The sequence below is a fragment of the Malaclemys terrapin genome, chromosome 4, assembly GCF_027887155.1.
Source record: "Malaclemys terrapin pileata isolate rMalTer1 chromosome 4, rMalTer1.hap1, whole genome shotgun sequence".
Taxonomy (NCBI): Eukaryota; Metazoa; Chordata; order Testudines; family Emydidae; genus Malaclemys; species Malaclemys terrapin.
Genome location: NC_071508.1, coordinates 49,755,655 through 49,827,743, shown reverse-complemented (window position 1 = coordinate 49,827,743; position 72,089 = coordinate 49,755,655). Strand labels below are relative to the sequence as shown.

The 72,089-nt window shown below is 42.6% G+C and overlaps 2 protein-coding genes across 2 annotated transcripts; both read left to right on the top strand.

Moving 5' to 3' along the window:
- The first annotated feature begins 47,028 nt into the window (after positions 1-47,028).
- LOC128836830 (ferritin light chain-like) lies at positions 47,029-54,815 on the top strand. The gene is made up of 3 exons (XM_054027490.1): positions 47,029-47,500; positions 52,354-52,500; positions 53,498-54,815. Exons 1-3 carry the CDS (start codon positions 47,333-47,335, stop codon positions 53,993-53,995), a joined length of 813 nt encoding a protein of 270 aa, XP_053883465.1. The 5' UTR covers positions 47,029-47,332; the 3' UTR covers positions 53,996-54,815.
- A 9,449-nt stretch (positions 54,816-64,264) lies between these two features.
- On the top strand, positions 64,265-68,204 carry MYOD1 (myogenic differentiation 1). The gene is made up of 3 exons (XM_054027489.1): positions 64,265-65,183; positions 66,632-66,710; positions 67,345-68,204. Exons 1-3 carry the CDS (start codon positions 64,635-64,637, stop codon positions 67,593-67,595), a joined length of 879 nt encoding a protein of 292 aa, XP_053883464.1. The 5' UTR covers positions 64,265-64,634; the 3' UTR covers positions 67,596-68,204.
- The last annotated feature ends 3,885 nt before the right edge of the window (positions 68,205-72,089 follow it).

Here is a 72,089-nt window from a genome sequence, read left to right as displayed (position 1 = left end):
GATTGGCATAATCCTTCTTATACAAACTTTCACTCTGTGCCACTTATGCTAAGGATATTCATGAAACAATAGCTTGATCTGTAACATCTGCATCATCACTGTAGTGCTTCAGGAGAACACTTACACTCCTCTGTCTTAATCCATATGTTTGTACACACCATTGTTTCCTACAGATCTTCCCCAGAAACTGTTTCTTAGTCTGTAGTGTGGCCTAAAACATAGAGTGTATCACCTGAATCTTCAGAAACAGGAATGAAACTGCATGGTTTTATAGTCCACAGCCATGCCTCCTACATAAATGCAGAAGACTCACTTTCTTTAGTTTCTCTGTTCTGATAAGTCTCTTGGAAGCCTCTCTTCCAGTGCTCTCTCTAGGTCCACATGGCACTCCAGCGTGTCCTACACATTAGTTTTAGTAAGAGCTTTCCTAGTAGGTAAAAATGGGAATAAGAGTCACCTGTTGCCAAGCAGGTTTTGAGAGCTAATCCTGGCCTTCTATCTTCCGTCACCCAGCTGAGCCCAATGAGAACGCTCATCCAATCTTCTATCCAGGGCCGGCTCCAGGCACCAGCTTAACACACAGGTGCTTGGGGCGGCCAAGGGAGAGGGGCGGCATGTGTGGCAATTCGGGGGCGGCAGGTCCCTCACTCCCTCTGGGAGCGAAGGACCTGCCGCCGCACTGCCGTCGCCGATTGCAGCTTTTTTTTTTTTTTTTTTTGCTTGGGGCGGCAGAAATGCTGGAGCCGGCCCTGCTTCTATCACACTTCTCTCCACTCCGATTGGGATAACCCCTGAGCTGAGACTATATCAAGACATGTACATTTGCCTGCCATTAACGGTGGCTTCTACACTGACTTAATCAGCTATTGCTTTTTTGCTCAGTAATTACCAATATCCCCTTGTGGATTTTTTCCTGATCACTTATAGCAGGCTCCCTGGTCTGCTCTGCACACCTAACTAAAACAAATCCCTTTCTTCTCCTTGATTGGTGTTCTGCCACTCTTTGGTCTTAAATATAAAATGCTGTATACAAAAACATGTAGGTTTCACCTGCATCCAATGAAGTCAACAGTAACATTCCCATGGACTTCATGGGTCCAGACTTATCCCTATACTAGCTAGGAAAATGTTAATGAGAACTGATACTAACCCTAATCCAGTGTCCCCTGACATCCACTGTGGGTCTTATGCAACACCCATTAAAAAACTCACATTGACTCCATTGGACATTGGATTAGACCTATAAATTCTGTTCCCTAACATCCTAGTTGCCAGCAGAGCTGATGTCATCACTGTAAAAATGCCACTTTTGGAGGCAGATGAAAAGCAAATAAAATAGAAACAAGGGGAAAAACAACAAAATCAATTTAAAATGGAAAACAGAGTAAAAAATTGATTTTCTCTCTGTGTGAAGGGGAAAAAATCTCTCTCTCTCCTGCTCTCTCACACACACATTCAAACTTAGTCCTATAAAAAGAATGAGTAAATCTTGCAAGAATGACACAGTTCATAAACAACCGCTAATTCGTGTCTCTTGTTTTCACTGCCTAATAGAGGAGTCAGGGAACTGAAAGCAGAGAAGAGAGAATCCATAAAACCTCTAGACATTCCATAAGACTGTGTACACCCTAGATCTTTTTCACAGTTTGACACACAAATTTTCATCTCACCCCCACAAACGGACCTTGGCAGGACACAGAAAAATGAGCACATAACAGCCATGTTTCTGCTGTGAGTAATCCAGCACACTCCAGTTCAAGGTTGCTTGCTGTTGGTGGAACTAAGTTTCCTGTTGTTATGTGGGAAATCTGTACTTTCCTATTACAACAACCAATAGAAAAAATTAAACCATATTAAAATGATATTTATTGATGAGAATTTCCCTGGTTCATTTAACATTATACAGCACATCGACCCTGTGGAATTTCATCCTCTCACCCTTCTTCACATTTTCCCCACATCATTTCAAGTTATACACATTGTCCTGTTTTCCAGTACAACAAAGGCAAAAAGGTACTGTCAGTCTGGAAAAGCAACGGGCCCAGAAAAAGGTACAAGGTCTCCAGAAGGAATGGTATAATGTGAGTCTCTTACTCCCCAAGAACCATTGTCTTGAGATGACTCACAGCCCAGAGATGACAAAATGGATACCTTACATTTAAAAGGTAACATACACAGAAAACCGAATCGTAACTATCTCCCTTCCCTTTAGGTAGCTATAGACATGAAAGCTGCCATTGTGGACAAAACACTGGGGAACTACAAAACTAGAAGCACAAATCTCCACAGCTGAAGCTAAATTGCCAGCCTGTATTTGGGGGCTGTAACAGACTGACATCCCCTATAGATCAGGTGCAAAAGGGGACACACAACACACAAGGACCAGTGGGTTACACATCCACCAGCATACCTGTGTTACCCTTTTTAGCAATAAAGCTAAAAGGGGTCCTGAACCTGTTCACTTGCAATCTGAGCCAATCAGGCTGAACAGCAGTGATCAAGCAAGATGTGAAGGGAGGAGACAACTGATTTGCACATGCTACTTGCAAAATGCTGGTGAGTTGACACGTATAATGAATATTAACAGACAAAAACCTATATTTAGTGACAGTTAAGCTTACATCAGTAAGGAAATAGGAAGTTAAAGGGAAAGACACCAGCATTTCTCTCTCCTTCACATTGCCTACAATGCTATTGATAATGCCCTCCACTCCACCAGGCTCACTTCCAGCTCTAACAGATGTCAACATAAGAACGGCCACACTGGGTCAGACCAAAGGGCCATCTAGCCCGGTATCCTGTCTTCTAACAGTGGCCAATGCCAGGTGCCCCAAAGGGAATGAACAGAACAGGGCATCATCACGTGATCAATCCCCTATCGCCCATTCCCAGCTTCTGGCAAAAGAGCAATACATAGCCCAACTTCATCAAACTTGCACTCCAACAGAAAACCTTAAGGGTTACCACAGCCATGTTAAGGCAGAATAACTTCCCAAGGGCATGGGATGTGACATTCACTTAAGTGTTGGCATAATTGAAATAAGAATATGTGCCTTTAATGGGGCTCAATTACTAGTAATAACTTTTATGTTCCTTACTCTAGAGCTCTTGCAGGGCTAGAAGCAGGTGCTGAGTCCCATTAGGAAACTGAAAAATCTCCCATTCCCAAGGGAATTAAAATCCTGTTTCTAGCCTGGGTGGATCTTGACATATTGTACCTTAAACTGCAACACTTCTTTATATCCTGAAAATCTGTCACTGGCCCAGCACTGAATCTTGCCCATCCAGGGCCCTGAGCCAGGCTATTTTAGGGGAAGGAGGAAGGGAACATGCTTTTATGATTGGTGAATTTTTTAAAAATGGTAGCTGTTTGCAGCTGTTAAAATGAATCCTGGTACAGATGGATCAGTGGTCAAAAGGGCAGGTGAGATGATCAGAGATGTAAGATATCCATCTTGTATCTCTGCAGTTTATCACAACGATATCAACTCTACATAGGTGAAGTGTGCGTACACACAACACATGATGACTTTTGTTGTGTTAATTATAGTACTTAGCAGAAGTGGACAAAATTCACAACAAATGATTTTGTGAATATAGCCCTTTCCCCTGACCTTTCCTGCGAAGAGAGACTGCAATTTTACCTATTTTTGTTTGGTGTGGGTTACTTGAGAACTGTTCCTGGGAAGTACACCTTTGAATATCAATATTCACAATTTGGTATTTGAGCTAAGTGATTGGTAATGTCAGTCACATGGTTTTGTTTCTATTCCCTGATTGGATGAGCTACCCTTTACAAACTACTATAAACTGAAACACTTTTAGCTTTCCAGGAAATACTCCACGGTGCCTCCTTGAGCCCCTATTTCTCAAGCCTAGGTTTTGAGACAGTTGGTGATACTTCCGAGCTGAGCTGCTGATTCTCACCGCTGTCTGTATATGCTCTGAATATAGAATACGTATACCAGAGAGAAGAGGCAAACAGAAGCATTGGCCAGTCGGCATCCAAGGAGCACCACCAGTGGTCTCACCAATCAGGATGACTTTGAAGGAGGTTGAATTGACAGAAGGCTGCCGGAAGGGTGAAACATGTCCTTTAAATATGGTTTAGGCTGTGTGCAGGGAAAAGGACACAAGGGAGAGAGCAAGGAACATGAACGGATGAGGTAGCGGGGCCAAGGAAGCTCAAGTATCCCTTGACCTCAAAAATTCTCAATCTGATCCTGCAAACACCTATAGTACCTAGCCCCACCCAGGGCTGGCTCCAGCGTTTTTGCCGCCCAAAATGGTGGGGGAGGGGGGGAAAGGCCGCGATCGGTGGCACTTTGGCGGCAATTCGGCGGCGGGTCCTTCCCGCCGAGAGGGACTGAGGGACCCGCCACTGAATTGCTGCCGAAGAGCCGGACGTGCCGCCCCTTTCCGTTGGCCGTCCCAAGCACCTGCTTTCTGCACTGGTGCCTGGAGCCGGCCCTGGCCCCACTTCAAGAAATAACACTCACTACACATCATTTTCAAAGCCTCTTTTCAGGCTCATCATCACAGCACCCGTGAGAGGTAGTTAAGAATTGCTAGCTTGCATCCTACATGTGGAGAGACTAGGGTCTAGATTGTCACAATCCTGACTCTGTAGCATGGATGAGGAAGACTGTGTATCCCCTCCTCCCTTAGGTCCCTAGTTGGCCCATCTACTCAAACTGTGACTCTTACCATAGTGGAGAGAGTCAGGACTACTTGCCCAATGGTCCCTTTTGTAAGCAAGTGGGTGGGGAGGGGTGTTGTCTCTACCTCTGTGTGCCAGACAGAATAGCTGTTTTGGTACGCAATGTGGATGAAAGGATGAAATAACTTACTTTTCCCCCAGGGCACAGGGAGAAGTTGTGACTCATGGGAGTGGCTCTGATTTACAGTGTCCCCAGGGGCTGGTCTAGGATGGTGCAGCTTACTCACCGCCTCTTGCTCAGGGCTGGGTGTAAAAGCCTGTCCCCAGGGGCTGGTCTAGGATGGTGCAGCCTGAGTGACTTGCCCTAGGTCACCAAGGTTGCAAGGTTAGAATTCAGGAATTCCCAGCTCTCAGTTCTGTGATCAAACCACCTCTGGTTTCTTTTGGCCACTTCTGTTGTATCGAAGTCAGCAGCCATTCAGTAAGGAGGCATTTTAAACGTCCTTAGGTCACTTGGTTTCACACACACACACACAGCTGAAACCTCTTTGCTTTTTGCCTCATGGCCCTGTCAAATAACACCAGGTTGTATGTGTCTTTTCTTGGTTCTGTTCCCTTTTCACTTTGCAACTGCAAAGTATTAAAAAGTTAGTACAAAAATGGTATGTGATAAATAACTTTGAAGAGCCCTTGGAAGAGCAATAAAGTGTTCTTTCATTCTTGCCTCCCCTTAGATGTGCAGGTGCAGGCAGTAAGGCAGGAGTGTAGAAAGAAACTCTTAGCCCTCTAGACAGTATAATTTCCAAAGCTGATATAATGGTCAAACAGCACATGAACATACCAGCCCCTTTCTGTCTGTCATCATGATTGCCTTATTGTCCTGGGCTTTGCTTTGTTCGCTGCGAGTGGGCATGCTCTGTTTCTCAGCTGTATGCCAGCAGACATGCTGGCCCACTGCCCACCTTAAGTACCGTGCAGGCAGGATGGCGCCTCCAATACTTAAAACAATATTTAATGTTTTACATCATTGTGGGCTCACGGATTATTTTCCAAATCCATGAAGGACCAGTGGATCAGCATGTGGTTTGCTAATGCTGTACCAGGAAATAATGCATGAGAGGAAGAGATTAGTGAGCGGAGCGCAAGAAATTATAGCCGGCATTAGCCACAGAATAATGTACAGCATGTGATAAACTTCTCCTCCTGCGCTCTGCAGAGCATCTTACAATGAGCTTGGGAAGGGGAAAAGCACATGTAGAGGTAAGGGAATCTGCACCCAGCCTTAAACACAGTTCTTTCATTTATATAATTTCAAGCCGTACCCTCCAAAAGAAATCCTCTAAAAAATAAAAGTATAGTTTGGATCTGCTTAAAGGATGAAAGTTACCAAACCTCACTAGGGATGTGATTTGTTTTTGAAGAATAGTGCAGTTTAAAACCAGAATACAAATCTACCTCCCACATTCATGGGGATAATGTAGCAAGACAGCTGGAAAATGTCAACATCATCCCTAGAGTGCATTCAAAAACACAATGACCTTTCTGTGAAACCAAAGGCGACCAATTTTTGGAAGGCACCTATGGACCAGATTCTGCTGCCACTGAAGTCTGTGAAGCAAAACTCCAATTGGCTTCAATGGGGGCTGGCGCAGATGCTTAATGGCGAGTAGAAGGGTGGTCATATCTTAGATAATTACAAATTTTACCTAAATCATGGAATGAAAACAAATAATATGTAATGTGGGGGAATAGTCAGAAAATTGCCTCTGTTAAAATAAACTCTTACCTCCATCCCATAAGGACAACAGAGCTACACAAGGGTTAAATTTGGCCTCACATGTCATCCAAGTCATATTTCCTTAGTTTATTAACAAAACAGTAGTTTTCAGTATTGTTAGCCCTGTAGAATCAATACCATTGAAGAGAAGAAAGTTTTATTTGGGTCTGGAATACCTGTAGTAGTGGGTGAGTTCTGACTGAAGAATATGAATTTGGTGGTGATGAGCAGAACTTAAAAGAAAAGGAAATGTTTCAAATATCTGAGTTGACTTGCTGTGATTGCATTTAGAAAAATCAGGTTTCAGCATGAGTAAAGGCTAATTTTACTCCCCCTCATTGTTATTAATTATGTGTATCACAATAATGCCTAGAAGCTCCAGCTGAGATAGGCACCCCAATGTGCTAGACCAGGGGTCGGCAACCTTTCAGAAGTGGTGTGCCGAGTTTTCATTTATTCACTCTAATTTAAGGTTTCGCGTGTCAGCAATACATTTTAACATTGTTAGAAGATCTCTTTCTATAAATCTATAATATATAACTAAACTATTCTTGTATGTAAAATAAATTTTAAAATGTTTAAGAAGCTTCATTTAAAATTAAATTAAAATGCAGATCCCCCCAAACCGGTGGCCAGGACCCGGGCAGTGTGAGTGTCACTGAAAATTAGCTCGTGTGTTGCCTTTGGCACGCATGCCATAGGTTGCCTACTCCTGTGCTAGAAACTATACATATATACAGTGAAAGACAGTCCCTGCTCCACAAAGACAATTATCTAAATAAGGTTGGCAGACAAAGGAGGTTCTCGTATCCTCATTTATAGATGGGGAGGTGAAGGACAGTATAATTAAGCAACTTGCCAGGAGTCAAATAGGAAGCAGCCTATGGAATCCAGATCTCCACAGTCCCAGTTCATCACCTAAGAATCTATTCTTATCATGTGACTATTCCTGGTGTTTTTCAGTTGAATTACTTGCAAGAAGACGATGAGCAAAATTTGCCCCCAAATTTACTATGGCAGTCACTGAGCAGAAAAAAACAAATGGAACACAAAGATGCCCCATCACACAACCACTATTTATGTCAGAACTTCAGTTAAAGAATACTGACTGAACTATAATTTAAAATCTAGGACTGATTTTTAGTACTTAACATTAATATTGGAATTTTAGGCCCAGATTCAGTGGAGCAGTTAAGCATGTGCTTCAGTCCACTCCTACTCAGCAAATCACTTAAGTGCATGTTTAAATCCCACTGAAGTTTATAAAACTTAAGCATGTGTTTAAAGTACTTTGCTGAATCTGGGCTTTCATTTGCAATACCAACATAAATAATTTATCTGCAGATGCAGCCCTTTGAATATTGAAATGAAAATGTTAGTTTTCAGCAAATATCTGTAGAACGACCAGCTCAAAGCAAATTTCACCAATTAGCCTTGAGTAGTAAAATTTCCTATACAATCTTTCATAAGCTTGAGAAAATATTTGTCCTTTTTGGTTCTGGAGTACTTCCTACTCATTGCAACATCTTCTAATAGGTTCAAGTGTCTTTGGTTATGTTCACTTATAGAAGTGTTAAGGATAAGGTTAATGCTATAGCAAAGGCTGCTACATCCAGTGGGATAAATTCATTAGTTTAAAAGAACTCCAGAACAATAGGTTATTATGCACTTCACACTTCAATCCACCTCTGAAATATTGTACATTCCACTTAAAATCATCATTTTGGTACATTGTTTTGTCTGAATAGTTTTAGGATCAATGCAGAATTAATTTAAGTATAGTATTTGTGCTCCAAGAATATCCTCAAGAATATTTCCCCTAAAATTTGATAGGGAAACGTGTGCTACTTTGTAGTATGATCCATTTCAAGTGTGTTCTAGCAAGGTAGGTAATCCTATACTGTTCACAGTTTTATAAGATTCCAGGCAATTTGAATTAATAGTGTAAAAGTATAGCACTTGCCATAAACATTGAGCAGTTGCTTTATTGCACTTGTCAAATGCATTCCTCTCTTTGGTCACAGTTATGGTTAAACAAAGAATTTAACAACAACAAAAAATTAACTGGCAGTTCACAATAAAAAAGTGGCTCAATAAAAAAAATCACAAAACCAGAAACTTGGAGAATCTATTGTATATCCCTAATCATATTTGATTTCTTGTATTTTTCTAACATGTTTTAGCTATTAGTCCAAATATAATTTCATGTAAGTATCATCACTTGCTGGAGGTATCTTCCATTCTGAAATTTATGACTGAGATGTATATTAAAATATTGGCTATTGGGGGAAAAACATGTTTGAAAATGACAGACATAGGACATAGCCCTGTTGCTGTCTTTCAAGCTCATTTTACTAGTCAATATTCTCTTTAAGACCAAACTGGAATGTTTTATATTTTCCCACTGTGCTATGGCACATAATGAGAGGCTTGTCATGGTTCTAGCATTTCTTCATCTGTGGCCACCATGTGGTAGATATACATGAGGGGAACCAAAGTCCCCTAGATGCCTTCTTTAAGACTACAGACTAAAGTCATCATCTCAACAAAACACCAAACATTTAGCAGCATGGGACATGAATCCTGGGATCTTTGGTTTCTTCCCCTGATCCCGAACTGAGGAGGGTTCACTTCCATCACATATGCTGCTATCTATCCTCCAACCATGGCTTAAGAATCTTTCACAATTCCTCGCTAATTTGCTGCTATAGTTTGAAAGGGCAGGTGGCATCATGAAACTTAATTTAAAAATTTTCCCCTTGCAGACAATAATGAATCCTTCCTACACTTCTGTCTTTCTATCCCAGTGTGCTGTCAGAATGGTGGAGAATCTATAGTCCATGTAATGCAAATTACTTGATTTTATTTCCTTATATTTGGATTTGCTTTTCCAAGCCCTGATCCACAGCCCACTGAAGCAACTGGGAGTCTTTCCATTGAATCTCATGTGCTTTGATTCAGGTCCCTATTCTCCTTATAACTGGAAACTTTATTATCGATGTCAGTGACCCCTCCCACCCAATTCACTTCTAATTTCTTTTCCCTCTTAGGTATTCTTGAGTTTTCACAATCTGTCAACACAGCTTCCTGCTTCTGATCTGATTATTTGAAACTCCTCTTGCCTTCTCCCCTAGTCTCTCTGACCCTGCCATCAACATTCAGACATCTGTTAATTTCAGGTTGGTTTTCCACCAGTTAATATGCTTCATCTCCTTCTCCTTCTTAGAGTGTGTCATCTCTCTCTCATCCATACTGGACACCCAGACTTAGAGTTGATCCATGGTATTGCATTTTGCTGCTGCTGTGCCACTGGGCTGCACTAGCATGACTTTCCATACCCGTATCTTGCATCATATCTGCACTATTCTGTTGTGCATACTGTGTAAATATTGTCACATAGATTGTCTTGCAATTGTGTAGCACCTTTAAACCTTTATATCTGATTAAACATTTAGAGGTTAAAAGGACAATAGATTTGTAAAGACGTATTCATATTGTTTTTTTCCAGTGTCACAGAAGTTGTTGGATTTATTTAATGTAACTACCCTAATAATAGTTCAAAAAACAAATTAGAGGGTTTTTTTTAAAAGTCTCTTTTAAAAATAAAATTACAAAATTAGGCCACAATTCAGAAAAGCTTTTAAATGTCTCTATTCAGTTGAGCACTTAAGCACATTTCTAAAGTTAGGCATGTGCTTAAATGCTTTGTTGAGTAGGAATGGCCTATAGCATACAAGGGTCACATTTGAGATGGGTCTCACACTCTCATAGGAATAAAAAGTTGCTTTAAAAGCTTTAAAAAAAGATAATAAACAACAGCAATGTGTTGAGAGTGGTGTCTAGTGGTGTCTAGTTGGATACAACTTGTGTAGATTGGTGATAGATCTGGTCTTTTTTAACATCTTTAGGGCACATTCTAATGCCCTTACTTATGCTGAATTTTATCTTGCATCACAATTAGTGAAATCAATAAGATGGCTTGTCAAGTAAAGTGCTACCTGACTTGCATAAAAGTATCATGAGTTTCTTCATGAGTAATTTGAGAAAGATAATAAATGTTAGGTTTATCTGCAAATTCCATTAATCTAGAAAGAGTTGCAAACACCAGCAAAGACAAAGAAATAATACAAAGAGACTTAATGAGACTGGAAACACTGGCAGAAAATAATGGACTGGAATTCAGATTGGAAAAATGAAAAGATACATCTACAATAAAAAATAATTTCACATGGGTAATGAATGAAAGCAGAGGGAGAAAGCAGTAGCCAAATGTAAAGACAGAGAGATAAAATATGGCCAACATTTTCATTGGCTACATTATTATGTTTAAAATAGTTGACTTATTGTAAGGAGACAGATTGTAGTAGAACCATCTGTACATAGCTGAGATTCAAGTTCCAGTCCTGCAATGGATAGCATGTGACTGCCGCACCCTGCAGAATGCAAATGAAGTCAATGGCTCTGTGTGGGTGTAGCAATCTGGACACACACCCTTAGCCATAATATTGGACTCTTAGAGCCAAACCTCGGAATTATGGCATCTCCTTTGTCCCAAGTTGATTTTACTCCACTCTTTATGAACTCTAAATAGTTCTGTTTTCTCTGGAGCTATTTATAGTACTAAGAAAGTGGCGGACAACTGGATGGGACAAAAATTCTGCTTAAAATTACTCAAAGTTTGAATTAAAGGAGGGGAAAATCCTTTCTGATTTTCAGGATGCTACTGTTAATCCAAGGTTGGCTTTAAAGGATAAAAAGCCCATGTGTATTATAGAGCAGAGAAATAGATTATTGCCAGACCTGATATATAATGAACAAAGTTCTTTTGCCATAGAAATCACCATTTTGATGCAGTCATGATCGGTAAAAGCATAATTGCATCTGCTTTTACTGCACTGACCCCTGAACTTAAGTGTTATAATTTGAGGACCAGCTGTGTATTTAAACTCATGACACTGTAGTAGGTTTCTAGGTCTATCATACAAGCATGAGAGGGAGGGTCATTCTTGGTGATTATCATGGCCATCATCTCCAGCGAAAAATAAAATGTGCCCTGCTGACTGAGACGGGTGCATGCTACTGTCACAACCCCAGCAGGTGTCAATTAGTCTGGATAGTGGCATTATGGGTAAAACTGAGATTTATTGATTTGTTTATTAAGTAAAAGAAGTCCACGATAAATAAGTAGAATTCCTTCAGATCCTGTTAACATAAATTATTCCAGTTCTATTTCTGGTTTAAAATAAACATTTAGCAGTAACTAAAGGTAATAGCAGCATGCTTCCTATAACAGTGTGCCGGGCTGGGAAGCACAGTCCAGTTGGAGTGAGGTAGTATTGAACTTTTCATTTTGAGGATAGTGTCTAAAGTAGGGAGGCTTTTTATTCTGAAAAGAAAAGAAGGGCAAATTGTTTTTGTTTTGTAATGGATATTTTGCTTCAACTATCTGTTGATTTTTTCCCCCTCTGCCAAAGAACTAGTCAAGGATCATTGTAGTCTGTAGACTATAACAAGTAAACCATGTAACGTGCAATCATGTAAATGCCCATGAAGTTACTTATTTTAAAATTGCTTCCAGACAGTTTATTTCTAAGAGATTTTTAATGCATGTGTATCTGTCAGAGCTCAATGATTATGCAGATCCAGGGGCCGCAATTAAACCATTTTGAAGACTGCCTATGAACTGAGAAACTAGGAAAATCTATGAGGTATTGAGCATACTGGTTCCAATCCTGCAAAGCACTTAAGCAAGTGTTTAACTTTAAGCACATAAGCAGTTCCACTAACAAAAAAGGTTAAGCACATGTTTTGCCAGCCCAGCCACAGTGCTAAGCACTTGCAGGATTGAACCCTAAGTAAATTACTATTTGGGAAACACTGTGTAAATAGAGGTTGATTTAAAAAAAAAAAACAGGATTGTCAGTTTTCAAAGGCTTCTAAGCCTAAATGTCACTTTTCTATTGCAGCAGATGCTGTCACTGGTAAAGTGACAGCTGCACCACAGTGATGAGCCACTACCAAGGGCAGCACATGTCTCAAGTTGCTATTTCAGCCTTTGCTTTTGTGGGTGTAAAAATCTTTTAGTAATATTTACTCAGACCAAAGGTTTATCCACCGCAGTAGAGACCATGACATCAAATCAGCAACCCAGTGCTAGGCCCGCTGCATTGCTTTTTGTTTAAAATGTCTGCTGCCTTCTAAAGGTAACACTACTGAAATTAAAAACGAAGCTATCCAAATCGGTTTCTTTGGCTCAAATCCTGAAGTCCTTATTTAGATTTTATTCAGGAAGAGTGCTATTCCCATTCTTTGGTGAGGTAAATTGAACAAACAACAACAACAAAACACCACAACAAAAGCAGAAAGCAATATCCATTACAAGACCTAAATCCAAGTTGCCAATATTTTCATCAAAGAATAAAAAACCTCTATTTTGTAGTCGGCCATAAGAGTTCAGTTCAGAGACATCAGACCCATCTATGAGAGCTCAGTTCAGTGCCATTATCTCCTTTTCTTGTGAGCATAGGGGGTGAGAGATGTGGGGGGTATATGACATGTGGTAGAATGGAGTGGAATGAATTATGCTTGTATCAGGTGGTAGACAGTCCAGAGGTCATTATAAATGTTGATCTAAACATTGGATGGGGCATCCTGAGCATAGGTTGGGCACTCTTCACATGTTTTAAAAAATCAAAATAAGTTTTGAAAAGTAAATAAATACTACAGCCAGATTTCCTTCTGCACCCTGCTTAGTTTATCATCCTCTGAACTATACTGTCACTTTGAATTATTATAAAATGTTTGACACTGATAGGAATGTACCTCTAAGGACTGAGTAAATCTGAATAAGGAGTGCAGGACTTGATCAGTTATGTCTACGAGGGAAGGCACTTAGAGCAAAATGGCATTGCAATCCATTGCATGTACAAAAATTATATTCAGAACAATATCACTGGTCATCTGGGGTTGGATCCTGCAAGGTGCTGAGCACATTGACTTCAATGGGAGTGGAGAGTCAGAAGGTTTGCAATGCAGGTGCACAGCAATGCCGAGTCCTACTACTGTCTAGTCTCAACTGTGGGCCCAACTTTCATGTGTTCAAATGCTTATGTTATGGCACCCAGTTGTGTATTAAGACATTGCCATTTGTAACAAGATAACAAGCAGACCACCCACCATACAAAGGTTGTTCCTTGTTTCTTTTCCTACCTGCTCCTCCAAACATTGGCCACCTCTACAACATGTCGATATTTGGCTGGTGGGACGTATCTCTAAGGGCACCTGTTAACTTTGTCAGTCTCCAGTGATTTGTAACACACATGAAAGATACAGCAGGCACTTCTGTTGTTCATGGCCTGTTGTCACTTTTGACTGTGTGTGTTCCATCTGCTATTGTTTGGAGCATTTTCCTTACTGACTAAGATCAAAGCACAGGCCAGTGTGAGCGCACTGATTTTATAAGAGTAAAAGTGGGGCAGCCGAGTATGTGTGTGATGGGGATGCTCTTTAACATCTCTCTTGCTGCACTGAGCTTTCTATTACATTTCTCTAGCACACACAAAAGCCTATGTTTAAAATAAAGAGCAGGTACCTGGAAAGGCAGGGACTATAACTCCTTTGAGAGGTGACTATATAAGTGAGATTATTTCATAAATAAGTTTGATGTTTATCATTTTAAGGCCAAATCATGGCAACCTTACACAGTTTAGAGTAAAAGCTGTGTGCATCTCGTCCATCATTATCACATAATCAGATGCACATCCTTCTCTCAGATTTAAATAGATCAATAAATGTAACAAGCTTTTCTAGTCAAGAATAAAGGATTAATTCATCTGGCCCCTGATCCACCAAAGCATACATTTAACTTTAAATATCTGAATAGCCCTGTTGACTTCTGTGGGTCTATGCATGTGCTTAACTTTAAGCACATGCTTAAGTGCTTTGCTCGATTAGATCCCTGGTCTTCCATTTGGATCAATTCCATTGGGGGTCTCAACTAGCCATTTTTTAATTTAAATGAACAATGACCTCTGCTGCATGCAAATTAGGTGTTCTTTGGTTTTAAATTATTTAAATTAGAAATGCTGAACTGTACAAACTGAGGTTTATACAAAATGTTAGTTACGCTTAAAATGAATGTCACTTATTTGAAGTTTCCTGCACCATTATTTTGCTGAAGTCCCTTATTTTCATTTTTCTTTTTCTTTTCTTTTTTTGGGTGGGTGGGGGCAGAGGGAGGGAGAAGAGAGGGAGTTGTTTCTGCATTTGGCCTTTGCATGTTGTGAGGAATGAAATCCAGGATGAATTATTTACTCTCTGCATATATCTGTTAGGAATATATTTTATCTGCAAGAGCTTTTTTGTTTCCACTTGGCAGCTCTTGAATTTGTGTGGCCTCTCTGTGCCAATGTATTGTTTGTGCTTTTCTAAGACCCTACTTTAGAGTACTATGTGTGTTTATGTAAGAGGCGTTGATGGCTAACACAGGCGTAAGCTCAGTAGGCCATTCAGAAGAGTGTCACAGAGGAATGTTTTCCTCTGATTTATGAGCACATTATAGTTATTCAGGTGGAGTGGCAGGACCTTGTAGTAAGCCCCATCATACATATCAAATGTGTTTTAAGTTCAATAGATCAGGCTGGAGTGGTACTGTTGGCTAGAGGGTGGTTAAAGAACGTTTAGTTTCTGCTGCCAGGACTTAAAATCAAAAAGAGGTCTCTGAAGAATATGAGCTGTCTCCTCCTTGACCTTTACAAGCCAAGATCACGTACTGTCTGTTTTATGAATCTTTTACTGCCATTTGATAACCCAGTGCATGCAGATTCAAAACAGCAACAGAAGACACTCGTACTGGCCCGCAAATCTGGCAGTCTTGGCATAACCAAACAGGTAGCCAGAAATTCTCAAGTCCAATTCAGTTTTTCCAAAGACATTTGCTTGAAATACTGTAAAAGGGATTCTCTCCCTCACCCAACCCTTTTGATAAATTTCCTACGATATGTATGATTTTATAATCAATTATAATCAAATTCTGTCCTCAGATGCGTATGCATGGATGAATCTCTAAGGCCAACAGAGCAAGTATGCCTACAATATAGTAGAATTTGACCAACAGACATCAAATGCTTAAAGATTCATTGGCACCTAGTTACTGGTCCTAATACTGCGGTCATTGGAAGGAAACGTAAGTGAGGGTATGTTAGCATTTCAAGAGGATCCTCTCCTGATACGGAGCACACTTACAAGTTGAACAGGTTGTGTGCACATGATTGAGAACAGGGGAAAGAAGCTAGCCATGATCTGTGTTGAAACAAAGCAATACAGTTTGCTGTGTGCACAATATATTAGGAAACTGTTCCTCCAAGATCATTAGATTAATAGATTTAAGGCCATAAGAGACCATTATGATCATCTAGTCTGACCTCCTGTAGAACATTAGCCATAGAACTTCATCCAGTTATCCCTGTATTGTACCTAAAGCATATTCTAAAACATTGAGCCTACAGCACAACCTTGTATTGAGACTGAAGTATATCTTCCTGAAATTCTTGATTTGAAGGCATCAAGTGATGGAGAATTTACTGCTTCCCTTGGTAGTTTGACCCAAATGGTTAATCACCCTCACTGTTAAAAAAATTGAACCTTATTTCTAATTTCAATTTGTCTGGCTTTAGCTTCCAACCAGTGGTACTTGTTATACCTTTCTCCACTCTTAGTTTCTCCCAATAATTTGATACGGAATCATGGACATTTTGGGTGACATTATCAAAATCACCAAAGTGAGTAGGGAACACAAGTCTCCCATAGAGCTGGAAGGAAAATACTTAGAGTCTTCCATTAAAATTTTTGAAAGAAACAAAACATATTTTTTCTCAAAAAATTTCCTTGGGAAACGAATATTTTTTGGTTTTCAATTTAAAAATTAATAAAAAGTTTTCCGTGATAATTTTTATTTGACTGGGTTTTTTTTTGACAAGCATAGCTAAGGTGCTTTTTGAAAATCCCACCCTCACTGCTTGAAAGAACTGTTCTGCTTGGCATATAGATAATGAGGATAGAGTATTGGAAATATGCCATTTTTATTGTATGACATCACTGGATTGTTGTCTTGCTTTGAATATTCCTAATAGGCCAAATTATGACGTCCTTACTCAATTTTTATTTAGTCTTTACTGAGGAAAACTCCACCATCATCAGCTGAAGAACTGAAATTCAGTAACTAAGGGCCTCAGGATCTAGCCCTAGACATATAAAAAAGATCTAGCATATCTCTTATGTGCACTTGTATTGCATATGCTGCTAAATAAATCCTAACCAGATTATTTTGGTCATTTAACTGAAATTTCTAGACAAACTGCTTATATTTTACCATAGTAAAGGATTATTAACTAATGCTCATGTGGCTTTCTAGTTTTGGAAAGAAATACCAGCATGCCTGCAACCTGAGACAGACCCAATGCTTAATGAATCTATCAGACAAGACTCATGGGAGAAAAATCAAAGTTTCTGTATGCTAAGATGTAGAGGGACCTATTACAAAAGAACAGTCCAGATATTATAAATTGGATCTTGGATTTTTTTTCTTATCTCTTCTTTCACCACATGCAATTTCAGGGAATAAATCAAGTCTTGGGGGTTAGTTAATAGCCATTACAAGAAAGAAAAATGAATCTGAGAATATTTCCTTAATTCCTTAAATTCAGAATTAAAGGCTTAACTGCCATTTTTCTATCTTAAAATGAACTGCTCCTTTTTTTTTTTTTACGTGGGACAAGGAGGATTCATCTTTCTAAATACCTGGAAGAGCTGTGGGGTCCCCCTATGTCCCCTTCTCCAAAGCTATCTACTCTAACCATCATTTTTCCACACGAGGAGGATTGTTCTGACATGCCTACACTGCTCTTTAATTAAAAGGAGGCATTGTTGCTGAGCGACACCCCATACCACTTACCTCCAAACAGGGCTGGATTACCCAATAGGCAGACTAAGCACGTGCTTAGGACCAGCAAAGCAGGGGGCACCAAACAAAATGCGATTTTTTTTTTTTTGAAAAAATTTTATTTTTGATATTTCAGAAAAAGAATCGAAGTAGTCTTCATGGGAAAAATCAGAACTTTGCTAGACTTCTTTACACTCCACTACATACTTTTCCCCCTTATTACTTTTTATTACTTATCCCCACCTAAACCAGGGGGTTTAGTACTAACGTAGATCGAAATAATGCGAGGAAATCAGAGACTGTAACTGATCATCCTACTCCTGGTGGTAAAACAGACATTGTTCTAGAAGGTGTGGATGTGTCAGAGACCGAACCTGCTCATGCTGTAAATAATAGGAGAAAAGATCCTGGTATGTGGGTTGATTTCAGTACCGATGATGTAGCTTACTGGATAGATCGTGGACCAAATGACTGTCAACACCACACTGGGCCATTTGAGAAATCAAGTCAGACTTTTACCAATGGCAAACAAACAAGATATTGTCCACAAAAAATATTTTTCGGCATGAAAGCGAATGGTGAGAAATACACTCGAGAATGGCTACTGTATCCACCATCAACAGGGTCTTTGTACTGTTTTGTTTGCAAACTTTTTGCATATAAACCTTCAACATCCCAGTTTGCTACAGATGGATTTAGTGACTGGCGGAATACTGTTTTAATTGAACATGAAAATAGCACTACTCACAGAGATTCAATGTTGACATATTTAAATCAAAGACAGGGCTTTGGATTGACACAAAAATTGGAAGAACAAATTAAAGGGGAGCATGAATACTGGCAATATGTCTTGCAGCATGTTATAGCTGTTATTCAAACACTAGCTGAATGTGGTCTGCCTTTCCGGGGATCAAATGACACATTTGGATCATTGCAGAATGGAAATTTCTTGGGATTCTTGGAGCTTGTGGCTCAGTTTGACCCATTTTTAGCAGGCCATATCCTATGATGGTGTCCCTTGAATAGATATGCAGACAGAGTTGGCAACGGGGTTTGTTGTACGGCTTGGTTCCTGGGTTAGTGTTTTTGTTGTGTGGTGTGTAGTAGTATTACGTCTTATACATCATGTATGGCAGCAACTAGAGGCTGGCATAGTTATGCACATATGAGGAGGTGTGATGGTACTCATAAATTTTGTGACTATTACACAGTTAGTTAGAAATAAGCACAAGTATATTCATGCGTGAATAAACACACTAAGGGCCAAATTCCCAGTTGCACACTCATTCATATACAAACCCAGACACACGCATGTGCAAAGAAGACAGATGTTGGCACAGCACAGATGTCTATTTGCAGATGTAAATATGTGGGTCTGGAGGTGCAGTTGCAGGAATAGGACACAATAGGATGTGTATACATTTGTAGGTGCATTCTTTGAGCCTATGGCTGAGAGTTTGGCCCTGAGAATATAAATAAGTTTTGGAAGTGAAGTTGTATAGTTTTTTCATGATCAGTTATCAAACTTTAAATGCCAATAATACTTGTGTCACCTGCCTATAAAACATGATATACAAATATACATGGGCGGAAAATCATTTCTCATTATATTGTCATTTATATCAAAAGGTGGGGAAAAAATTAGCTCATTTTATTTTAAAACTAAATCAGATGATAGCTCAAAAGATTTTTTTTCATACCATTTTATTTGACGTGGTACAAATAATAAGGTCATGTTTTTTGTAACAGCTTGTTGTATATGCCATGTACCCAGAAAGTAAGTATGTAGTTATTTATTTCTTCTGAATTAGAACATCCTAAATTATTTCTTCTAAAGTAGAACGAAACAACTTTTATACAATTTTTTTTAGTAATTTAGATAATGGACCAGATCCTTAGCTGACACAAATCGGCATAGCCTCATTAACTTCAGTGGAGTCTCCCTGCTTTATACCAGCGGGGAATCTGACCCAGTAGCTTTAAAATTCATTTTCAGGTAATCTGCAGCAACATCTCATTAAAGTATAATAAACCTTTTGAAGGGTACCTAGTACCAATACCTAGATCCACAAATAATGATTCACCAAAATAAAGAACACGTTCCTGTATTGTAGCAAACCACATGAAACTGAACTAATGTATGTGGATTAAAAAATTATATTGCATACATTTGGGTCCTAACTCAGTTACAAATACATGTTTTGTCAATAAAACAAATGTTAACGTTGTGAAATAAATACTTTTTTCTAGATTGGGGGTAAAGAAGGTTAATTTGATTAGTTAGTTTTAAAATGATTCCTGAAAAATCCTCCATATTCAAACCTTATAAATATTTTAGTCACCATTATGGGAACTAAAGGGTTAAATTAACATTTCTGCTGTTCCAAGTATATTATATTTAAGATTCTTAAGCTTAGCAGCTGAAAAAAAGACTTCTGTTATTAAATATAAAAGGATAGTTAGCTATCTCCACTTGTAGTACTGGTTCCATAATCAGTGTTTCATGGCAGAACTTAACAAAATCTGACTGAAAACAATTCAATTTAAGGTTTTAATTTTAAAGTATTACAAAGAATTTCAGGCAAGTGGCTTAAAGCAGCAATGGGGACTCTCCCCCATTTTATGGGGACTCTCCTCTCTCTCTAATTTTATGGCCCAGTTAAGTGTAGGTGCAAATGATGGCATTTAGGCATCTACTCACCTGCCCGGACTGTACAGTCGTGATGTTAGATGTCATAACGGTTATTTATTATTACAATTGTGTGTGCACATTTTTTTTAAAAGTGTCCCAAAGTTAGTGGGCTTCATGTGGCCAGACCTCCTGTGTCTTCCCTTTTAAAATGTATTCCTCAGTAGTGATACAAATTACTTACCTCACCACCACAAAATAATTTTAAAAAATAGTCCACATGGCAAGTCAGTCTGAAGTTACTAAAAATTACGAATATGAAAAATTATGATTGCAGAATGATTACAAGATACCATCAAGCATTTCATGGTACCTCCAACTCAATAAATAATTCAAGTTCCTATTGTATATATGTTTTATGTGTGGAAAATAACTAATTTATTCTCATTTTTATGCTATCAAATTGTAAATGGTATTAAATATACACAGTTGGGTGAAAACTGTAACCTAGATTTTAAATTGCTTGAATTTTGGAGGAGTGTGATTTGAATCCCTCCATCAGAATCCATCTGCGTGACATGGGTTGCAAGTTAGATCAAAAATCACAAGGGGCTTCTTTTTCTGTACAAGTTTCCAACAGCCAAAATCTTTTAAGAATAGCTTAATAAATTTCAGCACTCTTAAATCTAAACCTGAACAATGGCCCTGATTTAGCTCCAAATAGAAACCAAAGCCTTGGCCTACCTAAGCCCCGATTCTACTCTCATTTACCCCAGTATACATGGGAACATAGCCATTTAAAGATTGGAATCAGACTCAGATATCTATTCCAATATCCTGTATCTTACTATGGCCAGCACCAGATTCTTCAGAAGATTGTATGAGAACTCTGCAGTAGGCAGATGTGGAATGATCTGTTTCCTGGTCTCTAATACTTAAAGACTGACTATAGCATGAGATTTAACACCCCTTCCAAAATTTGTTATAAGTAATGATGATAACTTTGGATATTCTTGGTTTCCATATAAAATATCCAATTCTCTTTTGAAGTGTAAATCAGGAAGAACTCCACTGAGTTACATTGATTAAAAAAACTATGTAAAAACCAGGCCCAGAATTGCCCTGGCCCATCACCAATGTAGAATCATAGAATATGAGGGTTGGAAGAGACCTCAGGAGGTCATCTAGTCCAATCCCCTGCTCAAAGCAGGAGCAACCCCAACTAAATCATCCCAGCCAGGGCTTTGTCAAGATGGGCCTTAAAAACCTCCAAGGATGGAGATTCCACCACCTCCCTAGGTAACCCATTCCACTGCTTCACCACCCTCCTAGTGAAATAGTGTTTCCTAATATCCAACCTAGACCTCCCCCACTGCAACTTGAGACCACTGCTCCTTGTTCTGTCATCTGCCACCACTGAGAACAGTCTAGCTCCATCCTCTTTGGAACCCCCCTTCAGGTAGTTGAAGGCTGATATCAAATCCCCTCTCACTCTTCTCTTCTGCAGACTAAATAACCCCAGTTCCCTCAGTCTCTCCTCGTAAGTCATGTGCCTCAGCCCCCTAATCATTTTTGTTGCCCTCCGCTAGTCTCTCTCCAATTTGTCCATATCCCTTCTGTAGTGGGGGGACCAAAACTGGACACAGTATTCCACGTGTGGCCACACCAGTGCCAAATAGAGGGGAATAATCACTTCCCTCAATCTGCTGGCAATGTTCCTACTAATTCAGCCCAATATGCCATTGGCCTTCTTGGCAACAAGGGCACACTGCTGACTCATATCCAGCTTCTCGCCCACTGTAATCCCCAGGTCTTTTTCTTCAGAACTGCTGCTTAGCCAGTCAGTCCCCAGCCTGTAGCAGTGCATGGGATTCTTCCTTCCTAAGTTCAGGACTCTGCACTTGTCCTTGTTGAACCTCATGTGATTTCTTTTGGCCCAATCCTCCAATTTGTCTAGGTCACTCCAGCGTCTCTACCTCTCCCCCCAGGTTAGTGTCATCTGCGAACTTGCTGAGGGTGCAATTCATCCCATCATCCAGATCATTAATAAAGATGTTGAATAAAACTGGCCCCAGGACCAACCCCTGGGGCACTCCACTTGATACCGGCTGCCAACTAGACATTGAGCCATAGATCACTACCTGTTGAGCCCAACAATCTAGCCAGCTTCTGTAGTTCTCCAGGTTTTCTTTCTTCCCTTTTTTAAATATCGGCACTATATTTGCCTTTTTTCCAATCCTCCAGGACCTCCCCTGATCGCCACAAATTTTCAAAGATAATGGCCAATGGCTCTGCAATCACATCAGCCAACTCCCTCACCACCCCTGGATGCATTAGATCGGGAGCCATGGACTTGTGCATGTCCAGTTTTCCTAATAGTCCTTAACCTGTTCTTTCACCACTGAAAGCTGTTCACCTCATCCCCATGCTGTGTTTCCCAGTGCAGCAGTCTTGGGAGCTGACCTTGTCTGTGAAGACCAAGGCAATAAAACCATTGAGTACTTCAGCTTTTTCCACATCATCTGTCACTATGTTGCCTCCCCCATTCAGTAAGGGTCCCATACTTTCCCTGAACAACTTGTTGCTAACATACCTGTAGAAACCTTTCTTGTTACACTTCACATCCCTTGCTAGCTGCAACTCCAATTGTGCCTTGGCCTTCCTGATTACATCCCTGCATGCTCTAGTAATATTTTTATGCTCCTCCCTAGTCATCTGTCCAAATTTCCACTTCTTGTAAGCTTCCTTTTTGAGTTTAAGCTCACTGAAGATTTCACTGTTAAGCCAAGCTTGTCGCCTGCCATAAATTCTATTCTTTCTGCACATCGGGATGGTTTGTTCCTGCTCCCTCAATGAGGCTTCTTTAAAATACAGCCAGCTCTCCTGGATTCCTTTCCCTCTCATATTAACCTCCCAGGGGATCCTGCCCATCAGTTCCCGAAGGGAGTCAAAGTCTGCTTTTCTGAAGTGTTTTTCTCTCCTTTCTTCCTTTTGTCAGGATCCTGAACTCAACCTGCTTAGGTTGCCACCCACTTCTACTTCCCCTACCAATTCTTCCCTGTTTGTGAGCAGCAGGTCAAGAGGAGCACGGCTCCTAGTTGGTTCCTCCAGCACTTGTACCAGGAAGTTGTCCCCAACACTCTCCAAAAACTTCCTGGATTGTCTGTGCATTGCTGTGTTGCTCTCCCAGCAGATGTCAGGGTGATTGAAGTCCCCCATTAGAACAAGGGCCTGTAATCAGGAAACTTCAATTTGTTGTCCGAATATAATATATTCCTGGGTCTTTTTGCTAGCAGGGAATGGATAAAAATAAACCTGTTCCTTTGACAAGATCACATCACTAACCAGGTTTTGTAGGATGCTAGATGAATATATATGATGCTTTCTTTGAATGCCTGTTATGCCAAGGCAAACTATTCTCCATAAAGCAAGCGCAATAAGAGACATCATTGGTGTTGAAAGTCCTTCTGGTGAAGAGACCAGAGCTTTTTTCCAATCCTAACCAACATAAATCGTTTAAAAATACCCCTTGACAAATGAGAGCCTAAATTATTTGGCCAGATCCCCCAAGCCATTCCTCCCAATGAATCAAAACTGCTCGCAGCATGTTCCAGTACTGGCATGATCCAATCAATTGCTCCCCTTGTGGGCTAATGCTATTTTATCCAGGCTGTGCAATCCTGTTTTGGTTCCAGGCTGCAGGAAAGGAAGTAGAGTTTTGTTTCATTTTTTTACCAGCTGAAATGCTTTTAGCTCTTTTCAGTTGTGTTATTCTGTTCAAAACAATAATACATTTAAAGCCTAATCTAATGCCACCTTAAACCCGAGTTTATCACAGGCTGCCAAAAAGTGCCTCTCTTAATTTGATACAATACACTGATGTGTTGCACCTTTGGGTATCTGTTTCACTCCCTTAATGGTGGATGTAATTCAAAGGGTATTATGCAAAGTAATAGCCATCCCCATGTGGGGCCGCTGGACAAGCACATCTGGATGAATAATGAATATCATGTAGTCAAAGCTAATTAACTGCTCCATATTCATCATCATCCTGACATTGCAAAGTTGCTTTGCCTCCCCCTCTCCTCTCAACAGTTTTCCTCTTTGCTGTCTGCCATTTCTGCTTTCCGCTATTGGTGCCCAGAGACGCTCAATATTGAAAGCAAACCATGTACTGCTCAGGGCTGGTGCTGTTAACAGTGATCTGGGACCAATCTAAAGCCCATTGAAGTCAATGGGAGAATGTGTTTGTTTGCATTTCCTGTCCTGTTTTCTTCCAAACTTTGCACTATGTGGGCCTAGTATGGAGATCAGGCTCAGGAGAAACTGCCCTTGTCTTCAGAACATGGCTCTAGAGCAGATGGCTACTTGGCTCATTCTGGGGCCAGGTGGCCTGGGATCAGGGAACTGTAACTGGCTCAGTACAACTCCCCACCCACACACACATACTGCATCTGAGTTGGAGCTCAGGCAGGGTGGAGAATCTAACAGCCCCCCCATTCCAAGTGTAGGCCTAGGCTCACCAGTGGAGAGGTAGCATTCTAATTGACAGCTGGCACCGTCTGTCTTCCAACAGCAGGGCATTAATAACCATTAAAACAATATGAAGTTCTGATGTGATGTCAGTGATGTTAACCCCTGTCAATCCTATATTGGTACCTGTGGATAACTCTTTTTAAATGTTTTTCTTAAAATATGTTTTTGAAAGCATCCACAGAATTAAACATGGCACTGGATGTTCAAAGTAGTTCTAATTTTTCACAGTTTAGGACTAACCCCACTCTAAGCCATAGTTACTTTATGTCAAGCAGCTGCTAAATTTATTTGCAATTGAGTCATTTTTAACTGAACTTTTGTAAAAAGTCACACCTTGTACAGCATTATGAAACTGCAAGCATTAAACTAGATTTTGGAAACTCATGGTATTTTTGGAGAAATGACATACTATGTGCTAGTTACTCTAATAACCGGTATTTTGTAGCAAAACTGACCTGGCATTTAGGAGTAAGGAACCCAGGTAATTTATTCTTAATTGAGATTAGGAGTCAGAACATGGTGAATTTAAAAAAAAAAAGTGGTACAATAACCAAGCCCTACCCACAGTCTTACAGTATCTAGATATTTCTGCTAAAATAGCCACCAATGAGATAACTAAGAATACTGTCAATGTAGATGCCATCGTTAAGTTTCAGAGTCAACATCTATTAAGATGAATAGAGAGTGGTCACAACTCCCATGGCTATTGATTCTGTTTGTATTTGCAGATTTGGAAAGGCAACATTACACTGGGTCACATTCAGATGGTTGCCTTTGCCTTTTTTAGGCTGAGCCTGTTCAAAGCTGCCAATAGTATTTGAATTCCCAAGGCCAATTCAGCCTAATGGGAATTGGATGTCCACATTCCCCATTCTGCTTTGAAAATCTCAGCCTTACTTTAAAGAAAGCTTCAGTTCTATAGAACCTGTTGGAACCACCTGATCAATGGGTGGTATTGAGTACTGGCTTAGTCCACCCCTTGGTTTAGATTCTTGTTTAACAACTGTTGTACTTCTGATGCACAGGGAATGGAAATGTAAAGACAATGGATATATAGTACAAGCAAAGAAGCTGTGTTGCATTCATGTAGCAAGGGAAGAAATCATGCTAGTGTGCTTCCCCCTGGGATTTGCTCTCCCTAAAAAAAAAAAAAATGGCCCAGAGGATATTTAATGGGATGTATCCCTTAGATTGAGTGTCACAAAAAGATACAGAAGACCTGATTCATTGTCACCCTACACTCCCTTTTCACAGTTAGGCTGGTCCCAAATGGGATATTAGGCAGGAATAAAGCCTTCCACTCCAACTCCAGTGACTAGCACAAGCATAGGGTATCCAAACAAGTCCCCTTTGCAGGGAGTATTCCAGGCTGGGTACAGGTAGAGCATTGGTGTGACAAGAATTGATTGGACACATAATTCTGCAGCTTTACAGTGGCCCACAGAAGCTGTTGAGGGAGGGGTACCATTTAGAGTAGCCCTGAGGGCTGACCTAGCCTATGCCAGGGACTGGACCAGCCCCCAGCAGCCCCAGTATATGGGAGGCAAAAGCTGCAACCCTTTTGTCCCCCTGTCAACAGCTCCACAGGGATGAATCTGGCCTCAAACCCTTTGTATAAAACAGGAATGGCCAACCTCTGGCTCCGGAGCCATATGCGGCTCCTTGTATAGGCACCGACTCTGGGGCTGGAGCTACAGGTGCCAACTTTCCAATGTGCTGGGGGGTGCTCACTGCCCAACCCCTGGCTCTGCCACAGGCCCTGCCCCCACTCGACCCCTTCCCTCCCCCTCCCCTCAGCCTGCAGTGCCCTTGCTCCTCCTCCCTTCCCCCCAGAGCCTCCTGCATGCCACAAAACAGCTGATTGGGAGGTGCAGGGAGGGAGGGAGAGGCGCTGATTGGGGGGGGCTGCCGGTGGGCAGGAGGCACTGGGAGCAGGGCGGGGGAGCTGATGTGGGGCTGATGATGTATTACTGTGGCTCTTTGGCAGTGTACATTGGTAAATTCTGGCTCCTTCTCAGGCTCAGGTTGGCCATCCCTGGTATAAAAGGATGATACATAGTGCTGAGAGTGATTCTGAAAAGCACATTGACACAGCTTTATTCCTGCGCTTGTACGAGAAAGAAAGGGGCTGACCTTTATTTTCCATGCAGATCGTGCCGGTGGGTTTCTTTCTCCACAAAACCTCCCACTTCGAGCCAGCAGAAGGGCAAAGCACACAGCAGCTTTGTGACTGTTGGCCCCAACACAATTTACCATTTACAAACTAATCCTCCTTAGTTGGAGAGCGCAAGGTCTGCTAAAGCTCTAATGTCCTTCTCTGATTCTTCATTGTCCGCACTGACAGAGAGAAGCTGAAGACCTAATCAGTGTGTAATTTAATCGGTGTCCGGGCTGTGTCCCAGTACAATGCTTTGCTTGTAGTGCCACGGGTTAAGTCAGCCAGCTACTGTTATGCTCCACAGCAGGTGTGAAGAATGTCACTCGGTGTAATTATGTGTTACCACTTTGTCAAGTTCCATTTCTGACATGGCTTTTACTCACCACTTAATGATTGTTTTTCCAAGTGGCAGCAAGCTAATTGTAGGCAATACAGTAAAGGGCACCTTTAATATTTTTGGTACTGGATCGGGAATTCCTCGTAGCCTAACAAGGATCTCAGACAAAGTAGAAGTCTCTCTGGTGCAGATCCCTGAAAACACGTGCAGCTGCAACAGAGTCCTGCATTTCCTACCTTCAGACCAGTAAGTAATAACATGTGAGCTGATATTCCAAAAATGCTCCTCTCTTTTGTTCCTCACCATAAAGTGTATTTGTCATTCCCCCCCCCACACACACACACTCCTTTTGACCACGGATAAAAGTGCTTATGTAATTTAGGCACTAAAGTCCCATTTTCAACCATGTCTTAGATACTTAAGGACAGATTCTCGAAGATTTGTAGATACATAAAGATGCAGATAGGTGTGTGGTGTCACGTCCAGGTGTCTAACTGTATGAAAGAGTGGTATGGTCTCGAGGCCTGAGCACAGGTATGGGAGCCAAGAATTCCTGAGCTCCAATCTGGACTCTGACACAGATTCCCGCAAAGGCCTTGAGCAATTAATTCCCTTAGTTTCTCTACCTCAGTTTCCCTATTTATAATATCATCATCAATACCAATAATAATGCTGTTGTGCTTGGAAGCCAAGCCTGCATTGTGCACTGCACAGACTCATACCAAAGGGACAGACCTTGCCTAAAAAATCTTATAATCCAAATATAAGACTATGGACAGCAGGTGGAACAAACAAAATGGAGATAACACTGTCTACCCCTTATGGGGGGGTATTCTGGCCTTGCTGGTATATGATATTATCTCAGATTAATACATTTCTATGTAATCCTACATGAAGATTATGGCTACTGACTCTAGTCCTTTGTCACCAGACCCTAGATCTTGTGGCTGGGGCAAGAAAAGAAAGTCCAGGTTCTTACCAACTGCATGTCAGATCTCATTACAAAAAACCACTACTGTATTTGTTACAGAAGGTATGAACTGAGTTAGGATACTTAGGATGTGTAATGTGGCTTATTTAGCCCGGAAGAGAAGCTGCTTATTTCATCCATGCTTGCCTGCTGTCAGCCCTGACGGCCAATGTCCAAACATAGTCAGACAGTGGTTTACATGGCAGGGGTCACAAGACATTCTTGCATCCTGAATCAGGATTTAGCAGTGCTATGTGCCAAGCCTGAAAGGCACGCAGAGCATTTGCAACTTGGCACCTGCAGAAATCCTATTTCCTGATGAATAGAGGCCTCCAATATTAATGTTTTTCTCCTTGATTCAGGCTGGGCCATGCTGTAATGAACTATGGCCTGCATAATCACCTCTTACAATCATCTGCCATCAGGACACTGGGAAAAGTCCTTGCTCAGCATTTCCTCAGTCCTTACAGAGGCTTCAATGGAAACTGGCTGGAGTAAGAACTGAGTATACACAGAACAAAAAAAAAAATGTAAGGACCTCAGGATTTAGCTCTAAGAACTTGAAGTATGTGAGAGTTTTGTGGTGCAAACCGATAGAATAGCTTGGCTCTTGACGATGTGATGGAAGCATCAGAAGCAACAAGGTTTGGATATAGTCTGGATAGGGCATGAAGAGGTCAGAGCGGTTTAGGAGAGAGCTGTTTCAGTAGCATGAAGAGGGTAGAAGTCAAATCGGAGGGGATCTAGGATGGACTGGAGGGGAAGGGGGGAGTAGAAGAGGGAATAGGGAAACTGGCTGCACCCTAGAATGGAGTGTAATGGAAGGCCCCATCCCCTGCATGCCAGGGTGTTCAAGGAGGGTTTCATAGGAAGCCTCCTAATACTCTCCACAGAGCTGTGCAGCTCTGCACTGCCCCTTACTCTAGGCTGTGCCTAGCTGGCATGCTCTGAACAGTATTACTGCCTCTATTTATATTTTCTTCTAGCATTCATTTCCACGAGGAGATGCTAGAATATTGTGTTATATTCTGTGTGCTGGGTTCCCAAATCTGAACTCCTCTGCATACCCTTGTCTCCTCCCTCAGGCTGGGCTGAGCAGTGAGGTAGCCAAAAGACAGCTAATGTGATGTACACTTTTCAGGGTCTTCCTCCCTCCTATTGGTCATAACAGTGTGCATTCAAACAGCTGTTCTGGCCTGTACGAAGCACCTGCTGTGGTGAGCAGCAGCTGGGGTTCAGTTTGGGGCCAAAGGGATGGGGCCAAGCAGACTGACTGCATGTGCATTAATCCAGCCCCATTGCCACCTCCACCAACAACAGGTGCCTCTTTGAAGAGAGGAGGTACAAATATCTGGGGAGAATCATAGCTTTATAAAGGACACTATGGGCCAGATCCTCATCTGGTGTAAATCAACACAGTGCAATTGACTTCCAGGGAGCTATTTACACCAGCTGTGTGTCTGGTCCACTCGCTTCATAGTGCTTTTCTTGGTTTGCCATTTTCACAAGAGATTGTGAGGAGGTTTTGTTTGCTTGTTTTTTCCCTCCTTGTTCTTTTTTCTCCTTTTACTCTGACTTGGTCTTTTTTTCTAAACCTTTTTTTCTTTAAACTTTCTACCCTTTTCTTTAGAATTACTGGCTCAGAGTCATGGGCTATACATGCCACATTGTCAGCTCTTCCCTCCAACCAACTAAATTTTCTTACTGTTGCCCCCTTTCCTCATCCCTCACAGGCTGTCCCCCACAATTCCACCGGGTGTGCCCTGGTGCACAAATCACAACGGTGTGGTAATTGGATATGGGAGGAAAGAATTTCTCATTCATAAACATTCTATAATCCAGCACAGTTGAGGTCCCCTGAGGTATGTCTCTTCAAGAGAAATTTTTCTAGACAATGCAGGCATTGCTTTGGATATTTTAGCTATGGATATATAATTTCTGGATATTTCCAATACCTAGTGAAGCCTCCAGGTTTTGTTTGCTTGCTTGTTTTGTCTGTATTTTTTTAATCTTGCTAAATTATTGGCCCCACTGTACCTTGAGTTCCATAGTCTAATTCCACAGATTTGATCCAAGACAATCCACTTATGCTATTTTCCACTTCAATACAAGTGGCTACCAGAATATCATAGCCTGGAACTAGCTAGGTACTTATACGGCTGTCAGCACTGCCGTGTTTGAACGCCTAGCCTAACTCAAACCGATTCCGTTGTTTAGAATCTGTCCAGAGCACTCATCTCAAAGATAAACATTCAGAATAAGACATTAGAATCCACCCTGCCACACTCATTTATTGCCAGGAGGAAATGTGCTCCTGCCTCCAATCCCACTGTAACATCCACCCGCTCATCGTGGTGCCCTGTCTCCCCCGGGAGTGGTGAAAACGCCATTCAGGGCATGTCTACACTGCAAAGAAAAACCTGTGGTGCCGAGTGTCAGAGCCCGGGTCAATTGACTTGGGGCTAAAAATAGCAGTGTAGATGTTCCTGCTCTGACTGGAACCAGGTTTCAGAGCCCAGGCTCCAGCCTGGGTGGGAATATCTATGCTATTTTTAACCCTGCAGCCTGAGCCAGTTGACCCGGGTTTTGAGACTTGGTGCCACTGCTTTTTCTTTGCAGTCTAGACTGAGCCACGGCTGTAGCACACGTGGGTAACAGAGTTGCTCTTTTAGCTCAGTCAGTACAGACTCATGGTTTTATATCCACAGGTCCCAGATTCAATCCCTGCTGCTAATGACCCTCTAGGGGTGTAATATTACACCATGTATCCTACACACTTTACAACACCTGTTAATTAGGGGCTTGATCCAAAATCCATTGAAGTCAACAGGAGTCTTTCCATTCACTTCAATGGACTTTGGGTCGGGCCCTAGCTCCTTTTCTTCTTCTATCCCCTGCATCTCTCAGCAGACACAGATTTTTGTGTTTAAATAAAGTAAATGTCGTGATCATGGAAAGTACCAGGTTATCAGCACTGGAAACGACACTTGTGGAACAGACACAGCAAAAAAACTGCAGCAGGATCAAGACTCCCGACTATCTGCCTCAACCTGCTTTTAGAGGGATCACTTCTAAGGGTGAGAAAGTGGGTAATCCAGTCTTCATGTCCATTTAATTTCTTGTCTTGCTACCCCGACCTCTAGCAAAAGTGCCAAATGTGGTGGTGGCTGCAATGCCACGGACACCTGTCCTCTCAGAAGTGCACTGAGGTGACAACTCATTTCACATACATCACTTATCTGCTGCCAAATGCCCACAATTGATCTGTACTGGATTCAGATTTAGTTACACAGAGCTGAAAGGGTGCATGGGCTGGATTCACTGCCCCGCTCTTCTCCCTTTGCACCACTCAAAGGCACAGAACTGATGTAGTCAGCTCCTACACCTCCCCCTGCAGCCCCAGTGTAGGCGAGAGAGTGTACACTGTGCCCCAGCTATCCCTAGCTGGTGAATGGCCCTTTGAGGACTATTACCAGCTGGCGTAAGTTAAAGCAGCCCCTAGACTATTTTAATATCCACTAAAATGGGGATTAAAGTGGAGACAAACAGAAAATCAGGAAGCCATAACCAGCTTTCCAACGACCCCAAACTGATTTTCTCTGCTGCTGCAATCTCAGCTACAACAGCAAATCTAGCCCCATATTCCAGTACCAATATCCTCAGCCATCCGGCCCTTCATCTTTTCCTTAATGATTACGTGTAACCTAGTTTTGCTTACAATCATTTAGAAAGCATCTCTTTTTAAGAATGTATCTCCACTGAGTTATAAAACTATAAGAGGAAAAGGCAAGAAAGCAAAGCAAAGAGTTTTGCACTAGTGAAGTTTGCAGCCAAATTAACACAATGGGAAATTGCTATGGACCACTATTTTAATATGAGAGTCATAGAAAGCATTGATATTTTTACGTACAGGTACATACATTCAGAAATTGTATTGTATTTGTTTTCCCATTATACTGAGTCTTCAAGCATTTTATTTACTAAACACTGTGGTAGGCACTAGGAAGTCCTGATACTTTACCAGAGGGGTTCAGAGAACTGAAGAACTAATTTGGCACAAGAATGTTGCATAAGGGGATAGCTCAGTGGTTTGAGCATTGGCCTGCTAAACCCTTGAGGAGGCCACTTGGGAATCTGGGGCAAAATCAGTACTTGGTCCTGCTAGTGAAGGCAGGGGGCTGGACTCGATGACCTTTCAAGGTCCCTTCCAGTTCTAGGAGATGGGATATCTCCATTATTAAATAATTGTATTTTCTAAAAATACAGAGCTCAATTTTACAGAATGAATGAGGAACTCAAGCAAATAGCAATCATGATGAAGCAGTACAGAGTGCATTAGCAGCCTTCTCAGCTGACGAAACCCAAGGATTCTTCAAATTCATAAATACAACTGTTGGGAGATTGGCCTTAGCTTCTCTAGACTTCTGAATTCCTTTGGAAGCTCTGATTGTAATGCTGACCACAGTGCTAAGTCAGGAATCAGAGCAGCAAGTGGCATTTTGCAGATGTACAGAGAAGGCCAAATTGTTTAGTCATGCACCTGTTGTGCCCACAAACCGCCAAATTTGTGCAAATGCACATCAGGAGGATTGCAAGCCCAATTACGAGTTTTCAATTATCCAATCTGTGCCCAAATGAAGGATTAAGTTGCGACTTGGACTACATGTCCCCTCCTTTCCACTCTTGAGTGGCCTACCCAGACTTTAGGTGTGCCTGCCAGTGCAACTGAGCTCATAGAGAGCATTAGATTACTGTTCTTAGAGCAAGGGGGAAGCAGGGAGAAAATTGTGAGTCACTTGGGCATCTCTGAGGCACAGTATCTGTTGGGGCAGTGAAGCTTATTATTATTAAACCTTTATGTTGAGGTAGCATTTGTAGGCCATGACCAGTTTGGGCTCCATTTTGATAGATATACAAGCATATAATAAAATGCAGCCCTTAGCCTGGAGTCCTTATGCACTGCCCCTTGCTCAGGGCTATGCGCTGGCACTTTCTCAAGGTGCCCAAAACTTCAGGTGAGTGTGTAACCCCCCTGCTAAACTGGGTGACAACTCCCTCTCACCTCAGACAAACTTCTCAGGTCACTGCCAGCCCTTACTTTCCCTTGCAGATAGCACTTGGTGCACTCCAGTTCCTGATCCACCAGGAAGAGCATTCCTGTAACATCCATCCCTGTAACTGGATACTCTCAGAACCACTATCTCCAAAGAGACAGTGTACACACAAGGTTGTTTGATTCAATTAAGAATTCACACTTTGTTTATTATTACAGCACTGAGATCTACCTATGATAAAATAAAGAGACATTTATTAACAAAGACAGAGTTTTAAGTGATACTGGATAAGGCTAGTGAAAACAGAATCAGTTACAAAAACGAAAGTATAACTTGCTTCAAAGAAACTAAACATAACTTTAGCAAGCTACATTACTTTGGCTAAAGCAGTTTTCTCACCCTCAAAGTTTTTGTGTAGAGCTTGCTAATTTTCAGTCAAATAAGGATCCAGATTTTTATGACTCCCCTCAGGGCCGGCTCCAGCATTTCTGCCACCCCAAGCAAAAAAAAAAAAAAAAAAAAGCCGCGATCGGCGGCGGCAGTTCGGCGGCAGGTCCTTCGCTCCTCGAGGGAGTGAGGGATCTGCCGCCCCCAAATTGCCGCAGGTGCTGCCCCTTTCCCTTGGCCGCCCCAAGCACCTGCTTGTTAAGCTGGTGCCTGGAGCCAGCCCTGACTCCCCTATGCCTTGCCAGAGGTCTCCTCAGTAAATGGATAACAAAATGGACTTTTGCATCTTCTTATATTTCCCAAACTTTATTGTCTTTGTTTCCAGAATCAAGATGAACCCCTGGGATTCAGACTCCATACTGATTTCACATACTCCCCATCAACCTGGCTTTTCCTGTTGACTTCTGTGCAAATGCAGCTCACATTGTATTTGGCTCCAAAATGCTCAATTTACATTAGAAACTACCTTCCGTCCTCTCTGGGAGAAAACTGATTTCTCCCTTTGGTTACAGGCATTAAAGCATAATATCAGTAAGTATCCATAATTCCTTATATAGTGTTAATACATACATTTCACAATGATATTGATGAGCAGTGTGTTACTGTGTTTCATTTGATACCTTACAAGGCACTATGTGCTGTCATAGTATTTGTCTATAATGTGTTAGCTGTTGTGAGTTGGTCAGGCCTGATAAGAGTTGCTTATACATGACAGTGAACCTATTGCTGGTTGGCAATGAGGGACTGTTGGAGTCACATATGCCTACAGGCACAACCTAGCCCCAGAGTTCTGTGTGAGCAACAAGTGTGTGTGCATTGTGTTCTGCTGTACGCACAGTTGAAAGTTTGGTCTGTGAAGTGCAGTACTCTGATTTGGAAGACAATATAAAGACAACAGAGCAAAAATTGCTTAGCAGAATTCTTCCTACTACTGCCAGTTGACATGCACCCTTCCTGCAAACCAGCTGTGTCTGAGTTATTCAACCTTTTTTTTCCTTCTTCTTCTTCTCCTCTTCTGCCTCCTCTCCGGGTGGACTTTTGGTATGCAGGACTTAAATCAGAGAGCAAATTGCTCTGAGTGATTTGTATTGCAAACACTCAGCTTGGCCACTTTTGAGTTATAAGAATGCTAACAACTGGAGTTAGTGCTTTAAAATGCTTTTATTATTGCACTCATCTCCAAAAGGCCTTTCAAAAAATGGTGTGGACAAACTGCTTTTGCTGTTTTGAGGGGAAAAATGCAAAAGATCAAGAGGGAGATTTGCAAAGGACAAATGACAGTGAGATGCCTTTGCAAATCTCCCCCAAGTTACTACATGTTAAAAACGGGTTTCTCACACACCGATTGGGTGGGGTAGTTTCAAAATAGGGTGGCCAGGGTAAAAGCCCCACCGCACGGCCATGACTGGCCCAGGTCAGCTGGCTCAGGCTTGCGGGGCTCAGGCTAGGGGGCTAACATTTGCTGTGTAGAAGCTCAGGTTCAGGCTGGAGCCCAAGCTCTGGGACCCTCCACCCTCACAGGAGCCCAGAGCTCAGGCTCCAGCCCGAGGCTCAATTTCTGCACAGCAATTTTTTCAGCTCGGGGCCGGAGCCCTGTAAGCCTGAGTTTACTGACCTGGGCCAGCCGTGGGTTTTTCATCCCCACATAGACCTAGTCTTCGAATAAAATACAGGTGGGTATCTAGCTAATCTCCCAACTCTACTATCAACAGGCACTGTATGCAAGGCATCTAGCAAAATATTTTCCAAGTACTCAATAAGCATCTAAATACACATATGTTCTTCAGAAGTGGTGCAAATGCTGCTGGCTCAGACCGAAAGACTCTTAGCATTTTAGGATTTAGAGATAGATGCTTTCTAGACTAGGTCAGTGATTTAAAAATTAAAAAGTAAAGTTTTATAAAGCACCACTATGGGTGGTGAAATGTAATAAACATTGTCCTAGTGACAATTGACAACTTCCCAACGGACATGAGGCCAAAGTCTGCTCTCAGTTGTACACAGGGCCGGCTCCAGGCACCAGCTTACCAAGCAGATGCTTGGGGCGGCCACTTCAGAGAGGGGCGGCACGTCCAGCTGTTCGGCGGCAATTCGGCGGACAGTCCCTCATTCCTGCTCGGAGCGAAGGACCTCCTGCTGAATTGCCGCCGCAGATCGCGGATTTTTTTTTTTTTTTTTTGGCTGCTTGGGGTGGCCAAAACCCTGGAGCCGGCCCTGGTTGTACCTTGCAATGTCACTGAAATCAATGGAATGTAAAGGAGCAAAATTTGGCCCATGGTTACAGTAGAAGTCATCAAAGTCAAGGCAGTGTTTCTGTTTCTGACTGGGCAGAGTGTCTCAGAGGTATTTAATTGGAACTTACAACTCAGCGTTCACCTTCAGAGTCGCTGTCTTTAAAGCATATTGAAGTAACTTGGTTATCAAAACTTAACAATGTATTGTTCTCACTGTATATAATCCCAATACAGGGTGGATTTGGGATTCCCTATACCTGAACTTTAAAGAATAATGCACCACAAAGGATGGATTGCAAGAAATGTTTTGAACAGAAGGCAAAAATGGTGGGCCATTCTCTGTTTGGCTTTACTCTGGTTTAAAGGCTCCGACCCCTGGGATCCCCAAGAATCGCTCACAGGCCACAGGCTCCTCTGGCCCTTGTGCAGTCACCAGCATACATGTGCAAAAGCCTGTGCAGGCAGGGAGGCTCTACCTCCCAAGGAGATGCATGTGCATCTGCCTCTGGAGAGGTGAGTGTGAGTAGTGAGCACCTCATAAAAGACCCGGTTGTGGGGGACAACCTTGGTTCGCATGATCATGAGCTAACTCAGTTTAAACTAAATGGAAGGATAAACAAAAATAGATCAGCAACTAGTGCCCTTAATGTCCAAATGGCAAACTTTAAAAAATTAAGGGAATTAGTTAGGGAAGTGGACTGAACTGAAGAACTCAAGGATCCGTATGTGGAGGAGGCTTGGAATTACTTTGTCAAAGTTGCAGAAACTGTCTGAAGCCTGCATCCTAAGCAAGGGGAAAAAATTGGAGGGAAGGGTTGCAGACCAAGCATCTCAAACATGTGATTAAGAGAAATCAGAAAGTCAGCAAGGAAAGCTACCTCTTGGAGGTCAGAAAGTGTAAGGATAAAGTGAGAACCACCAAAAACCAAGCAGAGTTGGACGTTGCAAAGGGAATTAATGAATAGTAAAAGTAAATAAATAGAAAACAAAGAAAGAAGAAATGGAATCGCTAAGAACTAAGGATGAGGTGAAGATTAAAGATAATCTAGGCATGGCCCCACACCTAAACAAATACTTTGCCTCAGTTTTTAATAATGACAATGAAGAATTTAGGACAATAGAAGAACATGTTTATGTAGTCTTGAGTCTCATTACTTACTAGGACAACATACGTTGTGGGCATACAAAAAAATCAATGACCACCAGGGAACAGAAGAAATTCTAACATCCTCTAGAAAAGGAGATGGAAATATGGTAAATTAAACTTTTGAAGGGTTAATGAAGACCTTCAGTAACAGATCTGTGCCTAATTTCAGAGGAGGACTGGAAAAGTAAAGATATTTTGTATGCCATCATAAAGAAATTTAGAGCTTCTAAACATACTTAAGTAAGGGCTACTTGTATGTTTGCACCCGTACAATCAGTCAGCCCTTAGTTTCAACAAATTTCAGCCCAAAAGTTGGGGCACAAACCAGCTTCCATTGATCCAATGAGAGTAAAGGCATTGGTTTCAAAAGGATCAGGATCTAACATAAAGAAGCCATCATCATTTTCTTTAGCATTGCTAACACATACTGCTGTTTGCAGCATTATAAACATATGGTGTTAACTTTTCTGAACTTTTTGCATTTCTCAAAAGTTTAGATGACACAACAGAAAAATATTTTTCAGTAGGTTCCACTTGAAGCCTTAGTCACACCGGTCTGGTCATCTCATTGTCATACCATATTTTGTTGATGACCACTTTTACTTTAAAGAGGACTGAAATTCTTTCCTTATGTTTTGCTAGGCAGTAATCCCCTCAAATTCCAAGGTGCTTTTCATGTCACGTCATATAATGTAATCAGTTAAAGAAACAACTTGGAAGTGTAATCTGTTAACTTATTCTCTGCTGCACAAAGGAAAGCAAACACAGAGAAAATGGGGCAAGTATAGTGCATGTGTAACACTGACAGACCCCCAGTCGTCGGCAGGTAGGACTGAACCGGGGAAACTATGGAGTTTAGTGCATGAGCCTTTACCATATTAACTAAAAGCCAACTGCCTGTTAGCTAAGGCTGTAGAGCAGACTCATTTTATCTCTCTCTAAGTGGTCTCAGTGCCACTAGATGGAACAGAACACCACACCCAGAAAGTGTGTGGGTTACACATGCATACCTTTTGAGTACATATTAGCTTATGATCATAGATGCTGGAGCTAGGGTTTCTGGGGATGCCACCTGTGACATAATGGGGATTTTCCCTTGTTATGCTATATGTGAGCCTATATGAGTTTTACTGTTTTGCATGAATGCTGTGCGTGCCTCAGTTTCCCTGTGTATTGCACCAAAGTCTAGATGCAATAAGGGAATAAGGGTGTGTGACTTTTGCGGGGGTTGCTCCAGCTGCCTGCACAGATGCTATGGCCGCCCCTTCATTACCTGAGACCCAGGAGGGGGATGCGACCAGGTGACTCTTGACCCAAGAAGCGAGACAAAGGCCGGAGGAGGAACAACAGGCAGGGCAGGGGCCAGGCGGCTGGAAGCGAGTCAGTCTCAGCTGGCTTGGGGTGCAGGGGGAGGACCAGAGCCCTGGCTCTGGGCTCCCCTCCCCACAAGATGGACTTCCTGAAAGTCACTGATTTCTGTGCTAACAAGTTCTGTTCTAAGCTGTGTTCCTGTTGACGAATAAACCTTCTGTTTTACCAGCTAACTGAGAGTCATGTCTGACTGTGGAGTTGGGGTGCAGGGTCCTCTAACTTCCCCAGGAGCCCTGCCCGTGTGGACTCCCTGCGGGAAGCGCACAGTGTGGAAGGGGATGCTGAATCCTCTAAGGTCGGACCCAGAAAGGTCGACGCTGTGTAAGCTTCTTGCACTGGAGACAGTATGCTCAGAAAGAGGAGGCATTCTCCTCCAGAGTCCTGACTGACTTCGTATGGAGTAGTTCCAGAGCTTTGCCCCGGTGACTCTGTGACACCACCGCACCCCCTAGCTTGAAGTGGTCTCCATCACATAGAGTGTTTACAGTGTATTAGGCTTAGACTTGTGTGTTTTTGTTTTATTTTGCTTGGTAATTTACTTTGTTCTGTCTATTACTTGGAACCACTTAAATCCTACTTTTTATATTTAATAAAATCACTTTTTACTTATTAATTAACCCAGAGCAAGTAATTAATTCCTGGGGGAGCAAACAGCTGTGCATATCTCTATCAATGTTATAGAGGGCGAACAATTTATGAGTTTACCCTGTATAAGCTTTATACAGAGTAAAACGGATTTATTTGGGGTTTGGATCCCATTGGGAACTGGATATCTGGGTGTTGGAGACAGGAGAACTTCTTAAGCTGCTTTCAGTTAAGCCTGAAGCTTTTGGGGGATGTGGTTCATACCTGGATCTGTGTTTGTAGCAGGCTAGTGTGTCTGGCACAACCAGGCAAGGTACTGAAGTCCCAAGCTGCCAGGGAAAACAGGCTTTGAGGTAGTCTCAGCACATCAAGTGGCAGTCCCAAGGGGGTTTCTGTGATTCAACCCGTCACACTGGCTAAGACCCGTAACTCCAGCAGAGGATTCATGGCCTTAAATATGAGCAGAGGGAGGCATCTCCCTCCAGCCCAGAGGTGGACGCCTAACTCCCTTGCGAGATGAGGGTTAGGCCACACCAAGCACTTCAACATTTCTTTTTTGGCTAGCTTGGGTGGCTCCCCACTCAACATGCGGGCATTTGTGAATCTCATTCTTGGGCACTTAACTCTCCCCAAGCAATTTATAGGAAGCCTGGGCACCTAACCATGGGCTGTGGCTTCAAGTAGGCAGCAGGGTGCTTAAAATTAGATATTGCAATACTGAGCCTATGTTGGGGGAAGGCGGGGGGGTTGGTGTGGTTTGTTTTGTTTTGGTTTTTGATTTTGGTTTTTTTCTGGGGGGGTGGGGCAGGGGCAGATCTAGCCTCAAGGGCCCCGATTCAGTAAAACACTTGGGCATGTGCTTAATTTTAAGATTGTAAATAGCCCCAGATTATGGGAATGGTCTGAGGTGAAACCAGCCCCCAGTACAAGTACTAGTTTGTAAAGACGCCCTGTGAAACCAGTTACAGCAGAGGCTTTGAGGAAGCTGGTGTTGAGCTGGCTGTACATCAGCTGAGAATTCTCTGATGCTAGGGAAATCCCAGTTTGTGCATTTATTGCAGCTTTAAGATTACTTTGTGCTGCTGGATTTATTGTGGGCAACGATCTGACCTAGACTCATTTGATCCAGGAAACCCATACACGGAGATTACAAAGTGGGTTCTAACTTTCCCAAAGTGAGGAATACAGATATTGGGATTCCTAAGATTTTCATCCTTCCCTTCAATTTTGGAGGATGGACTTTCTCTTCCTCTAAAAGCCCAACTTCATAGAACAGCTGCACTTATTTTGTGCCAAGTGGAAATACTGTAACTAAGAAAACAAACAGGATACAGTGCGACTTGAAAACCAAGCCATAAGATCATAAGAGTGTTTGGAGGAGTGATGCAAGCTCACTCTCCTCCCTTCCGGATACGAATAGCATCAACTCTTTGACACCCACAGCATCCTGTGCAGTTAGTCCTGAGGTTATTCTGAAATGGAGCTTTTTCATATTAATTTTGATTGCAGTGCAATTTACTTGGTTTAACTTTTCTTAATAGGTATTGAGAGTTCTACTAAAAGATGGTCTTGTTAAGACAGTGAACTGGGACTTAAGAAATCTGGATTCTGCTTCCAGATCAGCCATAGGCTTTTTAGGTGACCCTGAGCAAGTCATATAATTTCTTTGTGCCTCAGTTCCCAATCATTAAAATGGGATAATAATACTTCCCTTTCTCACAGGAGTGGTGTAGGATAATTAATTCACTAATATATGTAAGGTACTGCCATAAAAAAAGAAGACCAAGAAAGAAAGGGCAACATTTCTTCTGAGAAACTAGCCAGGTTGCATTATCCTGTAATATCAACACTTTATATTTTAACCCTCTGTATTACTGACCTAAAGGAACACTGCTTCATTGATATAAATGCAGAGTATATATCTTTTATCAGAAGATTTCAAAGCATTATTGTGAAACGGTTAAGCATCATTATACCTACCCAGAGTAGCTTCAATTGGAGGAGGCAGCTTGTACATGTGATCCACTTCTCCTAAGCTGCTGTCTAGTGCTCCAAAATTTCAGCTGCCATTTTTAAAAAAAAGAAGGGGGAAAGAAATCTCGTCATGAAGATAAATTTCAAAATATAAGCTGAATGTAATTTGTAGTGAGGTCTGCCTGAGACAATAGCTCTGAAAGGTGTAAACTGCCCCCCTGTTCATTGTAATTTGCACTGAAACATTCAATGGAAAATGGCTTTTTGACTAAATGGAATCTCATTTAAAATATTTGGGTTTTCATTAGAAAAAAACAAGATATCTTGGGGTTTTAAAAACCAAAAAACTCTGTTTTAAAAATAAATGTTTTATTTTTTTCTATGAAAACTTTAATTTTTTTAAAGACATATTTAGATGAAAACTATGAAAAATTTTAAATGTTCATGGACATTTTTTTGCATGAGAAAAGTCATTTGCCAGCCAGTTTTAAATATTGTTGACCAATACATGCTGGTTAGAGCATACACACACACACACAGACACACACAGACACACACACACACACATTAGTATGCATTAAGCATAGACAGCATTAAGTACAAATATTATAGCAGTTATATAACCTAAATTGGCCTTTACTTTCACTATAATCCTGTCCATTTATATTAAGTATCCCATAACACCTTGCATTAGCTGAAGTAAGCTTTGGCTTAAGTAGAGGAAAGTTGTCAGGCTCATGATACATGATTATTTTACCAAAGCACCTGGTAGGGAGTACTCATAGGCTGGTACTGGAATGTCCCAAAGGAAGAGGACAAAACATGATTACTCTACCCTAGTACAAACCTAGGAGGTGCCTTCACATCCCATGGTATTTGGAATGCATGTGTTCAGAACAAAGACATAAAGGGTAAACCTAGGAATCAGAAAAACAAGGTAGAAAGCTGATTTATTAAAGGTAGTTTCAGATGGCGTACACAGAACCTTGCACTTGCAAACAGGTTCTATATAAAAAGATGTATTAGGAGTGTAACTTTGGGAGCAATCTTTCACATAAAGTGAATATAACAACACTGCATAAGGTGGCATCCCGGAGACCGGTATCGTATATAACGGGGTGGGCACACTTTTTTGCCTGGGGCCACGTTGAAGAATAGAAATTGTATGGTGTGCCATGCATGCTCACACAATTGGGGTTGGGGTGTGGGAGGGGGTGAGGGCTCTGGGGTGAGGCTGGGGATGAGGAGATTGGGGTGTAGGAGGGTGCTCTGGGCTGGGACCAAGGGGTTCGGAGTGGGATCAGGGCTGGGGCAAGAGTGCAGGAAGGGGTGCAAGTTCCGGCTGGGGGTGCGGGCTCTGGGGTGGGGCTGGAGATGAGAGGTTTGGGGTACAGGAGGGTGCTCCGTGCTGGGATCGAGGGGTTTGGAGAGCGGGAGGGGGATCAGGGCTGGGGCAAGGGTTGGGGCATGGGGAGAGGCTCAGGGGTGCAGGGTCCGAGCGGCACTTACCTCAAGCGGCTCCTGGAAGCAGTGGCATGTCCCTTCTCTGGCTCCTACGTGTGGAGTGGCCCCCAGCATTCAGAGCGGGGCCATGCCGCAGCTTCCGGGAGCTGTATGGTGCGGCCCCCGACCCGGTGCCCCAGCTGGAGCACCAGTGTGGCCCCCAACCTGGCTCCCCAGCGGGAGCTCACGGGCCAGCTTAAAACGGCTCACGGGCCGGATCCCCGCGAGCCACAGTTTGCCCACCCCTGGTATAGAATGTTTTTTTCCACACTATATAATGGATGGCTCACAGCAATAAACCTAACTGGTATTGGTTATTTTGTCTCTTGAGTATATTTCATAACAAACCAATGTGCGGTCAAGCAATTGACTATACAATTTAACAATATGATAACTGAAGAATCAACATTGTTAATTATTTTACTATTGATCAAAGCAGATTAGAAAGGATAGGGACAAACATAACAGGAAGAGCTGCACAATCTACTTTAGTGACATCTCACTCTGGTGCTTACACTTGGGATCATATTGCAATACTGTCCCACCAATCCCAAGCATTTAAAAATCATGAATGAGTCCCCCAGAAATCATGACCCTGACTTGAAAATCATGAGATTTTATAACATATTTTGGTTCTTTTTATTTGCCTTCTGGTTCTGAAGACTTTAGGGTTCACTTTTTATAGGCTTTTCTCTGCATCCAGGAAGGCTAGACCTTTTTTTTTTAATGGAAGAAAACCTTCTCATATAATAAGATTCAGCAGCTGGGGTCTTAAATATTCTGAATGCTCATCATGAGATGATCTGGAGGTTATAGTGGGTCACAAATTGAATATGTCAAAAATGTGATGCAGTGGCTAAAAAAGCTAATAGCATTCTGGAATGTATCAACAGGAGTCCTGTATGTCAGACACAAAAGATAATTGTTGCACTCTGCTGTGCACTGGTGATGCCTCAGCTGAAGTACTGTGTCCAATTATGGGTGCCACACTTCAGGAGAGATATGGACAACGTGAACAGCATCCAAAGGAGATAAAAAAAATGATAAAAGTTTTAGAAAACCTGACCTATGAGAAAAGGCTAAAAAAACTGGGCATGTTTAGTTTTGAGAAAAGAAGACTGAAGAGGGTCTTGATAACAGTCTTCAAATATGTTAAGAGATGTTATAAAGAGGAGGGCAATCTATTATTCTTCATGTTCACTGACCGAAGGTCAAGAAGAAATGGGCTTAATCTACAGCAAGAGAAATTAAGGTTAGCTATTAAGAAAAATGTTTTAACTAGAAGGGTAGTTAAGCACTGGAACACGCTTCCAACAGAGGTTGTAGAATCCCCCTCATTGGAGGTTTTTAAGAATGGGTTAGACAAGCACCTGTCAGGGATGGTCCAGCTTTACTTCGTCCTGCCTCAGCACAGTGGGCTGGACTTGATGACTTCTCAAGGTCCCTTCCAGCCCTACATTTCTATGATTATGGCAATACTGACACTTATTTCACAGCTGAAGAGGGAAGGCTAATGGAATGAACCCTACCAAAGGGGAGCCAGCCTGAGAAATCAAGCAGAGCATGCACAGTCTACTGCAAGAGGTGTCACATTGGCTAAAAGTAGGAATGTAGAAGAGTACCATTCCCATCTCCCCCTTCCCTACTATCCCGTTTCAGTCCTTGACTGAAACAGAGGGTACGTCTTCACTTACCGGAGGGTCCGGCGGCAGGCAATCGATGTTCTGGGATCGATTTATCGCGTCTGGTTAAGACGCGATAAATCGATCCCGGATCGATCCCGGAAGTGCTCGCCGTCGACGCCAGTACTCCAGCTCGCCGAGAGGAGTACGCGGCATCGACGGGGGAGCCTTCCTGCCGCGTCTGGACCCGCGGTAAGTTCGGACTAAGGTACTTCGAATTCAGCTACGTTATTAACGTAGCTGAATTTGTGTACCTTAGTCCGAAGTGGGGGCTTAGTGGGGACCAGGCCAGAGATCCCAAGTGACTTGCCCAAGGTACCACAGCAAGTCAGTGGGAGACCCTGGAATAGATCCTAAGAGTCCTAACTCTCAGAACCCTGCTCCGACCATTACAGGGAACACCCACTTATCCACCAGGAACTTTAAAAAATTGTGGTATATTGTGACTTATTTCTCTTTTTCACCATAAACGCACCTTTCTTTTGAAATTATTGTAACTTATTAAGTAAGGTACTTACTACGGAACCATAGCTATGCTGGCATAATCCCATAGTGTAGACACAGCCTACAGAGATGGAAGAGATTTTTCTGTCGCTATAGGAACACCACATCCCTGAGCGACGGTAGCTAGGTCAATGCTTCTGTCGATGTAGCTGCATCTACACTGGGGGTCAGATCACCATAGCTACAGCAATCAGGGGTGTGCTTCTACATTGACCAAAGTTTTTAAGTATGTACTAGGTCGTACTCAGACTCAGCAAATGTTTAAACACATACTTACTTTACTTGTATATAGTTCTATTGACTTCAATAGGACTAATCAAGTGCTTATAATTATGTGCTTAAGTGTTTGCAGGATGAGGGATTGACATACTAATTCCCATTCTGCTTGTTGGAACCTTTTATTTAATTTAAATAAAAATTGAAGAATCTGAGGTCACCCCTTGGAAGTCTGAATAAAGATTATTTAAATATCTTAAAAAGCTGTAAATACTAAACTACCAGCATATGTTTTAGATTCACATTTTTCCCACATATCCTTTTTACGTGAATATTCTCAAATTATATCTGATCTGCCTTATGTAGTCACATCTAATAACAATTAGAACGTGCAATGGAATAAAGATTCACACCAATGGAAAATGTATGAATAGATTTTGGGGGAGTAGTATTTTATTTAATCTATCACCTGATTTGCTTGAAAAAATATTCCATAGAATAAAATGTGACATTAAGCTTACTAAACAGAAAATCAGTGAACAGAAAATTATCAAATTTGAAAGGTGCTAAGATTAATTGTGCTTCAAGTTCATTGACTTCTGCACATATTAATTAAGGGTTTACCTTTAATAATGTACAGAGATGCAGCTATCATTATATATGATAAAGTAACTCAAGAAGTTACCCTAGAAATTTATGAGTATATTTTAAAGTTATTCTAGAAAGGAGAGGATTAGACTTTTATTAAAAATCAGTGATATTTTAATCTGGCCAGATAGGGTTACCTTAACAGACAATAGTGTGAGAATTACCAAAGACAAAAGGACTAATTCTGATGACAAAACACATATTGGAATAAATCAATTGGTTCCCAGAATTTTTGGAAATCACCTCTGTCCCTGGTAATATATCTGATTGCACAAGTTATGATCAGCTGTTTTCAGTTCTAGCAATACACGCTGTGTTTAATATCCATTGATATTAAAAGGAAGCATGTACATGCATGCTTCAGTGAACAAATGTACCTCAAATGATAATGTCCTAAAGTGTCTCTTCAGTTGGCACTGCTGTCTTTAGCAATTCTGTTATCCACCACTTTGCTCAAGTTTTAAATGTAAAGTAAATAAAACATAAATAGATTGGATCCTGTAGCTGGTTTAATAGACATATATCCAATACAAATGTGCGTGTGCATGATCTTGGCAAGACTTGAAGCTGAGAACTTTGTTGATTCTGCTGACTCTCGCATCATTTGCTATTGTAAACTCACAGCTGTAGGTATAAGCATGCACGCTATTTTAATTGTATGAGAGTTGGAGATGGGCTTGAACCAGAACCTCAGATGTAATGAGGCAGCTATTCAACTGGGGTAAATCAGCATAGCTCTGTTGGTAACAGTGAGACCATGCCAGTTTACACAACTTGAAAATCCAGCCCAAATCTATCACATACTTGATTAAAACCTTTATTTGTTTGTTTTGTTTCTTGGTTTGTTTGATGTTCAGTTTTCTGGTTTATTTTATCACTGTAAATTTGTGGAGTTTATTTTAAACATATATATTCAGCCTGTTAGAAAATGTGCATTTGATAACAAATTCAAATGAGTCAATATATTGCAGTCAAAATCTTCACATTCTTGTTAGTGTAAAAGTAGTCAAACTTGGGGATTCAAAGGATGAATCAGAATCAAAACTTTCCTAATGTAAACTCTGTTTTCATCTGGTCCATTACAGAAACAGGATTGAGCTGCAAAAAAAAAAAAAAAAAAAAAAATCAAAACTGAGCCAGTATCTGGGGAATTTGGTTCAGGGCCCCATCTTGAGTTCAAATGTTGTAAAAGTTATTAATACTTGCACCATGCATTCAGGAAAGGGTGAATTCTTTTCAGACTGCAAACTCTTGGGTCAGGGCTGGCAAGGCCTGATGATCCATTGCCCTGCACCTTGTGTAGCCATCCTCAGGAGTGCAATACAGCACTCTCAAACAGGAAGGGTAGCACTTCACATAGGGTGACCAGACAGCAAATGTGAAAAATTGGGACGGGGGTGGAGGGTAATAGGAATCTATACAAGAAAAAGACCCAAAAATCAGGACTGTCCCTATAAAATCGGACATCTGGTCACCCTAACGTCACACCAGCTTTGTGCTGGGGTCAGTTACCCCCCAAAGCAAGCAGAGCAGCTGGGGCTCATGCCAGTCTCTTTGCTCTGTAAGGCCCAGCAGGCTCTCTTCTGGGTGCCTTGCAGCAAAGCCTTATTCTTCGTGCCTGTATCGTGTTACAGCGGTGACCGTCTGCCTGGGCTAAGGCAGGTCTGGACGGGTCCCGCGCTGCAGGCGAAGGAGGGAGGGGTTGCACTGGGGGCAGAAAACCGCCGATGAGGCGTGTCAGGTACCGCTGTGGGTGTGCAGCAAGGTGCGCCCCACCCAGAGGCCAGCGGCTGCTGCAGGGCCCTGCGCGCCGGCTATATAGAGCGAGCGCAGCCCGGAGAGCGCGCGGCGCGCAGCTCTTTGTGTCGTAACAGGGGGAACTTCGCCGCGCCAGAAGTCCTGCGCGGAGCGCCCGGCCTCTCCTCTCCTCGCCGCGTGGCGGGGGGGCTCGTCCCGCCGCCATGGCCGAGCCCCGGCTGAAGAAGCGCCGGGGCAGCCTGCCCGTGTGCCCCGGCCACCAGCTCGCGGTTAGCAGCCGGGCGAGGCAGAACTTCCCGGCGGCGGTGGAGGAAGGCCTGTGCGGGGTCACCAGCGCCCTGCTGGAGCTCTCCTACCGCCTCCAGGCGCTGGTAAGGCGGCGGTACCGCCCGCCCCGCCGCCGCTGCTGCTGCTTCCTGCCCGCCTCCCGCCGGGCTCCGCTTTCGTGCTGCCTTCTGCCCCCCTCCCGCTCAGCCCTTCCCCCGACGGGCCCATCCGCCCTGACAGCACCCTTCCCCGTCTCTGCTTCCCTCCCCGCTGCGCCAGCCTCCCTCAGGCTCCCCCCCTCCCCAGCCAAAAGTGGGCCAGGCCCAGGGTCAGAAATCCCCCCTCCCCCAGAAGCGTCCTGTTGAATTTAGGTATTGTTGCTGCTTTCATTCACCTCCCTCCAGTCCATGGGGGGAGGGGGGAGCAGGTACGGGGGGGAGAAGAGTGAGGGGGAGGATTTGATAGCTGCTTTCAACTACCTGAGGGGGGGTTCCAAAGAGGATGGAGCTAGACTGTTCTCAGTGGTGGTAGATGACAGAAGAGGGAGCAATGGTTTCAAGTTGCAGTGGGGGGGAAGGGAGTTAGGATGGGTATTAAGAAAAAACTTTTCCATTGGAATGGGTTACTTAGGGAGGTGGTGGAATCTCCTTCCTTAAAGGTTTTTAAGGCCTTGCTTGACATCCTGCTGGGATGATTTAGTTGGGGATTGGTCCTGCTTTGAGCAGGGGGTTGGACTAGATGACCTCCTGAGGTCCCTTCCAACCCTGATATTGTATGTGTTCCAACAGCTGTACAGCGTGCCCAGGCACCAAGGTGATGCATTGGAGCTATCGTTGGCAGTCCCCGTGTTGTGCTAACATTATGAGAGAATGTGCGTGTAGCCTCCTCTTAAAATAGAGGTGGGCAAACTTTTTGGCCCAAGGGCCACATCTGAGTGGGGAAATTGTATGCAGGGCCATGGATGGAGGGGGAGGGTGTGTGGTGTGCAGGAAGGGGCTCAGGGCAAAGGGTTGGGGTGCAGGAGGGGTGAGGCAGGGGGCTCAGGGCAGGGGATTGGAGTGTGGGGTGCAGGAGGGGTTTGGGGTGTGGGCTCCAGCCCAGCACCGCTTACCTCAAGCGGCTCGAGGGTGGCAGTGGGGCTAAGGCAGGCTCCCTTCTTGCCGTGGCCCTGTGCCACTCCTGGAAGTGGCCAGCATGTCCAGCAGTGGCTCCTGGGGGTGGGGTGGGGCAAGCGGCTCCACCATGCGCTGCCCTTGCCTGTGGGTACCTTCCCGAAACTCCCATTGGCCGTGGTTCCCTGTTCCTGGACAATGGGAGCTGTGGGGGCGGTGCCTGCAGGCAAGGGCAGCACAGGGTGCTCTCCTTCCCCCAGGGGCCATAGAGACATGGTGCTGGCCGCTTCTGGGAGCGGTGCGGGGCCAGGGCAGGCAGGGAGCTTGCCTTAGCCCTGCTGCGCCACAAGGCTGGCAATCCTGTGGGCCGGATTGAAAGCCCTGACGGGACGGATTCAATCCGCAGACCATAGTTTGCTCTCCCATGTCTTAAAGACATAAATGGGAGACCCACTTGCAGTGAGATCAGTTATAATGAATCTCCATTGATGGGACCAGATCCTAAATTCCTCACTCCCACTTTTACTCCGGCACCAATCTCACTGCTGAGGTATAATGGAAGTATGGGGTTCAAGTTTTGGCGTGTGTAGTAGTATCAAAATCCCCAATTGTTTTTCAGCACGTCAGTGTTTAGGTTGTTTTTCCAGTTTGAATGAAGATTGGTTGAGGGTGGGGAAAGGAAAGACCACTATGGGCCAGAGACGTGCAATTTGTAGGTTCTCACAGCAGTTTAACTTTGCAGTTCAGCATATATTAAGGGTACGTCTATACTTGCCTCCGGGTCCGGTGGTAAGCAATCGATCTTCTGGGTTCGATTTATCGCGTCTTGTCTAGACGCGATAAATCGATCCCGGAAGTGCTCGCCGTCGACGCCGGTACTCCTGCTCCGCGAGAGGAGTACGTGGAGTCGACGGTGGAGCCTGCCTGCCGCGTCTGGACCCGCGGTAAGTTTGAACTAAGGTACTTCGACTTCAGCTACGTTATTCACGTAGCAGAAGTTGCGTATCTTAGTTCGAAGTGGGGGGGTTAGTGTGGACCAGGCCTAATTTGCAGCAGCTGAGGATCTGGCTTGGTATTTTTCCGTTACTAGAGTGAGTGTTATATATACTTTGAATGTTCACAGTAGGCCATAATCTGCTCTCTCCCTGTGGCTTCAGCTGAAATTAGCATTATTCCCAGAAGAACGAGTCCATCAGTAGAAGCAAAAGAAGGATAAATTCTAAGCTTCTGTTAATTTAATCTTACTAGTTATTTGTCCTAATATTGACAACTGTTAGAGGGCTGATTGTAGGCTTCAGAGTAGTAGTTTGAATAGATCTGTTCTGTACTAAGGGATTTAAGAGAATGCTTTTAAATTTACAAATACATGAGACTGCTCCACCACTGTGTTACTTCAATTTTACACTAGTGCAACTCCACTAAAATCACTAGAGATACACTGACAAAACTATAATAACACAGTAACAAATCAATGCCATGTATATTCTGCAAAGCTCATATGGAAAACTGGGTGTATAAAATCAGTTTACAAGAGGGGACAAGAATAAGGAATCCTAGCAGCTTTGGGGTAAATTGCTTGAAAGCAGTGGAGGTTGTGTGTGAAAACTGGTTGTGTTGGTGAATCAGTGAAAGAACAGTTTGTTTTCCTATGAACATCACTGATATTTGAAGTGAAGACCCGAAAGAGGTTAATCTTACATGGACTTTAATAATAAATAAACTCTTTACACTAATGCCTGGATTTCAGCAGACAAGTCTTTAGTTTTACTCTGAGTAACAAAAGCCCACAACCGACAGATCAAACAATAACAACACATTAGGCTGAAATATTAAAGAAATGTGCACTTTACAAAAAAACTATTAATCAGTTGTTGGGGAACAAGGATGATCAGCACCCTACATCTCATGCCCCATGCTGCACTCCTTAGACAAAATGTCCATTGATTGACTTCAGGATCTGACCCTGAGTGTATCTGTGAGATCCTTTGATCAGCTTTGGTGTAAAGCATCAATCAGCCTGTGCAGGGCCAATGCAGAATCCTCTTCCATAGTGCAGAGGCCCTCATGTGCTGTGGTCTACCTTGCATCTTCTTGTTATGGAACTTAAATGGTGAAGAGATCTTGGTACTGGCTTTCCACACTCTGGGTGCATTCCACCCAATATGACTAAAACTGATAGTTGAGCATAGTTTAAATCTTGGAGTGTCGGAAGGTACTATACTTCTCTAGAAAGCCATTAATTTAGAGGAGCAGAATTTTGCCTCTAATATATTTATAATAGATCTAAGTGGTACCCTTAAGGAGGGGGTAGTGTATGTATAAATTAGATGTATACATAATATAGTTGTGTTGCCAGTAATATTTCCCTTGGAAAATAACTAGCCAGCATTGTCTATAAGGAAGTTGATTAAACTGATGCAGTCTGTTTTTTCTTGTGACCCAAATCTGTTGTAACTTTTTTCTTTTCTCTTTCATATTTCCAAATTTACATATCTTAAAGTTAGTTTTACCTGAGTCCTGTCTCTTAAAGGGGCCAATCCTATATTCCTAATGCACCTAGCATTTCCAGTTAAGTCAATGGGAATTTTGGGTAGGCTAGGAATGCAGGATTGGGCCCTTAGCAGTTTCAATATTCTTTTATTTTTATTTTTTTTTTAAATAACCCTTTGTCTTGTGGAGTTGTTGTTGCCCAAATTTCCATTCTGAAGAAGTCAATTTGGAGGGGGGGGGGTGAGGGTATTCAATATGAAGGATTAGGCAGAAGAAGGGAAAGGAGAGAAGAGAGGACAGAAGAAGGGTGAAACATAAGGCTAAGAAGAGTGAGACTGGGCAGCTAAAGAGTAGATAGGAAAGGGGTGGGATGAAGGTGTATCAACAACTAACGGCAATGCAGTAAAGGAGAGGGGGAAAAAAAAAAATCCAGAGCTATGGTTTCAGAATGGAGTGAACAATGATGTCAGGAGGCTAACATGGTTCCTCCTGGCTGCTGGTATCTGTGGAGAGCATAGACGACTGGTGCCTCCCCATACTTTGGGCACAATCTAAAGGGGAGGACACATGACTTCCCACATCTCCCCTGCCCAGTGATACCCCCACCACCCTCTGTGCCCAGCCCCACGTTACCTGCAGGGAGGGGAAGGGCGAGGTCTGTCCTTCTCTACCTGCGCCTCTTCCCCCATGTTTCGCTGCTCTCCCTGGCAGCTAGGTGGGGACTAGGACAGAGCCGCTTCTACCTGAGAGAGCCTGGTTGGGAGGCAGGGGCAACCCCTCGGAGCTCCTCTCCCTCCCCACCCCTGGTAGGCCAGTCTAAGGGGGGCACTTGGCCCCCTACACACTGCCTCTGGTGGAGAGGGAGAGGAAGCTGATTATTTTGGTGCCCTAAGTGGGTCCCTCTGCATCTGCTAGTGGTGATGGTGAAAGGATCTGGATACTTTTCTCTACAGATAAAGACAGTCATCAATTTCTGATAACTGTTTAATTTTTTTTCCCCAAATCAAAAACCCATTTGAAGCTAGAAGTCATAGGAGCATATCACTCAAAGCAAACAGTGTCACTAATACAATAGTCTCATGTCTAATGTTCAGGACTGGGGTGTGTGTATGTATTCTTAAAAAGAGACCGACTACCTGATCTGGAGGAACATTTGACTTACTTCATTTGTAATAATTGGGGTAGAAGTTTTTAGAGGTGCCGAAGGCAGTTAGAAGCACAAGCACTATTGAAAAATTTCTCCTTTAAATATTAGATCTGATTGACCTGTATTCTGTTGGATATTAATTTCCTCCTTCTTTCTTCCCAACTCCAGGCTTTCATACTTTAACCGCAATTTTTGTTTAAATATGTAGGGTGAAGTTTTTGATCAGTCTGACGTGGCTCTACCAAACTTTTCAAAGTTTTTCCGGCACCAGGCTAAAGAAGAGAAGGAAGTTGCAGAGGCCATGCTGAAATACCTACAAGAGAGAGGAGGCCATTACTGTACCAGAATCATCCAGGTGTGCAGCAGACAAATCTGCTTTTCCATAATCAGCAAACTCTTCTAAACATTTGTTGTGCATATCTATCACTCCCAACCTTTGGGTCTATACACCATTAGCTTTCCAAATATTTTAATTCCCCAATCATATTCACTTATACTCTTGTTCTTTAGGGACTGTTTCTTGTTTGTTTGTTTGTTTTTATTAGACATGCAACCCTGACTCTAGGGTTTGCATTTGTCTAGTCAAAGATAAAATGAGGGCGCTCATTCATATTTTTCCTAACGTTTTGCTATCCTAGTCAGTCTGATGTTTGTTGCTATGGTAGAGGTAGCTATGCAGAATTTTTGCCTACTGACTCTGAAACTGAGGGCCAGATTCTGGCCTCAGTTCTCTGTGGTGCAAGTCCATTGACCTCAGAGTGACTTCAGTTTTACACTGGTATACTAGAATTTGGCCCAGAAGATTTTAAGCCAAATGTTAATCTCCCTACACAAGTATAAATCAAGAGTAACTTGAAATCAGTGAAATCGTGTGTAAACTCTTATAGGAGACTCAGGTTCCTCAGACTTCTGTATCAAACTAGTGTCCTATAAATAGTTAAATGTGTATTTCTACTGTATGCCCTTCACAGCATTCATTTATAGCACCATGAGTAAAAAAAGTTGCCCTTAAATAAATGTAACACATTCAGTTTCCGTATTGTAGAGAGGGTTTTTTTTGGGGTGGGGGATATTTTGTTTGGGGTTTTTTGTTTTTTGAGAATGAACCTCAGTTATAGCTGCAGCTATCTGAATCCTTACTGTCTGAATTGAAACATGTTATTGTTAGTAAGTATACTGGAAGTGGCAGAATCTGACCACTGACTCAGAAAAGATTTAGTAAATGCACAGAAATGGAAGGAGCTGTTGCAAAATCCTAGTATCCTTCTGCAATGCATTTCTTGTTTGGAAAACCAGGTGTTTCAGGGAAATAGCAATGACTGACAATTCTGTCTTGCTTTTTATGTTTCCAGAGACCAAACTGTGAACATGTATCCAATGTGGTGAAGGCCCTTGAAGTAGCATTGGTTCAATGGAAAACAGTGACAGGATATTTTGAAGAGCTTTATGCCCTGAGCATTGAAAATGCAGACCCTCATAGTGCAAGTACTATTAAGAAACAATTTATTGAACCCAAGATCCGGAAGATCAAGTTGATGGGAGATCTCCTGACCAATGCTCACAGGCTTGTGTGTTCCCAAGATGGCAGAGGCAACCTTGGAGACTACCTTATGGAACGGTTACAGGAAGAGCTAAAAACAGGCATAGAGACAGATTCTAGGCACCACTGCACCCCTTGTACATCTCTTCAGCAATGTAGAGGGACTGCAAAGGGGTTGCAACGGTCTCCAAAAGAATTCTCCCAGAAGAGCAGCACCATAGGGCCAATGCATGCAAACCAGTGCTGTCCTTCCTCACAGTCTCTGTGCAAGGATATGCCAGGGGCAAAACGGAGGCAAGAGAAGGAATAGTTGAGGCACTATCTCCATTCTGGGCCATGGACAAACCTATAGGCAGCCACAGGGGCGGCTGATGTAAGTTGTCAGCCCCAGGGATGCTTTGGCTCTAAATGGAGGCTAAAATCCAGGAGATGAAATAATGGTTTAAAGCCCCATGACTCCGCCCCCCCCTCTGCCCCTTTACACTTTTCCTCCTGGGCTGTGCTTTCTGGGCTGTGCCTCCTCCAAAGTGCAGCACCATCTAATCTGTAATATACCGCCTCCTTGTATCATAGATATTAAGGCTGCTAGATGTAGGGAATGTCAACATTAATTTAACCTTTCAGAGTCTCTTACCCATAAATAACATTTCTTTTTTTTGGAAACTACCAGACCTCTAGGTTTCTTTCCTGTCTTAAATGGTTGATTGGATTATTTAGTGCAGAAGAGTTTAAGTATATAAGGTCTTTTAAAGAAAAAACCTTTTTAATACAGAGTAATTTCTATACTGGAGAAACTATAGCTGTTTATATTATTAAACAAATAAGATAATCACTATATTATACAGTGGTGCTGGAACTATTTTTATAGTGGGGGTGCTGAATATGGAAACCATGTATTTGGGTTGTTGTTACTACAAGTCAAGAGCTGCAGAAGTACCCCTAGTTCCAGATTATATCAATACAGATTGTACTATGTAATCATTCTTAAACATTTTTACTGTCTTGGTAAATATTACATGGATATTTTTTTAAGAGACTTGTTCTTAAAATGAGGGGGATTTCCATGATATTCTTAACTTTTGTAGCAATTATAATAGAGTAATTCAATAAATTGCTTTCTATCCAAGTTATTTCTAGTTCTACACTTCTCAAAGTTGAAGGATATTAATGTTTTTTGTACACAGTTATGAGTGCTTATTTGTAGGAACATGGCATTCCACTGTTTCTGACTTGGGCTAGTTATCTGCTTTGCTTGCACTCAAAAGGCTATTTGATGGATGGCTCAACTCCCTCTGAATCAGTAATGAACTAGTGTGCCAGAAATTCCTTCTACTGGCTGGACAGCATATTGTTTAAGAATTGCTGTGGCACTGGGACATTACCCAGGGTACATTCTGGACAAATGAACAGCTGTGTCCCCTCAGTTCTCCAACATGGGATGCCTTTTACACTGCTTTGCTGTGAGAGTTACAACACCTGGTCTGCTCACACACAAGCTTCCAGCATTCAGATTACTCCCAGTTATACTGCAAGAGTGCTACAGCCAGCTACCCTTGAATTACACTGCAGATCAACATCAGCAAGTTTCCAGTCCCTGACTTTCCACCAGCTCTCCTGGACAATACAAGCTCATATAAAGTTTGGCAAAACAGAATTTGTGCACGTCATTTCTATTAATAAAATGACAAACACACTGTTTAGATAAAACGATTACAAGTAATGAGGCATAAATTGGTTACAAGAAAACAAAACACAACAAATAGCTACTGTAACAAGCTAAGTGAATTCGAAGCAAAGGTCTCTCACCACATGTTACAGCAGTCTTAGTGGCTGAATTCCTTTGTCAGGATCCCTTCCTCACTCCCATGCTGCTTCCTTTGTTCGAGTTTTGTTGATGCCATGAGTAGGGAGGAATAATTTAGGGTGTCGTTCTCTTCTTTGAGAATCATCTCTAGCTGAGGTTTGGGAGACAGTCTGTGTGTTCAAGAACCCCCAGCTGTTTTTGTCAAGATGTAATTTTTTTCACCCACATCCTCTTTCCTGTCAAAGAATGGCCACTTAACCAGGTGAGAGTCCATTTGATTTTTGTTGACACCTGGCTGAAGCATAGATTAACCTTTGTCTTTAGGGAACTTGTTTGTGACTCTTCCTCAGACTGAGAACATGTCTTTAGTAATATACAGTAGACTCCTATAACTTTACATACAGTGTTGCCATACATCTTACCAGGACAATAGTAATCAATAAATTAAGTTTTCAAATAATACCTCACAAGGCATATGTTTAATAACACTTACAGTTTTCCAAAGAGGGTGAAAATACATGTACAAGCTGTCAAACCATCTTTCAGATAAGATTTAAAACAGTTCTCTACCATTTGCCATCACAGATACCAGGGCAAACTGAGGTATTAACCATAGTCTCCTGGCTAGATTGAGACCTAGGCAACTGCATTAATTCCCATACACAGTCTGCTATTACTTAGTGGACCAACCATCAGAATTTCCCAAATTAGCTGTAGGCAGGAAATAGTAATGTCCAATGTTGTATTCTCAATGTATCCAGTATAGCTATGGCTCATTGGGCACTCCTTGAGTGGCCCTTTTAGTTGCTACTCAATTTTGCTTTTCAGTATGTTACTACTGTATTCCCAATATAGAACTAAATCACTGTATGACAAAATTTAAACACTTTGGAGTTGCCTACATCAAAAGAGTAGCTAGTGTATTTGAAATTTTCTTCAAATTGTTATTAATACTCTAATATTCCTAATATCTTTGGAAAAGATACAATTTCTAGATTTAAAAAAGGCACTTTGTAGATATAATGCTATTATTCTCGATTTACTCTCTCCTTTATATATATGCTAATACTTATCTACAGGCAAGATTTCTTTAAGCATACATACTGCACCTTTAATATCAGAATTGTCCCTTTATTTATCTGCTAAGGAGGAAAACAAAACTCCAGAAAACTGCAGTCAAGTGAAAACTGTCTGATTTCTTAGTTTGCTGTGCTGCACACAGCTGTAGCAAGTGCCAATTTCTGTAAATCAGACATTCTAGCCACTTACTTATTTTGGTAACACCTTACTCCATCTAAGTCACTTTCCCAATCTCCCTTCTATTACTCCAGTGGACGGTTCAGCTTCTTATGGAAAAAATAACTTCCTCTACCTTCTACCATAAAAATGCTACAGTATTCCACCAGAATGGTCTAAACACTGTACTTGTAAATGGCAATGTTTGGGATCATTTTCCTAGGCTGCTGCAATAGTTAAAGGGATGCTTCCATCTCTGGATCAGATTCCAATACCCATACTCATGTTGAACAGTACCTTATTCCATAATTAGTTCCTCTGATTTCCATTTAATGTAAGCATGGGTAACAGACTTCAGCCCTTTGTAAATACCAAAATGCTGGTACAATAGTTAGTTGTGAATGCAACCAAACTACTCCTCCAATAACACATTACAGTTTAAAAAAAAAAAAACACAAAAAACAAACAAACATTCAAGTAGTTTGTGAACAATTCTCACAATACCTCTCCACAATGCTATTTGAGTCATTTACCTTTCCAGAATCTGGTGCAGGCTCACTCAGTTTTCATCTTGGAAGGCTAATTTAGTCCCCTAGCCAACTCCCAAAACTTCTCCCATTGCAGGCTAAAGGGAAGTCCAACAAAACAAATAGTCCAAAATGAATCCAATATTTACAGTGCAGGGACTCTCATGTCATCCTTTATCACTGGACTTCTGCCACAGGTCTTTGGTGGCAACCAACAAGTAGCTTCTGCTCTCTCCAGGTTTCCCCCAGGCTCACTAACCCAAAACGCTACCAAATGCTCACTACTTTAACCAGCTCCTTGGCACTCCATTTAGACTTTTTCTCAAGAGTCTTCCAAAATACTTCCCAAGACCTTTGATTGGAGAGACCAAGCGTAAAATCTGTTCAGGAGGAATACCCCACAAAGGGTTGCTACCTCCCTAGTTTCTGCCTTACTGGGGAAAGGGAACTCTTTATAGCTCTACTCCCTTTCCCAGCAGTCATTGCTGCCTAGCCTACAACTCCAATAGTCTAGCTGTACAAGTTCCAGAATGCCTTATTTGAAGGCTGAACCAGGAACAGGTTTAGAGCTGATCTTTGAACTCCTCTTAAAGGGCCAGATAACACTGCTATATATAGTTATAAATTATTCCCATTTCGCAAATGGGACAACTAAGTTAAAGAAAAGTTAAATGGCTTGACAAGGTCATACAGTAAGCCTTTGACATAGCCAAAAGTAGAACCAAGCAGCCCTATCTCCCTGTCTCACGCTCTTAACAATTCTAATATGCCACCCTTCTTCCCAATTTCTCATTTGAAATAAATATGGTTTATTACACATCTAATATTATTAAAATACATATTTTTACTTTGTTTAGTTGCTAGGGAAATACTTCACAAAGAAAAAGGAAAGTCAATTTCTTTTTCTGCCCAAGAATCACTGTTAGAATAGCAAAAGGTTGAAACAAGAAAAGTTCCACAAGTTTGCTACTTTACCTCTCAGGAACAGCTGGGATATATAATTATGAATGTGTTAGGGTGGTCAATAGCTGATCTCATTGGGACATATCGCTTTTCAGCGCTGGGGACAAAGTGAAAGAAGGAGGTAGTGGAGAGTCAGAACAATATTAAACCTAGACAGTTTTCTGTTTAAAACAAAACTGATTTTGGGGGGGGCAATGGTACAATGTGACTAATAGGGCTCTGCTTTGGCTCTATCGGAGAAGGCATAAGGACTTTTTAAATGGAAAATTGGGAACTCTTGAAAAATGAAATTACATTAAAAAGAATTAATCATTAATAAATAATCTAATTGAACTGTTGTATGAAAAGGAATTCAGGATTGGACTACAGTAAATATTTTAATTTTATGGACTATGAATAAAATAGAGGTCCCCATTGAAGTCAATGGGAGCTTTGGCCTTGACTACAATGGAGCCAGGATTTCACACTATGTGTATAACTGCAGAAGGGAAACTAATTTTAGGCCAGATTAGATTTTAAATATATATATATATATTATTATTTATTACTCTATTGTGGCTTAAGATTCACCTCTTGCCTGTAGTTATCCTTCTTGTTCTAGTGCTCACTGCGGGTCTAATCCTGAACACCTTGCCCACCCAGAACCTCCACTGAAGTCAATGGGAGTTGCAGATGTACACCACATGGATGACCAGGTCCACTATGGTGTGAGCACTACAGCAGATGAATTAAATTAACAATTTACTTAGATACAACTTTATTGTCAGTTTTGTGATTTTTTTTTACATTCTTACAATTCTTCTGAAATGTACACAAATACATTAAATATAACATTCTCTCATAACATTGCTGAGTTTGTTAGTGCAAACATAAACTCAACAATTTCTTACTTGATTTATGTACCCAGAAGGAAAAGAACTAACCATTCCATGAAACCAGCAAAGTAAGTTCTGAATTGAACTGGGGGGGGGGATGTTAATTTCAAATATTTGTTATTGCTTTATTTCATGAACAATGTTAGCGTGCTGGAAAACACACACATATACTGTTGCACCCTTCCAAGCAGAAGCTGCTAAGCAGTTTTAAAACCCCATTTATAATTTAATTATTATTGTTTTGTTTTATTTATTAAAACAACTAATCACCGATCATAGATGTGGGATTAAAGGTTATGAAAGTCCAGTTAATGCTAACTGCAAACACACATGCAAGTATCCCTACTCCTGTGGGTAATCTTATCCATGGGAAGTTAATCGCATACATAAGTCTTTGCAGGATCGGCCTCTTTAAAACAGAAGCTGAGGTGAAATTGTTCAAACACTTCTAAATCAGCAGAGAATTAACATCAGCTAAAACGCTAGAAATAAGTGATATTCTAAACTGCGAGCAAAGCATTCTAAATGTTATATGTGAACTCTGTAAAGGGAGGGTCCCAGCATTTGTTTGGTGCTGACATTTTTTTTCTAAGGGCCAAACTCCCACTGAAATGTATGGGAGTGCATGCACAGCAAGAGAGTACTCAGGATGAGTGAGGACGGGTGTCAGATTCCGTCTCTAAGGGTTTGGCTACACTGGCAATTTACAGGGCTGCAATTTTCTGGCTCTGGTTTCTGGAAAAACACCTGAGCGCAGCAAGTTTCAGCGCTGCAAAGCACCAGTGTAGACAGTGCACCAGCGCTGGTAGCTACGCCTCTTGTTGAGGTGGGGTTTTTTAGAGCGCTGTGCTGCGACCACACAAGGCACATTACAGTGTTTTACAAACAGATCTTCTTATGTAAAGGGGTAATTCGCAGTGCAAATCAAAATGCCATAGTAGGCCACATCAAACCCGCTATTGCTCTGCTGCACTGAGGTGATAGCTACAAATAGTTCTGAACTCAGTTCTCCTAAGGGGCTTCGTTATTAATGCATTAATCCATTGCTTTTTTAGAGGAATCAACTTGTCCCTGAAATACATGACTGCAATTAACCAGTGTTAGGTCATGTCTCCTAAACCAACATGGGGCCTCAAGTGCTGCTCCAGCAGTTACCCACCCTCCACACACAGTTGTTTTCTGTAAGGTCAAAACATAGCCCCAAACTGTCCAGGCTTGTAATAGCTCTGCTTGGGCTTGGCACGCCTCTTCCAGCCTCAACACATGCCTTTTCCCGCTGCCTGGCTCCAGCGGGGTTGGGGCACCACAAGTCCCGCCAACCCAGTTAAACTGGTGCAATAGCCAGGATATTATGGTAAGGCTGCTTATGTAACCCACACACCTCCTGGGTGTGATGCTCTGTCCCATCTAGTGGCAGGAGACCACTTAAAGAGAGAGATAAAATGAGTCTGCTCTACAGCCTTAGCTAGCAGGCAGTTGGCTTTTCGCTCAGACCCTAGAGGCTCAGGCACTAAGCTCCAGAGGTCCCAGGTTCAATCCAGTCGGCATTACACTTGCTCAGGGGCAGCTCCAGGCACCAGCGCAGTAAGCCTGCACCTGGGGCGCCAAGCCGCGGGGGGCGGCGTGTCGGTTGCTGTGAGGGCGACAGTCAGGCGGCCTTCGGTGGCATGCCTGCGGGAGGTCCGCCGGTCCCGCGGTTTCGGCAGCAATTCGGCGGCAAGTACGCTGAAGCTGCGGGACCGGCAGACCACATGCAGAAATGCCACCGAATCCGAGTGACCGCGGACCGCACACAGGCATGCCACCGAAGCCCGCCTGACTGCCGTGCTTGGGGTGGCAAAAAACATAGAGCCACCCCTGCACTTGCTCACCTAAAAAGTTGCCCCAGGTGTTCCTTGCAGCACAGGGGTTTCCTCTGCAGGTGGCACCATGACAGTAAGAACCTTCTGAGTAATATTTCAGGAGCCGCATTTAAAGAGACAGCTTGAGCCTGAGACGGGCTGAGACCAACGGGGTTTCTGTGAAGCTTTGTCAGCTGCGTGAACTATGCAGTTTTAGAGAGTGAGGGGGCGTCCCCTAGCGGGCGAGTTGTGCAATGTGTGCGGGGTGGGTGGGGGCGTCTAGCTTTCGTAATTCTGCGCGTTTAGATTAACCCCCCCGCCCCCATTAGACGGGTGGGACTCGGTGTAAGTGTCTAACCAAAATCACCCGCGGGATTCCACAGGCGCCCCGCTCCTCCGCGCCGCGCCGGGGGCGGGCAGGACTGGCTAAGCCTGCACGGCCACGCAGCCACCTATGGAGCAGCGAAGAGCTGCTGGGCAAGGCTTTATCGCCCCCTACTGGCTCCGTGCTTGTGTAACCTTCGCTAGCGACTGACTCCCCTGTATTCCTTCCCCTCCCCCGCATTTCTCCTGCCTTCCCCTCTTCCCCCAACCCCCATCTAGCCGGCGTCCAGACGGCTTCCGTGGGCCTTTGGTGGCATGTTTTTTACTCATGAGCTTGAGGGGCTCGTTGCACGGGCCCGCTGCGCTGCGTCCCACCATGCCCTAGCCCCAAGGGCTCTAACGGGGCTGCCAGGAACTCCCTCCCGTGCGTGATGCCCTTTGAACACACCGCTAGGCCACTCTCTCCTTTCCCCCCAGCGCAACATTTCCTCCCTCGTCTAGATTTACATCTGATTTCTCCGTCGTGTTAGAAAGATCTCTACCCCACCCCCTCCGCCCAGCCACCACACGTTATCAGCCTGGAAAAGATTTGGGAGAGCGGAGCACAAATCCGGGCAGGCTGATCAACTTCTATTTCTGTGCCTGAGACAGCCCAAAACTCAACGAGGGCTGGAATAAACCCACTGGGAGGACGGGAAGGGGAAAAATGGCGGGGTGGCCTCCTCCTCTTTCTGCAAAGCAAGTCCACACCAGAGACTTGCAGCGGTACGTGATTACAATCCGCTTCTTTCATTTTAGACTCAGCATTACCACAAACCCCACGTAATACCTTTCTCAGTCATCCGAAAGGCTGACGCGTGACTTGAAGGTTGAATATATTTCTAGATCAGGGGTCGGCAACCTTTCAGAAGTGTTGTGCCGAGTCTTCATTTATTCACTCTAATTTAAGTTTTCGAGTGCCAGTAATACATTTTAACGTTTTTAGAAGGTCTTTTTCTATACGTTTATAATATGTAACTAAACAATTGTTAAGTATCAGAGGGATAGCCGTGTTAGTCTGAATCTGTAAGAAGCAACAGAGGGTCCTGTGGCACCTTTAAGACTAACAGAAGTATTGGGAGCATAAGCTTTCGTGGGTAAGAACCTCACTTCTTCAGATGCAAGTGAAGCAGTGAGGTTCTTACCCAGGAAAGCTTATGCTCCTAATACTTCTGTTAGTCTTAAAGGTGCCACAGGACCCTCTGTTGCCTCTAAACAATTGTTGTATGTAAAGTAAATAAGGTTTTTAAAATGTTTAAGAAGCTTCATTTACAATTTACAATTAAATTAAAATGCAGCGTCCCCCCAGACCGGTGGCCAGGACCCGGGCAGTGTGAGTGCCACTGAAAATCAGCCTGCATGCCGTCTTCGGCACACATGCCATAGGTTGCCTACCCATGTTCTAGATAATCTAAGGCAATGTTTGCCTTTCAGGAGCCATTCTCTATACACTCTTGACACAAACTCCCCACACCCACTTTAAAACTCATTTCCTTTATTTAAAGGTGCCACATCTCCAGTTTTCTCTTAAACAGCTTTCCCCTCCTTTTCTTCTGGGTCCCTATTCTCACAGCTTTGCATACAGTAAAAAGCAAACCAGAGATAGTAACAAACAAACAAATCAATTGCATCTTCAGCGGGAAGCCGGCGATCAATGTCAGTGTCCCCTCCTTTCTAAATAGGGAGCTGGCAAGTGGGCATACACCAGGCGGCTCGCGTGGTGTTCAGGAAAAGGCTGGGACGCTCTCCAGCTCGATTTCGAATTATTTTAGGGGGTTCTTTTACAAATCAAACTCATGAGTACTATTATCTGGCCAGACATGGCATTACTATTACAACGGAGTCACGTCTATTCAAAGTGATGTGAAGTCTACGTGGAAAGTTTTCGAACCATTCAATGTTTTCTCCTATCAGACCACAAACTGATTTAATCAATCAAAGAAAATGATTTAGAGGGGAAAACACCGAAAATACAATAGTCCTTTTCGCCTTCAGACTGCTTCCCGGATTCCTTGAAAATCAACTGAACCCTATTCCTAGTTACAAAAGTTACACAGCATTATTTTTTTCACTTTTGCAAATCATTGGATGAGAAAATATTAGGTTCTTAGGAGAGACACTAAAGGCTGGAGAGAAAGAGAGGGGGGAAAAAAACATAAAATGCATCTGTGTGATTCTAAAAACAGCGCCCAGCTCACTCGCATTTCCTGAAAAGACAAATTACAATAGGAAGAAAAATCAACCTGCAATGCGAAGCTATATTTTCGTCTGAACGAAAAAGTTGCGATTCCTATATTTACAAGAAGGGCCAATGTTCTCTTACAAATGATACCCGTCAATATATCAAGCACCGTGAAGATACATTTTAAAGCTACCATTAAAGGAATGTATATTCGTTACTTTGTCAATCGTTTGGTTCTCTCGTTTTATTTTATTGTTTCTTAATCGCTGAACAGAAGAGAACTTTTGCAAAGTGCAATAAAAGAAAAGAGAAATATCTATTTTAGCTAGCTAGCTCTATCTCATCTGCAATAGCCAATAGTTCAGTTTAACAGCAGAAATCTTTTGCACGTAGCAAAAGACTCGGTAGGAGTAGCACAGATCACAACCTGAATATAGTTGTTTTTATTTTCTTTGCAATATTATTAATCAAGAAGCCTTTACATAAAAATAATATCCCAAAACATTTACATAAATACAAAAGTCTAAAATACCATTTGAACAAGGGTGAGAACAGGAGCGCTCATGCAGAAAAGAGTTAAAATAAAGATGATCCCACTGTGACGCTTATTTTCTGGCTGCAGTTTGACATTTGCAAAAAGTTTCCTACAACTTTTGCCTGACAAGGGCTCCAGCTGCCCTCCAATCAGACGCGACCCCTTCCCTGCCCACCCCCTCCAAGACCCCAGCCGCTGCCTCCTTGGGGCTAAGGGATTGGCCGACAGGTGAAAGGGAGCTCGTCCTGCAGGAATCCCCACCCGCCCTCAAGCAAGGTTTTGGGATAAATAGAGTCACAAATTGTGCTATCTGGATGGGCATCAGGGGAGGGTATTTGAGTGTTATGCCAAGGCAGCTCTGAACTGGGGAAGAGAGACAATCACCAGCCAAAGCTAAAGAACTATTTTGTCTAAGCCTAGGAAAGTGTCTCTCTCTCAACTAATTGGAGACTGTGGTGTAAGAGCGACTCCATTAAAAGTCTAGGGGGGAGTTAAACTAGATTAATCTGGCGGCTGGAAAATAAACTCCCTGATTAAAGCAGTTTGCTTTGCACTGGTCGGCTGGGTTCCTGTGGCTTCTGCCCCTGCTTTTATTCCTGTCCACCCCACCCTTTGCTGCCCCCATGGACTTGTTAGGCCCCATGGAGATAACGGATGGCTCCCTCTGCTCCTTCTCGGCTGCCGATGACTTTTACGATGACCCCTGCTTCAACACCTCGGACATGCACTTCTTCGAGGACCTGGACCCGCGGCTGGTGCACGTGGGTGGCTTGCTGAAGCCGGAGGAGCACCCCCACCACCACGCGCACCACCACGAGGACGAGCACATCAGGGCGCCCAGCGGCCACCACCAGGCCGGCCGCTGCCTGCTGTGGGCTTGCAAAGCCTGCAAGCGGAAGACCACCAACGCCGACCGGCGGAAGGCGGCCACCATGCGGGAGCGGCGGCGGCTCAGCAAAGTGAACGAGGCGTTCGAGACGCTCAAGCGCTGCACCTCCACCAACCCCAACCAGCGCCTGCCCAAGGTGGAGATCCTGCGCAACGCCATCCGCTACATCGAGAGCCTGCAGGCGCTGCTGCGGGAGCAGGAGGACAGCTACTATCCGGGGCTGGAGCACTACAGCGGCGAGTCAGACGCCTCCAGCCCCCGCTCCAACTGCTCCGATGGCATGGTGAGTGCGGGGCGGCTTCCAGGCCCATGAGATGGGAAATGAGGCCCCCCTCCTGTACCCTGATCCTCGGGAGGAAGGAGAGGAGCCCCGGCACCCCCATCATGATCCCTGAGAAAGAAACAGGAAGTCCCAACGTGTTCCCGGGACCCAGGGGTGGGAGATGTGGTCCCCAGTTCTACCCTGATCGGGGAGAGGGCTCCTATGTATCCTGGCCCCTGCCTGTGAAGGGAGATGGGGTCCCTTACATACTCTGGTCGGGGAGCCCGTCTTTGAAACCCCTGTGAGTGTAAGGAGGGGAGTGGTTGATCCCTAGGAAAGGTAGGGATCCCCATTCCGATGTGCCTGCTGTCCTTCTCTCTGAACCCTGCAAGGACAGACCTGGGGCAGAGTAGCTAGGGGATCCTAGCTATATCCCCTTGAAATAAACGTGGGAGTCACAGGAGGGCTGGTGAGAGATAGGACTCAGTCACAGTTGGTGCTATCACACTTTGATTTCAGTGAGGAGAGCTGGGGCCCTTATGAGGGCACCCCTTAGGAAGGGGTTTCCTCTGTGACCATAGTGCAGCTGCAGATTGGGGAACTGACGTTCCTGCTCACCTGTAGTGCAGCTCTGGAGAAGTCTTGCTTGGGTTCCACAAGTCTCTGATCCTTATAAGGGAAACCCGAGGGGAGGGGAGCACCTGATCCTGGAGTAGGGAAGCAAGGGGAATCTCTTCACCTCATTGTACAGCTAGGGCTGCAGCTTAGCTGTCGCTGGCCCCCACTCCTCAAGCACAGAGTACCTCTGAGATGGGAATCACAATAAAGGTTTAAGAGCCACCGGGACAGAGGGCTATTCCCTGAAGTGTGTGGTCATTACTGGAGCTGAATGTTTGGGAGGATAATAGAGTTAGCTAGAGCTGTGGGAAGCTTTATGTAACTAACCCCTCCTCAAAATGCAGCATTCTCTTTTCTTTTGGTGGTAGAATCCCTGCTATTGTGTGTGAAAGTATCAAAATATAAACCATATCCCGCAGGCTGTTTTTCTGTATGAAACGATAATAAAAAGAGCGTGAAGAAAAAAGACTATTGATGGGGAAAACACTTTTAAAATATTATGACAATTAAGTGCTTTCCCCACCAACTCCATTAACAAATCAAGGACCAAATGTTCTGTATTGTAATTCGAAGAGTCGGCGTAATCACTGATTACAATGTTATGAATTTTTCTTTGTGTGTGGCAAAAAATCCTTGGAATCATTCAGTAATATAAAATATTCTGGATTTAATATCTTCCCGGAAAGGTTTTTTTCCCTCATTCTGGGAAGCTAAAAATTTACCATATTTCAGCAAGGACTGGGGCTATGGTGCAGATCAGAGACTGGAATATGAAATTAGATGGTTATTGGAGACTTCGTGAAAATTCTGCTTCTGAGCTGGTGATATGCATCCATTCTTTTGGTTTCCAGATGGAGTACAGTGGGCCCTCTTGCAGCTCTCGCAGGAGGAATAGCTATGACAGCAACTACTACACAGAATCACCAAATGGTGAGTATTTGCCTTAATGCCAAAGACAAGTGTATGGAGGTGGAGACTGTCAGCAGAGCAAACTTCCCCTGCCCCTTCTGTCACCACTTGTGCTCAGCCAGCAAGCTGTGGGCACTGATTCAGGACACCCCCTCCCCCAATTGTTTCCATGATTCTGTTTGCAAATATGGGGACATCTTGTATGTGCATTTCATGTAACAATTATATTCCTTACACTGTGCTTTGGCGTGCATATTCGTCTCTGAAAACAGGCTTCAGATTTTAAACTGCTTTGCAACAGAGACTGACCCACCCAAAACCTTGGATCCAAACCTTGGAGAAGTTCTCAGCTGAATCCAGAGCAACTAACCCCCTTTCTGTATCGAACCAAAACCCTGGCTCCAAATTCCCTCAGACTAGTGGTAGTTCACATCCAAAGTTTGACGCTCGGGCCCTTCACCACTTTGCAAGTTCTAATATTGTCTCTGATTTTGACTGATTGGCATCTTTCAATAATATTTATTTCGTATACATTTCCACTGAACCTTTATGTGCTCAGAGCCATGCAAGGCTGGTTGTTTTTTGGGTCCTCTAGAAGAACTATTTCCCCAATTACTCATTGGGTTTATTGATCTCCTTTTCCCTCTATCCTTAGATCCAAAACATGGGAAGAGTTCAGTTGTCTCCAGCCTGGACTGTCTATCAAGCATTGTGGAGAGGATTTCCACAGATAACTCCACCTGCCCAGTGCTGCCTACAGTGGAAGGTGGAGCTGAAGGCAACCCCTGCTCACCCCAAGAAGGCGCTACCCTGAGTGAGAGTGGAGCCCAGATTCCCTCACCTACCAACTGCACCCAGATTCCCCATGACTCCAGCAGCAGCAATCCCATCTACCAAGTGTTATAAAGACAGGTCCAGCTGCACTGTTGTGCAAACACAAACTGCTATATGCTGCAAGCTCAAAGACCTGCCTTGAAAAGACTAAATATTTCTTTTTCCAGTTCTAAAATATCTCTGAAAATTCCTTCAAATATATAATTTTTCAAGCCTATATTACTTCAAAATACACTTAATTATTTATTGGTTGTTGAACTAAAGCTATTTAATATGTCTAGAGGTAAAATTGCATAGCACAACATGGCCGATGTTTATAATCTGTGCTTTGGGGAATGGGAACCAGGCTCTTGAGTTCTGGTAACACTTTTGAAAAGAAGAAAACTAGATGAATCTCAGGAGTAATTACATGAGACTTCCTTACTGTTACCCCCAATCCTGCCCAAAATAAGGTTGTGGACCATTTTTTATAAAACTTTTTTGTATAATTGTAAATAAGAGTTGCTTTGCAAAAAAAAAAAAAAAAAAAAAAACCCAAACAAAAATACAAAAAAAAAGGAATTAAATATTTAATGTTGCTTGGTTTGTTGTGCCAAACTTTAACTTTATATATTTATACAATGTGGTTGCCAAGAATGTTTTCAACAATATTCTAAATAAAGATCCTTATTTATAAAATCAGTGGTGTTATCCTGACTTTCCTTAGGGCTTCTAGAATTACTACCGCATTTAGGAGTGGTGCTCCGAGTGCTGCCTTGGCAGGAGGAAGATTCAGGCTCTGATACAGCAAAGCAATCCAGCCATGTCCCCCAGAGTCCAGTTATCGTGCTAAAGTGCTTTTCTGAAGTGGGGTCCATTTTTTTTGGTATCCTACTGAGGTGCTTTCTTACCTATTTCTGTTTTAATAATCTGAGATTATGATGAAATCTATATAGAGCCAGACGTCCTTGGCACTTTACAAGCATAAAGACTTGTTCTCTGCCCCAAGGAGTTTACAATATAATGGTTCAATCTCATAAGGCACTGTATAAGAGCTAAGTATTCTTATGAAAAGCCTCAATTCCCCTTGCACTTAATGGGGAGTCACCCTGATGGAGGTGCTCAGCATCACGCAGGATCAGGAACCAAATTAGCAAATGACTGTTTAGATAAGAAATTATGTTCTAACTCTGAACGGACATTCAGTATTTGCATATTCCTGGACACCAGAAAATAAATGGAGCTCTGTTGGAGCTGTGGAGTTCAGGTCCATGCCTAGGTTCAGACCTGCACCTCAGCTTTCCCTAAGGTCAGGGATGTTCATATTTGAGGTTCCAGCTTTCACGCAATTAGAGAAAAGCCTAAGAAGTGAAACTTGGATTTGAGCGTTCCCTGTCTTTGGAGGTGCTACAATCCAGGGATCTGGTCTGGTCTGGAGCCCTCTCTAAAAATAACCAGTGAACTAAATCTCCTTCAACATCTGTAATCTTGGGATCTTGCCATGAAATTTATATGCCCTGAATACAGATTTACATCAATAAATTACCCTTAGTCCACGCGTGCATGTTTGTGCAAGAATAACCGACTGCTCTGACACAGAATGAAACAACCCATTCTTTTCACATCACTGTGATTTATGCATTTATTTAAACATTTAAAAAATAAACCTTAAGAAAATCCCATAAGCAAGTGACTGATGTTCCAAATAATTGGGGTAATGGTGCAGACGTTACATTCTCTGAGAATCACATAAAGGTGAAGTGTGCAGACCTCATCTCTTCTGCAGGAATGTGGGGAACAGCCATTGACACTGAACTGCCTCTCACTTCCTCCCCCCCAACCTTCACTGAGGGGCTGCCTGTAGGAATCACATCTCACATGGGGGAGTGAGTAGCCCCATGTTGGATGAAGCGCTGCATCACCCCCCCCCCCTCCAGCCCTGTGGAGCCTACCCAGAAGAGGTGTGTCCGGAACCCCCTCCCACCTAAAGTGGGGATCCTTCTTTAAGGACTCCTGGAGACAGCAGCAGCTGGGGGAAATTCCTGGAAGCATGGCGGGGACAGTGGTGACATTAAGCCAGGGAGGAGGCACACAGCCTCTGTATGGATTGCCCTAGCCTCCCACTGATCTTTGGTGATTCTCAGGCCTTATGGGCTGGTTCCAACAATCAGAAAGCAACTTTGGGAGAAGATCCTCAGGAAGTTTTCTTCTACATGGGTGCCTCCCATTGGCTTTATGGTGGGAAAGGGTGATCCAGCTCGCAGGAGTCAATACTGCCCCTCTATCTAATAAGTTCTTCCTTGAAAAATTAAAAATAAATGGACCTCAGACTGCTCTCATTTACACTGATATAAACCATTTAAGCAGCAGAATGGCACCAGTGTAAGTCTGATCAGAATCAAGCCCTAATTTATAAAGAGCAAATACATTGATTTAAGGATTGATCCAATGCCCACTGAAGTCAATGATCAGACATTGCCTTCAGTGGACAATGGATCAGGCCCATAGTGAAAAAGATGCCTTGCATGATGTTTTAGTCTCATCTCTTCCCACACTCCCAGACTGGTAAAAGTATCATGGATGCAATTTTATGCTCATGTACATTGAAGCCAGTTAAAGTTTTGCCTGCTCAGGAAATACAAGACTGCATAAATTATAGTTATAAAGTTTGGGCCTGATTCACCTCTGCATTGGTCCAGCTTTACACCAGGGTCCATTCAACACAACAGAGTTACCCTGATGTAAAGCTGGAGCAGTACAGTGGTGAATCAGGCCATTTGTGTTGGCCAGTGTGCACACAGTTCTGTGTTTAGTCTTGTATATTACATTTCACTTATTTATTTTAGTAACCCAAGTTTCCACATACTGATGTTAATGTTACAACAGAGAACAAGCACTTAACACGTCCCAAAATAGACAGACAGATAAAAAAGAAAAATTATTCACACCTTTACTATGCAAGGCCCCATCTTTTTCTCCACTGACGTCAATAGGGAAAGGCCAGTTGACAATGGGAACTGGGATGAGATCAATAGGGCACCGACGCATGTAAATATATATGTTAAGGTTAATTTTATGTTCAGTTTTTAATTTAAATAAGGCCTATTGAAAACAGTGTAATTTCTCCCACTCCATTTTGAACAGTAATACACTTAAATAAAATGCTCATGGGTCCAATAGTGCTCTGTGTTACATCAGGTCACCAGTGTAATTGAATGAAATAGACTTTATCAGAGGTTTCAGATTTGGATTTCAAACACCTCAAAGTTATGGCTGTTTAAGTCTCAGGGTTTAGTTAGCTCAGGAGAGAGGGGACATAAGCAAAAGTGAAAAGCAGATTAAACATGTAGTCCAACATTTTCAAACTTGAATGCCTACATTTAGGCTCCTAAATCTATATCTCAGGGCTGCCTCTTGTAAGATACGGAACACTTGAACCAGTGAACCACTTAAGCACATGCTTAAACACATGATTAGTTCCACTGAAGTCAATGGGATTATTCACATGCCTAAAGTTAAAAATGAACTCAACTGTTTCACTCAATCAGTTTAGCGTGTTCTGCATCTTGCAGGATTGAGCCCCCTACATAAAAATGACCTGATTTTCAAAGGTGTTGAGCACTTGTAGCTCCCATTGATTTCCATGGGATTTGTGGGAAACAGGCCAAAATATTATCTGAAATGCTTGCATATAGATTTAAGAGGCTAACTTCAGGCATGGATTTTAGAAAGCACCAACATTTCTCATGGAATTTAACTCCTCTAAGGAAACTCACATATATATGAAAAATTAAAGGAAGCCTGTGGTCTTTGGCTGTTCAGTGGTTTAAGGATATGTAAAGGTAAATATGTGAACCAGGAACATTTCATTTTCTTGAATCAGGGTTGACTGCGTAACCCATGAGTGTTATATTGAAGCGAAATGTGATATGACAGTTTATTTTATTCAGATTGTTGTTAGGGGTAAAGTACAACAAATTTATATTTTATTTTTTTATATTTATTAAGATCCCACCCAGTGCTGTGGACATTGACGTATGTATGATATGATGATATTTACAATGTAAACAAATACCTGAAATAGAATTGGTTGAATTCATTCAGTTTAGAAAATGAAAACATATCACAAAAAGCTGTTGATTTTTTCAAAATTTTTGATTTCATACACAAAATGTCATGATTTTTTTTTTAAATCAAAATGGTTATAGAAAATTTTCATTTACTAAAATATTATTGTAGGTAAAAAACTAAATAACCATTTAAATTAAAATTTCAATCAAAATGCAAAAAATTAAAAAGAAAATGGGTCAATTTCATACTGTGAAATGTTAATGTCCACATTTTGTATAGATTTTTTTTGAAAAAAAATTCAATCAGCTCTAATCAGAAACATTAAAGAATGCAAAACTATCAACTTAGAATCTGTTTTATAACAGATGCGCCTTTTGGAAAATGGTTTGTCATTTGAAATAAATGATTAAGACCACTATAGATATAAAAATATATGAATAGTGTGTGGTTACTCCAAAAAATAGAAAATAAGAAGTATATTAAGCTGGACCCTGGCTATTAGAACTTGTAAAGCAT

Excerpts from the sequence above, each read along its gene's own strand:
- MYOD1 (XM_054027489.1), top strand. The coding sequence starts at position 64,635 with ATGGACTTGTTAGGCCCCATGGAGATAACGGATGGCTCCCTCTGCTCC. Across the intron at positions 65,184-66,631 it reads CCAACTGCTCCGATGGCATG|ATGGAGTACAGTGGGCCCTC; the intron begins GTGAGTGCGGGG and ends TTTGGTTTCCAG. Across the intron at positions 66,711-67,344 it reads CTACACAGAATCACCAAATG|ATCCAAAACATGGGAAGAGT; the intron begins GTGAGTATTTGC and ends CTCTATCCTTAG.
- LOC128836830 (XM_054027490.1), top strand. The coding sequence starts at position 47,333 with ATGGCCGAGCCCCGGCTGAAGAAGCGCCGGGGCAGCCTGCCCGTGTGC. Across the intron at positions 47,501-52,353 it reads CCTACCGCCTCCAGGCGCTG|GGTGAAGTTTTTGATCAGTC; the intron begins GTAAGGCGGCGG and ends TTAAATATGTAG. Across the intron at positions 52,501-53,497 it reads ACTGTACCAGAATCATCCAG|AGACCAAACTGTGAACATGT; the intron begins GTGTGCAGCAGA and ends TTATGTTTCCAG.